The 70,722-nt window shown below is 48.5% G+C and overlaps 1 protein-coding gene across 1 annotated transcript; it reads left to right on the forward strand.

Annotated features, from left to right (window-relative positions):
• The first annotated feature begins 12,645 nt into the window (after nt 1–12,645).
• ST8SIA6 (ST8 alpha-N-acetyl-neuraminide alpha-2,8-sialyltransferase 6) lies at nt 12,646–56,757 on the forward strand. The gene is made up of 9 exons (XM_054171383.1): nt 12,646–13,035; nt 13,279–13,374; nt 20,197–20,295; nt 30,595–30,681; nt 42,891–43,035; nt 47,225–47,337; nt 48,991–49,083; nt 51,813–52,285; nt 56,636–56,757. Exons 1-8 carry the CDS (start codon nt 12,941–12,943, stop codon nt 52,279–52,281), a joined length of 1,197 nt encoding a protein of 398 aa, XP_054027358.1. The 5' UTR covers nt 12,646–12,940; the 3' UTR covers nt 52,282–52,285; nt 56,636–56,757.
• The last annotated feature ends 13,965 nt before the right edge of the window (nt 56,758–70,722 follow it).

Raw genomic sequence — 70,722 nt, forward strand, 5'->3', positions numbered from 1 at the left:
CCTGATCATCATCTTCTCTTCCAAGTGCCTAGAGATGAGCTCCAGAATGAGCTGCTCCACCATTTTCCCAGGAATGGAGGTGAGGCTCACTGGTCTGTAGTTTCCTGGGGCCTCTTTCTTGCTCTTTTTGAAGCCTGGAGTGATTTTGGCTCTCCTTCAGTCCTCAGCACCTCTCCTGCCAGCCAGGATTTTGCAAAAGTGCTGGAGAGTGGTAGAGCAACAACATCAGGCAGTTCCCTCAGCACTCTTGGGTGCATCTCATCAGGCCCCATGGGCTTGTCAATATTCAGTTTATGTAACTGATCCTTAACCCAGTTTTCATTGACTAGTTGAGAGTCCTCCCTCCTCCAGTCTTCCTCTCCTTCATCCAAGGGTCTGGAATTCATAGGGGAGTTCAGTCTTAGGAGTGAAGACTGAAGCAAAGGCGGCATTCAGCAGCTCTGCCTTCTCTGCATCCTCAGCTCAGGGCTGCCTCCTCCTTCAGCACTGGGCTCACATTTTCCCTATTCTTCCTTTCCTTACTGACATATTTGAAGAAGCTCTTCTTGTTCTCTTTTACTTCCTTTGCCAGTTTTAGTTCCAAGAGGGCTTTGGCCTTCCACCATGCACTACTCGTTCTTAGCTGGACACTAATGTGCCACAGAAATGAAACCATGCAATTCTCTGCTGAGAATTTGATTCACCAAGGCTAAGGGAACTAGTCCAAACTACTCCAATGTGGACTGAGTTTGTTGTCTCTGTCTCATCCCTGATGGGATTCCACCCCCCCAGCCCTCACTCCCCAAAAAAACACCCCACAACACAACAAAAGCCTGCAGCATGCAGGTTATTGAAGAGTGAGTCATGCAAGACGTAAAAAAGAGATGCAGAGGCTGAAGCAGCATCTCTGCCCAGGGCAGGTGCAGGCAGTGTGGTTCAGAGGTGCTGTCTTGCTGCCTTCTGTGCACCCTCTGTGCAGCTGACAGCAGGGCTCACTCAGCTGCTCTGACTGCACCCAGCAGTTATCCATCAACTCTCATCCTGCTTACTGGTTGAATTATCAGATAGCTCTCAAACAGCAGCTGGAAAGCCTCACTGTGTTTTCTCCAACTGCAGGTTTCAAGTGCTAATTCCTGCCTTAGCATTGCCTTTACAGGAGCTCAGTTCTCTGGCCAAATGCACACCCATGCAATATGCAAACATGACATTAAAGGCATATTCCTCCAGCATATTGTAGTGGTACTTCAAGCATCAGCATTCCCCTCCACCAAAATGCCTTCATCCTCCCTCCTCTCTGCTTTTAGGGTCCCACACACTCTGGCATGCTGGTAAGATGTCCTCCACACTGAGCCCTGGGGGGTCCCCACAGAGCCCCTCACAGCCCCGTGCCTCTGTTCCCCCCTGCTCACTCCTGCTGTCCCCCGTGGGTCCTTCTCACAAGTGTGGACACATTTTCAGATTCCTTCAGATCATGTGGTGAAGACAAGGCTGGTGAAGCAGACCCAGCAAAGCTGCATGCAAACCAAACATTTGTCAGCTCAGCTGGTTTAGCTGCACATGTTGGCTTGGGGGCAGCTCTGATAGCTCCTCACACCACAGCTCTCATTTAGGATGTAAGCACCTCCCAAGGGTCATGAAGAGAAAATGAGCATTGTGCTGCAGAAGTGTCAGCTGGGAGCTTGGGACTGAATGCCTTGTTCTGAAAATACTGCTGAAGAGAAAGGTATTTCTTTGATCCCTTCTGTTCTGCTGGGACTACCTTTCCTCAGCAGCCTTTGGGCTTCCCCTCTGCTGAGACCTTCACTCTCTGCTGCCAGGCCATTGACAGCACTGGACTAAAAATAAACCACGGTCTCTGGAGGCCACAGTAACTGAGAGGGAGGCAAACAGATAAGCCTAGTGAAAGTGAGCCAGGATCAGCAGCCTGCCACGGGGGCACAGGATGGCAGCCTGATAACTGACATGGAGAAAGCAACATTTAAGAGGGTTGTTACCTTTAACTGATGCATGTATTCAAGGAGGAGATTGCATTTATATATCAAAGATCTCCCTAGCACTACATGTTTAAAGGATGGAGACCTGACCCTAAGTGATGATCTGCTGGGACAGGAATAAAGTCCCAGCTCGCTCCCTCCACCTCCCCCCCAACCTGGCCCCTGGCCATGTCAAAGGCTGTCCAAGGTCTCCCACCTGTCCTCTCATGCCAGGAAGGACCTGTGCTGCTGTGTGGCTGCCAGGGCTGGTCTCAGCCCTGCTTCCCCATTGCCTTTCCCATCGTAGATGGACAACAGCCCTATGCAGCAGCTGAGGGGACTCTCTCAAATGGCAGTATGAATCCTACTATATTTTGGCCCAGTTTGGACTCCAGCCTACAACTGCTGTCATTCAGACAGATAATTACTACAGAAAGGGGGGAAAAAAAGTAATTTGAGACAACCCCAGTTTGACAATAAGCCTTCCCAAATGCCTGTGTTTCTTGCTGGCTCTTGAAGCAAGCCGCTGTGCCTGTGCTTGAAGGCAAAGGTTTTCAGTTCCAGTGTACAGGTGGCTCAAGCTGTTACCAGACAAATAGAATGAAGAACTGTCTGGACAGCTTTCCCCCTCAGGCTCACTGGGGCTCCTGAAACAGGAAGGTAACCCTGATGCTGAGAGGTTTTGTTTTGCATGGCTTCTTTTCCTACATCACCTCCCTTGCCAGGGCATGCTGAAGGTTCAGTGCTTGCCTTGGTTTTCCTTTGTGTCACTGCAGAGATGTCCCTCCTGACCTGCCTGAGCACCACTCTTCTGGTGTGGACACTCAGTAAGCTGCCAGAGCACGTGGCAGGCTCTCCCCTGGGAGCACAAGGCTGGCCCCAGGTTAACAGCAATACTGGGGTGCTGAAAGCTGTGTCTGAGCTAAAGTACCATTCTGAGCTGGCTCCCTGGCCCTCCAGCACCTTCACGATGACGTGTTTCTACACAACCCCATGACCTCTGGCCCGTGCACTCTGCTCCAAATCCTCTTCTCAGCCACAAGCTCCCTTTGGCTGCCCCTGCTGCGGTCACCCTGTCCCTGTCTCAGGCACGGCTGCTGCAGGCTGTGGCGCTCAGCCATCTGGCACCTCTCTTGAGCTGCATCCCAACAAGAACCTGCTGATGGAACATGGAAAATCTGGGATTCACAGCAGATATTTCCATGCAGTATTCAACAGTTTTTACTGCAGAATAGACGTGGGCAATCAGTCTGCTGTGAGAAGGGGGTTAGGCTGCAATCTCTTCTGCCAATTTAAAGAGGGAAGTCCTGTCTTCCTTCCTCCAAACTGCTCAAACCCATAAGCTTATGGCTTACTTCTGTTGTCCTCTTTGGTACCAGCAAAGTAGTCTGACCCCATACATCTGCATATAATGCTTCCTTGTTTTATATTTACAGTCCTCTGTATGAATTTCAACAAAGGAAACTGACAAAAGCAAAAATTAAATGGGCTGTGGCTCTTTTCAGTGCACTGTGATTCCTGGGATGTCAGGCTTATCAGGCCACCATGGTGGATCAAACTCAACAGATAACCTTCCCATCCCAAGAATATGCCCTCATAAAGGCCTCTTCCATCTTCCAAGTTGCCAAGGGCTGGCCACTAAATGAGTGCCAGGGGCTCTCTACCAGCCTCTCCCTCCCCAAAGAGGAGAGAAAGGAAACAAGAGAGAGAGACTGGGTGGATGTGGGAACACCAGCGACGAGCGGTGTGAGCAATCTGGCAGTGCAGGCCTATGGTGAAAGCATGGCACAGTAAAGCATGGAAGGAAAGGAGATAGGACAGGCAGGAAAAGAAGAAGAAGAAGTGCATAGCAAGGAAACTGCTACAACTTATATAACCTTGGTGTGCCTTGTTGGCATGGACTCACTGGTCCCCTATGAGTGACCACACATCACACTATTGTAGATTATTGGTCCAGCTATGGATGACAGGCGAGGTTTGTTGATGCAGGTGCATGTCCTGCTGTCCCGAGATAACTTGCTATGTTTCTGGCTACCAGTGCCTTGTTTTAGTTACATGCTGCAGGCACAGCACTGTTTTGGCATACTGGTAGCTGGCTCTGCACTTCTGCTGAGCATGGCCTACCACCATGTCAGGCTCTAGGCCTGCACTGCCAGATTGCTCACACTGCTCGTCGCTGGTGTTCCCACAGGTGGAAAAGTAACAAATTAGTGAAAATGATAACAAACTGAAATAGATACCAAGAGACACAAACCAATATGGAACCCAAACCCTGATGGCAATCAGGCACTGTCTCCACTGTGGCAGAAGTCCCAGCCTGGACTCAGCAGCAGAGGGGAACCAGATTCAGGGGCTGGATTCTGGAATTCAGGAGCTCATGGATCAGGATCAAAGGCAGAACAGAGAGAGTCCTCCCCAGAAACTGGGCAACTGAAGAGGAGGAAGAGAAGAGGAATAAGACCCTGCTGACACCTCAGCTTTATACTGAACATGACATCCATGGGATGGAATCCTTCAATGGTCAGTTGAGGCTCACCTGCACTGTCCCCTCCTCCCCACAGGTTCAGCCTTTTCCTGTGCACCCACACACAGACCACAAGATGTGGCAGTGACATTTTTAGTTCTGTCCTAACTCAAACCATGACACAAGCAAACCCTCCTCTTTGCTTACATCATGCACTGATTCCTTTTCCTGCACGTGGCCTGACTTGCCGTCAGCATAAACGATAAGTGACCAGCACAGTCACCACGTGTGTCACCAAGGCTGACTCCAGCCTCCACTGTGGCCTTTCACTTCTACTGCTGAGCATTTGATGTGCACACTTCAATGAACAGAGTATCCCAAACTGGATTTTCCTACAGATCTGCTGCTGGACACACTGTGCCACGCTCACTGATAGAAGGAAATGTTTAGCCTTGCTGTAATTACCTCAGCCATCAAGTGTGGTGCATGAGAGGGCCCTTCCATTCTGGCCATCCCCGGAGGCATGTTCCCCCCTTCAGCTCTGCAGGTGTTCGAAGAAGCCCTGGGAGCTGCACCGCCAGCCTGCATGCTGACCTGTAATGAGCAAATGTTGCTCAGCCAGGTTTAGTCAGAGCTGATTTACTCACTCTTTGCCTGGAGTTTTAGTAGCAGTATTAGAAGTCTTGCTCTGATACATTTGACATTGTGCCACTCGGTCCAATTAGGATCTGGCTGGGTTATGGCTGCACTGGTTTTAACTTGCATTCGGTGTGCTCCACAGTCACTCGCTCTGAACTCTGGTTGAAGCATGCTGTGAAGCGGTGTATCAGCAGTGCCAACCTGTGCAGTGTGCAGGGAAATCCTTTGCACCAGAATCCTCACTGCTTTGTGGCCTTCAGCATGGAGAGCAGAGCTCTAAGACACCAGCAGAGACTTTCCTCAGCAAAGTGTGCCTGGGCTAAGCAGAATGGGAAGGATTTCAGCATGGCTGCATGTCACTGACACAAGCTGCTGGTGATGCCAGAGGTTTACACGGTTTTACACAGTAATTAGACACAATTATGGAAGAAAAATCCATGCAAGGCAACTAAACACACAGGACAGCTCTGCTTCAGAAGCTCCCCTAGCTGCTGATTGCTGGGAGATGAGAAAGGCTCCAAGGGATGGGTGACTGCACAAACTCTTCCCTAGGACTCTGCCATGGGGACAGCCTGAGGAGCACACTGCTCTGGACTGACGTAGCATGGCTGTGCTCAGGGTGTTCCTGTTCAGAAGTCATGCTGATAGCACTGAGGGAAAAACAAAAATCTCCTTTCAGGTAAACAATTGGCAAGTTCTGGAGGTTTCTGCAATAAAGTCCTCCTTTTTTCTTATTATAGTTCAGATCCTCTTCCCCCCATCAGCTTTCCTGAGAAGAGTACACATACTGGACTTGCAGTTACCATCACAAGCAGGGTGGCTGGCAGCAGAGCACCATTCTTCAGTAGTTCCTGGCCTATGCTACAAGGTGCTTATGCTACAAGGAGCACTGTTGGCAGTAAATGCTTCTCTGCTGTGGGACAGGAGCACAACTAGTAAACAGAGGCAGCTGGTTGTTCTGAGTGAGGGGGTGGAGGCACCCTCAGTAAGTCTGCAGATGATGCTAAACTGGGAGGGAGCATTGATCTGCTTAAGGGTAGGAAGGCTCTGAAGAGGGACCTGGGCAGGCTGGGTTGATGGCCCAAGGCCAATTGTACAAGATTCAACAAGGGATGGGTCCTGTACTTGGATCACAACAACCCCATGAACCCTCCAGGCTTGTGGCAGAGTGGTTGGAAACCGCCCAACAGAGAAAGACCTGGAGCTGTTGATCAGCAGTGGCTGAGGAAGAACCAGTGTGTGCCCACGTGGCCAAGGCCACTGACATCTTGGCCTGGATCAGGAACAGTGTGAGCAGCAGGACCAGGAAAGTGATCTTAGTCCTGTACTCAGCCCTGGTGAGGCCACAGCTTGAGCACTAGGCACAGTTTTGGGTCAGTCACTCCATGGAAGACGCTGAGGTGTTGGAGCAGATCCAGGGAAGGGCAATAAAGCTGGGGAAGGGCTGGTGAGGAGCAGCTGAAGTTGTTCAGTCTGGAGTAAAAGAGGCTGAGGGGAAACCTTTTGGCTCCTTGAGAGGAAGTTGCAGTCAGGTGGGGGTTGGTCTCTTCTCCCTATAACAAGTAACAGGAAATGGCTCCAGGCTGCCCCGGGTGAGGTTTAGGTTGGACATTAGAAGAAATATATTGACCAAAAGGGTTCTCAAGTACTGGCACAGACTGCCCAGGGAGGTGGTTGAATCCCCATGCCTGGAGGTGTTTCAAGGAGGCAGAGGTGTGGTGCTGAGGGCTATTTAAGGCTATTTAATAGTCAATAAGCAGAGCAATTAATAAAAATATTAATAACTTTATTTGTCATAAAAATCCTGCACAAATATTAATAAAACCTATTTCCAGGTTGGAGATGTTGGGTGGAGGAACAGATCCCTCCCCAGCAGGAACAAGCAACCATTTAAACAATATGTACAAAAATCCAGAAACAACAAACAGCATTTTAGACTGTAGAGCAAGGGAACTTCGGCAAGGGTGGTGGCCACAAGGAGGGAGCTCCAGAATTCCCTGGGGCACCAGACCCTCCATAGATGCTTATAAGAATCAGATACTGTAATTCCTCACAGATCCTGATACCTCCTGGCACACATTAGGACTTAAACATACCCAAGATGGCGTCGACCAGGTGGAGGCTGCAGGAGCAGCGTTTCACTTTCCGTTGGTGTCTGCAGCTTGTTGCTGAGACAGGATTCACTCCCAAAGGCTCTGTAGCTGAAAGCTTTGTAGAGAGGAGGTTCCTCTGCTGCAATTCTTCCCAGCAGCATTCGTTGCCTCTCCCAATCAAACGAAACTGTCCCAGGGACTCAGCTCCTCCAGGGTTCGCCTCTCGGCCCGGCAAGACGCGTCCGTCTGCCCCAGGGCTTTACAACACTAAGGACAGCGAGGGGGCTTTGTAGTCCTGGCTGGGTAAACTGAAACACAATTCAGCTTCCAAGCGAGGCTTGTGATTCCTTCCTGAGCGTGGGGAACTGCAAGGCAAGGCTCCAGCTCGTTGGGCTGGTACTTAGAGATTTCCCCAGACAATGCTGGCCAGTGACAGCAGAGTGAGGGATAAAACCCTGACACTGTAACCTATAGAAAGGGGGTTTTCTCCAAAGGTATCACAGTCTCACAGTATAACTAAGGTTGGAAGAGACCTCGAGGATCATCTAGTCTAACCTGTCACCACAGACCTCATGACTAGACCATGGCACCAAGTGCCACATCCAATCCCCTCTTGAAGCCCTCCAGGGATGGTGACTCCACCACCTCCCTGGGCAGCACATCCCAATGGCAAATGACTCGCTCAGTGAAGAGCTTTCTCCTCACCTCGAGTCTAAACCTCCCCTGGCACAGCTTAAGACTGTGTCCTCTTGTTCTGGTGCTGGTTGCCTGGGAGAAGAGACCAACCCCTTCCTGGCTACAACCACCTTTCAGGTAGTTGTAGAGGGCAATGAGGTCACCCCTGAGCCTCCTCTTTTCCACGCTAAGCAACCCCAGCTCCCTCAGCCTCTCCTCACAGGGCTGTGCTCAAGGCCTCTCTCCAGCCTTGCTGCCCTTCTCTGGACACCTTCAAGTCTCTCAATGTCCTTCCTAAACTGAGGGGCCCAGAACTGGACACAGGACTCAAGGTGTGGCCTAACCAATGCAGAGTCCAGGGGCACAATGACCTCCCTGCTCCTGCTGGCCACACTGTTCCTAATGCAGGCCAGGATGCCATTGGCCTTCTTGGCCACCTGGGCACACTGCTGGCTCATGTTTAGGCAGCTGTCAATCAGCACCCCCAGGTCCCTCTCCATTTGGCAGCTCTCAGCCACTCAGCCTGTAGCTCTGCATGGGGTTGCTGTGGCCAAAGTGCAGCTCCTGGCACTTGGAGTTGTTAAATGCCATCCCATTGGACTCTGTCCATCTGTGCAGTCGGTCGAGGTCCCTCTGCAGAGCCTTTCTACCCTCTAACTGACCAACATCTGCTCCTAACTTGGTGTCATCTGCAAACTTGCTGCTGACTGACTCAAGCCCCTCATCCAGATCATCAATGAAGATGTTAAAGAGGACGGGGCCCAGTACTGATATATGGCCAAAGGCACACACACCTGGCCCACTCGGGCTCCAGGACATGTTCAGACAAGCCTGGGCAATGAAAACCCAGACCTGAAAAACCTGAAAAAAACCCAGACCTACTAGCTCCTGCCTCATTGCCTGGTTCAGAGCATTGTTGAGGCTTTTTGTCCCTTCGCGACAATGGGTTAGCACCAGCCTTGGTAGAGGTAGAGAATGGTTGGACTGGATGATCTCAAAGGGCTTTTCCAAATGAAGTGATTCTAGGATTCTCTACTTCATTAAACTAAATAGAGGACTCTGATGAAGAGCACACAATGAATTACTCTGACAAAACCCCTGAAAAAATAGTGAAAAATATAAAGGCAAGACAGAAAAAGCACAGCAGCTCAGCCACACACAGAGATCATTTGGTTGGACTGGACTTTTGTTCTGGTTTGGGGGGCTTTGTATGCTGTTGTTTAACGGGGTACAGGAATGCACTGGGGGCCCTTGGTTGTTTTTCATGTGAGATGATCTGGAGAATTTGATGCCCTGGAGTTTGGCAGACAGCATCTCAGTTCTTGCTGTTTGCCATTATTGAAAACGTGTCCAAAACCTGTGAAATAAACAAAGTTGTGAGCCCCAACGAAGCACTGAGTTTCTTCTTCCACTCTGGAACACAGACCGCTTGGCTTTCCTGATTTGTTGGATTATTTTTTATTGTTTTGGTAAAAGCACTATACTAACCCCACCAAAACAGGAGTCTTGCACCAGCACTTCACTCTGGGGACTCCTCTGCTTTGCCACAGCAGGAACTCCAGTTTCAATGAGTATCTTCAGTGTTTTCCTTCCTAATTGCAGCAGCCATCTCCCCTCCCATCTGCAGTAATGAATATCCCTATGAGCCACTACTGAGATGAGAAGGCAGCATTAGGAAAGCATTTAATGAACATTAATTGCTTCTTAATACGATTTAGCTGCTGGAAGGCAGGCGCCTAAGCGAGTTCCAGCAGCCCTACGACCACTACCACCAGGCTCCTTTCCAGACCCAATCCTGCCCACCGCGGGGCAGCAGCCCTTCACATGCCACATCCATAGCTACCTGTAGCTCTCCCAAATTAACAGCTAAGCAGGGTTGTAGGAACTTGGCAACAAAGTCATCATGACACCACCTGGCTGAGGAGCAGGCTATTCCTTCTGTGCAAGCCAGCAGTCCTCAATTCCCACTGACTTTGGAAGCTAATGAGAACCAGAATGTGGAGGATGCTGCCAAGGTGCAGTGGCTTCCAGCTGTCAGGAGGACAGGAGGGGGCACAGTCTTAGAATCACAGAATCATTAAGGCTGGAAAAGACCTTTAAGATCATCAAGTCCAACCATAACCCAACTACCATGATGACTAAACTATATCCTGAAGCATCACATCTACAGCTTCTTGAATACCTCCAGGGATGGTGACTCTGGCACTGCCCTGGGCAGCCTGTCCCAACCCCTCACTGCTCTTGCAGCAAAGAAATTCTTCCTCATCTCCAGCCCAACTGTCCCCTGGCACAGCTTAATCTCATTTCCTCTTGTTCTGTGGCTGGTTACTTTGGAGAAGAGACCAACCCCCACCTCACTGTAGCCTCCTTTCAGGGAGCTGTAGAGAGCAATGAGGTCTCCCCTCAACCTTTTCTTCTCCAGACTGAATAATCCCAGCTCCCTCAGCTGGTCCTCCAAAGGCCTCAGTGCTTTTCTATGGACACCCTCCAGCACCTCAATGTCTTTCCTATGCTATGGCACCCAGAGGTGAACCCAGTACTCAAGCTGTGGCCTCACCAGAGCCTAGTACAGGGACACTATCACTGCCTTACTGCTGCTGGATACACTGGTTTTGATCCAGGTCAGGATGCTGGTGGTTCTCTTGGCCACCTGAGCACTGCTGGCTCATGTTCAGCCATCTACGACACCTCCAGATCCTTTTGCACCAGGCTGCTTTCTGACCACTCTGCCCCAAGCCTGTAGTGCTGCTTGGGGTGGTTGTGACCAATGTTTTCCTGTGTGGCACTTTTGTCACCTCTGCCTTTATAATTTTGAACCTCTACAAGATGGTTATCTGATGCTGTCACTTCTGCCAACACAATGCCAGAGGAAGTTGATCTTTGAATCCAGCATTCCTAAGTCTGAATCCCTGTTTGTCAGAGATTGTCTTCTCACCCTGTAGTTAGGTCACTTAAACTTTGTACTGAGGTGCCTCTGCTAGCAAATGAAGGCTGGTGGCACACAGAGGTACGGTGACAATCAATAGGTGTAATGTCACTGGTAAACAAGCAGCACCAAGTGCCAAGTCTCCTTTAAACAGAGTTCATAATCTTCCCATTTGCTTTGCAGGCACGTTAATATGACACAGAGATTGACCTTCTGACCTGGGGAAAGAAATAATCCCGACTGACATTATAGACTGGTGTTGGCAGCAGACTTCTAACTGGAAATATGATGTCCTCACTGACATCACCAAATTTCCCATGGATTAACTGACAGGGATAGTTCAGAACTCCTGGGAAAATCCATACTGCAGAGGGAAACAACAGGCAGGGCAAAACACAAATAGTTTTCTGGACTGTAATTCTTAACTCCTCATTCAGAACTGAAATAGAATTGCCACCAGACCTTCTAAAATGAAAGATCTTTACGTATGCAGGAGCTGTCAAGTTTCACAGAGGCAACAGTGGGATTGAAGCTTCTAGCATCTCCTAAACAGTAAACACACACCTTGAGAAGCTTGAGCACTGCCCCTGGATGTTCATATACAATGTATACTGCATTTGGAAGCTGAAGTGAGGCGTTTGGAAATGGTGATGAAACACTTCCATGTTCAAGACACTTATGATTCATGACAACCTCAAACCAGCAAACTTCTTTAGGACTTCAAAAATCTTATCCGTAGCTTTGTTTCTCTATTATAACCAAGCACTTTAAAGCCAAGAGCAGACTGAGCTGTGCTCATCAGGAGACAGTGCTCTGAGTCAGTCCAATAACTGCTGCCCTTGGCAACTCCAGCCCACCACTGCTGCTAGCTCACTTTCACCAGGGCCCACAGCACCGCTCACCAGTGGGCTAACAAATGCCCTAACTAGGCATTTCCTGGCATCCTCCAACACAGCCGATGCTGTGCTGCTCCTCTGATGGATTGCAGGCATACTGCTGCTGTTGGGTCTGACCTCTCACCCCTGCCAACTTCCATTTAGACAGCTACAGCAGAGCTCTTACTCTGAGGCTTGCCAGCCAGGAGCTGAAAACACAAGAACAGCTCTGAGGCTGAAGGGAATACTTGCCACTGCAGAAAGTGGGAAGGCTAGGGAGAAACCCATGAGAGCCAGGTGCCACCTGCCCAGCAAGTACCTTCCTGCCACCCAGCAGGTATGGGCATGACCTGCCTGCCACCCAGCAGGTATAGGTACAGCCTCCCTGCCACACAGCAGGTATGGGCACAGCCTCCCTGCCACCGGGTCCCTCAGTAACGGGGCTAGCCAGTGGCACCTTGTCACGTCACTGGGTGTCTCATAGCAAGGGCTGTCCTTGGGAAAGCACCACCAGGTGCACAATTGGGTATCAAAAGATGCAAACTTACTACAGAAATATCCCCGTACCAAACCCACTGCCAATAGGTGAATAAGAACACAAATAAGCAGGACCGAAGGTAGATGATGTTCAGCGTGGTGTGTGAGATCAGGACGTGCTAAAGCGGCGGCGACCCCAGTGCATCAGCCTCGGGGCAGAGCAGGCTACCCGGGCCCTCACCCGCGGTTCCCTGCCGGGTAACCTCCGGTCCCAACGCCTGTTCAAGTTCGGACAGGATTTTAATCTCTCACCCTGCGGGGTCACCGACCCGCCGCCTCTGAGGCCGGGAAACACACCGAGCAGCCGCCAGCCGAGGCCAAAGACCGCCCGGGTGCTGCCGGCACGCTGCGGTCCCTCGCCGAGCCGCGCCGCAGCCCCTCACGGAGCCCTGCCAGCCTGGCAACAAGGGGGCACAGGGCGGCATCGGCCCCTTGTAGAGCCGCCCCCCGCCAAGGCGGCCGCCGCCTCCTCCCCGGGAACCTGCCCAGAGAGCGCCGCTCGTCTGAGGTGTCTGGAAGGGGGATTCTGGAGGGGGGCCCGACCTGCTCCCACCCCGCTCCGCCCGGCCCCTCGGCGCGGCCGCCCCGGCAGGGCCCGAGCAGCGGAAGGGGGCTGATAGCGGCGGAAGGGGGCTGATAGCGGCGGCTGCGGCGCAGGGCTACGGGCGAGGGGCGGAGCAGAGAGCCTCCGTGGCTGTCAGGGCCGCCTCCCCCCTGCCCGCAGCCTCTTTAAATGCTATGGGGCGGCTGTAGCTGCGGCGGGTGTTGTGGAGCTCGTCATGCGGGCTGTCATTGCCTTGGCCGCGGCGCTGGGCAGCCTGCTGTTCGGAGGCTGCCTTCTGCGCCTGGGCGGCCAGCAGCCCCTCCGCGCCAGGTAGGGCGGCCGGGGGGCCTCGCCCGTGGCGGGGGGCTGCGGGGTGGGAGCGTCTGGAGCCGGCGGGGCAGGACGCGGCCAGCCCCTGCCGGGAGGGCGGTGCGGCGGAGCTTTGGCAGGCTGGGTTCGACTCGGCTCTTAGTAGCCCGTGAGGGACCCGTGGGGAGAAGACCGGCGCAGCTCTGGCCTGGCGATCTTTAATCACTGGTTCTGATAACTTTGTTTTCCCGTCTTGCTCGCCAGGGGCTGGGAGGAGGACGCAGGGGCGGCCGTTGTCACGCCGAGAGCGGTGCTGTCCCTCAGGTCCCCCGCGACGCCGCTGTCTCACACCGAGAACAGGTACGGTGCCGGCTGCCTGCGGGCGCCGGGCGTGGGGCTGCCGGGGCAGAAACTCCTCTCTCATCCAGCCTTCGTTTCGTTCTGCCAGCTTGATCAGAGAGAGCGTTAGAGGCTGATGAGGCTGAGAAAAGGAAGATTCAGTGTAACGCACGCTTTGCTCTCGGGCTGTCACTCGGCCGGTGGAGCCGAGCCCAGTAACACGGTGCCTGCAGCAGCTTTGTGAACGCACGATCAAAAAGTGCCTGCTGCATGGCCTGTCCAAGAGCCTGGTAGCCTTCCCTGCAGGAAGGTAGAGCTGGGTAACAGTGTTACCGATTTTGTAATGTGTATTTCATTCAAGACACAGATTTCTTCTTCAACATCTGTAGTCAAGATATACGAAGCCCTTTTTGTGTTTTGTGGCATTTTGCTTCATGGGAGGCCTTTGGCTTGATGCCGTGTCTTTTAGATCACTGTAGATCTTTGTTTTGCAGCCTGTTAATTTATACAGTGAGGTTTAATATTAAAAATAATGGGTGAAATCAGCAGTGGAACAAGTCACGTTGTACATGCAGGCTTCAATACTGTGTTGTCGTGCTCTTGAGCACCCTGGGGGAAAAGCAGCAGTGCCGGGGTGGGTGGGGTGTCTAATCCACACATCAGAGGTTGCCAGGTAAAAAAGTAGTTTGCAGATGGTTTTGCTGTTCTCTTTGACTTGATATGGCCTCATTAACATTGCAGTTCCAATGATTGTTATACGTTCATGTATGTTATGGTCAAAACCACATCATAAAAAATTGGAAAGAATTTGGGAATTGGATATTTAATGGGAATGAGGATTGGTTATATTGAAGCCAGTGGTGGCAATGCCTTTACCTTACTGAGGCCACCTTCTCAACCAGGCTCTCTGGATTTGAGGCTGAAGCAGCCTGCTCTTTCCGTAAGAGCAGGTGAGTACCATTAGTCACAGTAACCATTGCAGTGTGCCCCAGTGGCAGGTTTCTTTCGTGTTCCTGCTGAGAGGCTGGTGTGCTTCTGCCTGAAAATGTATAACTTCAACAAACTCTATATAACATGTTTCAAAATTAGAGTGGAACAAAAGGAACAGGAACATTCTCAGAATTCTGACTGCTGTTATGTGCTTCTAGTCTATTTCTTTTTACTGTGCTCATTTTTTCCCCTTGCCTTGTTTTCCTTCTTTTCCACCCCTTACAGTCTGGGTTTGCAGAATGCACTCTGTTCTGGTTTTTGTAGCTGTTGCACCATTCTCTCTGCTCTGCCTTCTGTTAGATTTGTGGTTCCACTCTGCGTTGTCTTCTCATAGTCTTCCTTTTCCATGGTAGTTTTTAAGCTGCAGTTTCCTTCCACTTATCTCTGTGTACTAAACTACAGAGTGAAACTGCCTAGAGATGCTGGCAGAGAGCCCTTCAGAGAGCAGTCTAGCTGCTGCCCATCTGCTGTTCATGCACTCACAACTGGAGCAAAGAAAGTGGAAGCAGAACACACCAGAGGGAAATCCATGGCAGGTGTGGGACAGTTTCTAATCTCTGTAAGAAAGCAACTGAGCATGAGATTTTAAATACACCTTTTCCCTTGGAGGATTTTGGCACCACTTTGGAGCTAGTGTTGATCAACCTGAAATTGTATTTCTTGGTGACTAAATGTCTGCAGAAGTGTGACAATTATTCATCAGTGAAACTTTCATTGTGACCTGGTTCCTGTACCTGTGGTGTCTTTGGAGGGATAACTTACTGGCAAAGTCCAGAAGAGGATGTTCTTTCTCACCTGGGTGGCAGTGCTCAGTCAACTGGCTTGACAGGAGATTGTGGCATGTGGTTGGCATATGAGGAAAGGGAGAGACCTGCTGAACTGACCAGGAGATGTTACTTAATCCAGAGAGCAGCTGGACTGGGCAGGGAGCCATGCTGGAGGGGTTTGATCCAGGCAGCAGCTGGACTGGGCCTGGCTGAGGGCCATGTTGGAGAAATTGATCCAGAGAGCATCTGGACTCATTGAGGAGATTCAGACCAATCTCTCAGTGATGGAGATAGATGGTCTGGTCAACAGGAATCAGATTCCAGTTTGCAGTGGGATGTTGCCATAGTATCCATGAGTACAGCAAACAGACAGAAGAGTCCCTGGTGGAAATAGGTTGTACAGGGGTTAGGGAATTTGTTTATGAGATAAGGCTCTGTTAGTATGTTGAAACATAAAACTAGGAATGATCTGTAGGTGCAGACTTCCCAAAGTATGGTTCTCCTAAAGGATCCTGACAGCAATACTGTGTTGCTGACTGACAGCAATGTGACCTTTCCTGCAGAGCAGTAAGATGATATGCATGGGTATTGGATTGGAGTCCTGTCTCCTCATCAGTTTGGTGCCTTTCTGGAAAGCAAAGATTTTTCTCACCAACTTTAGTGGGAGGATCAAGGAAAGGAAAAAACCTTGGGCATTATGCTTCTTGAGCTCTAGGAACAGGTTAATCCAGACAGTCTTCAGAATTGCAAGCAGCTCTGTCTTCGTATCACAGGGGTTGGGAGCGTGTGTGTAAGCAGACATCTCCGGGAGGATCTCTGAGGCCCTGTTGTTCTGGTGCCTTGCAATATTGAGAGCTAATCTGTTCTTTTTTTTTTTAAAGGATGAAACTGAAGGCTGGAAGCATGAAAAGCAGGGGATTGGTTCAGACTGTCACAGATGTTTAGGTAGCTGTCATGCACAGTAGTGTTTAATTAGGTGGTGACTGGGCACCTAAAGTAGATGCAGTTGTCCCTTGAAGGATATTTATGATGACGTTTTCTTGTGAGGTGTTAGATAACTCAGATGATGTGATTGCCTCTACACTAGCCATTGTTAGCAAGATTTCTCTACTACTCCCAAAATTTATTCATGGAACCAATGTGATTTGCACTGCAGTAGTGTGGTTTTTCTGGCAAATCCTCATGTCCATGTCTTATACCATCCTTAGTTTTTAAACTGTGACTGCAAGTACAGCTTAAGCTTGCACAAGCCAACAGCCCTTGCCTGTCTTTAGGTGTTCGGTCCTCCCTCCCTCCTCAGCTCTGTTTGAGTAGTGACAGCATTAATAGCAAAATGGAGAGCTCAGTGCTGCTGGTGCTTGTCAGGAGAAGGTGACAATAGGAAAAGCATCCAGGTAGTCTTTTCTTTGTTAGGAGGCCCAGGGTCTGCTATGTAGAGCTTGGATGGAAATTCCAGCTCCTTTGGTACTGCCCAAGAATACAGAGCAGATGAAGAACACCAGCTCATACAGGGCAAGTGAAAACAGTTTTTTCAAGCACTATTTATTTATATTTTGCATACCAGCATCAACGAGGCAGCAGTACCCTGCAGAAGGACCACTGCTCTGTAACTGTGTGTCACAAATGTTAAGGCATTGTTGCTTCCCAACCTCACTTTCTGTCGTTGCAGGTCTGAGATAAGCACAGTGTAGAGAGAGTTGGGGTAATTGAGCAGTGACTATCAGTAAACTAGTCAGTACTGATACAGTGCTCCATAGTGCTGGTTTCACCAATTCCTGCCTCAGCAGCAGGTCTTTATGCAGGCCTAGGGAATAAACAACAATACTTAATTAACTGCGCTACAGAGACCTGTACATTCTGTCTTCTGTCAAAACATTGCATTCTGGCAGCAGAAGGGGAAGATGAGAAAGCTGTTACCACCATTATGAACAGCAGCTTAGTATATTGCACAAATAATTTGTTGCAGCACACTTCACTAATTTCACTGCTCTCTTAATATTTTCTCCCTTCATTCCCAAGTGATGCATGCACTCGTATTTTAGGAGCACATTTCTAACACATGCTTCATGCATTAGTTCTGTGTAAATGAATAGGTGTTCAACTAAAATCTGCTGCCAGGATGTATTTACCTTCTGAGAGCGGAGGGAGGTTCCCCAGCCTCTTGCTGTTCACTTGGTCCAAGTGAAACTGCTCTGTTACTGTCTGTCCTGTGCTATTGTAGCACCATTTCAGTGTGAATGCCTTTACTTTTCACTTTACCCACCATGCAGCTTTGAATGTTGCTTGTCATGTTACCTGTCTAGGTTTTTATTGGCTTGCTAAATAAGAAGTGGCTGATGTTGTGGAAATCTCTGTTGAATGCTCTGGAAAGTGTTCCAAATCATTTCAGAATGTGGCTTGTCTTAAAGACTGAACTTAGTGTTCCTTAGATAAGCAAAACCTCCATGGGAACTTGAACAAGGAGAGTGGGATCAGTCTCTTTCACAGTTACTGTGATTAATATTACAAGACAAATTCTTCCTGCCGTGGCTTGATAAAGCCATTTTTATAGTCCATTTCAGCTTGCATTTAAATTGTGCATTGCCTTACTCATCAGGGTGCTGTGAACCTTAACGTCACTGTATTCCTGATTCCTTTGAAACAGTGTCAAAGACAGCCCTTGGGAGCACCCTTCCTGGGGAGGAATGGATGACAGGGGTTTAATAGTGTTCAGCTAACAGACCATGAAATTCAAGTAGAACCTCTGCAAGGAAGGCGTTAAGGCAGAAGGTGTTCACAAATCTGGGTGGTGTTGTGCAGTGCCACTTTAGTAGGAGGATGGAAATGTGCAGGTTTGCATGCAGAAGTTGCCTCTTTTAGCTGGAGATGCTCAGCTGGAGCTGGGTTCAAAGGTCCTGTGCTGCTTCAGGCAGACAGGAGCAGGAAGCCATAGAAAAAGTGCAGTTGGTTCTGCTGGGCCAGGGTGGGGTTTTTCCTTGCATCCAGTGTGGGCTCGGTGCTGGATGAAATTTGGAGGGAAATTCCTGTTGCTTTCAGTGCTCCCAGACAGTGCTGAGCACTTCTGAAATGCTCACCTCACTTTCTTTCAGATGCTCTTAGGTGTTTTTGTGGGGATTCTGGAGGGCTGGCCTTTCAGTCCTGGTCCTATTTCTCTCCTGTTCACAGCATTCAATTTCCTTTTTCCTTCAGCTTTCCCCACTCTGCCCAGCCCCTCCATTCACCCTTTTGTCATCCACCTTATGTCTGTCTGCTTTCCTCCTCTGCTAGCTGTTTGGGGTTTTGTTTTTAAAGGGCTTCCCTTTTCCTTCCTTTCCTGTACCACTGTTCCCCCAGAACTCTGTGACCTGAGGTGCCTGGCTGTTAGCAATTCACTGCACCAAGAAGCCCTGCAGTTTCAGGACTGAAGGCTGCAGGTGCAGCAGAAGGGCCCACGGACTTTCCATATAGTTCCTCTATTTCTTACTCTAAAGCTAGGCGCAGTCCTTGTCCTTTCCTTTTCATCTGGCTCTGAACATGCCAGTCAGCTCAGTAGCAAGTAAATGAGCATTTATTCTGCCCTCTCTCCTTCAGCCAGTCTTCTGATTTGAATTCAGCTGTTTAGGAGAAGTTTACCAATACCTGAAGGGAAGGTGCAAAGAGGATGGAGCCAGGTTTTCCTTAGTGGTGCCCAGTGAGAGGACCAGAGGCAGTGGGCACAAGTAGAAACACTGCAAGTTCACTCTGAACATCAGGAAACACTTTTGCATTGTGAAGGGGACTAAACACTGGCACAGGTTGCCTAGGGAGGTAGTAGATTCTCCACCCTTAGAGATAATCAAAAGCCATCGAAATGACCTTTGTTGACAAAAGGCCCTGGCAGAGGATTGGACCAGAAGACCTTCAGTGGTGCTTTCCAACCTCAGCCACTCTGTGGTTCTGTGACTGGAAGTGCTGTCTTTCCAAGTAAGAGCTTCAAAGTCAACTTATCAGAAATCTAGTTGATAAGTGGTCTCTGTGTTTATTGGGTGAAGGCAACAGAGTTTTGGTCCTTGTTAGTGGAAGGAATGCTGGTTTTGAAGCAGCAGGCTCTGTGTACAAAGCAGGAAGAGCCTTTCTCTTGGTGTGTGAGTGCCTTTGTAGAGGTGCCTCTGTTCTGTGTTTCTAAGGACAGCAGTTTTGTTCACTGCTGCAGCAAACACCCAGGAGTGAAGGACACAGCATCTGTGCCTTCCGTATGTCTCCTTTAGTCGTGGACAAACACAGAGCACTAGGGCATGCGAAGATAAGGAATAAATCAGTGTAAAGAGCACAAAAGGAACAGGTTGGGTTGAGAGGGGAAGATGGTGAGTATCAAGGAAAATAAAAATGCTGGAAGGAAAACTCTTCCTGATAAATGACAATATGCACAGAGTGGTGACAGAAGAGAGTGATTATATGAAATCAAACCTAGAGAGGGTGAGCTGAGGTGACTGCAATAAGACCTCGGCCTCTCAGTCATTTACTAATTTGCAGCTCAGTCTTCTCCTGGGACTGCCAGAGCACGAGGACCACAGGGGAGCTGGGTGTAAATAAGACAACAAGAGTTAAAGATCACCAGCTGGCACTTGCCTTGGGTACTTTTGCAAATATTTATTCTTGCTGTGTAAATAAAGAATAAACAGGGGAGGAAGCATTAAGCTCAAGTCAGTGAGTTAAGGTCCGCATGGAGACATCCACTTCACCTCTGGTGTTTCGTCTCCATGTTGTACTGGCTCTGAATATTGCATTTCATCAACAACTTTAGGAAATCACATCTGCTAAATATTGTAGTGGGGAAGATATTCAAACACTTCAAAATATAATGTTCAAGGAGCTTCCCATTTCCTTCCTGGTTTTAAAAACAATTCAGACTGAAATATGGTTACTTTAAAAATCAAACATTTCAGTCATGAGCAGAAAACTCCCCTTTTGTACAAGAGCGTCACAGCAGAAGTCAATAAAATGTCTTTGCTTTCAGCTGAATCGGTGGCTATTAATCTGTCCTAGCAAAGTAAACGTGGCAACAGTGTCAGACTATGTTCTCTCTTTTAAAGTTTGCTGTTTTCCTCTCCCCCCTCCCCTTTAACAGAACAACTGTTAGTAAAAATGGAATTTACCAGTTTGAACAGGCTTCAAAATGTAAGGCAATTCAGGACAACGTTTTGTCGTCATCCGTCAAGAAGAGAAGGTAGGTGTCTGCTGTGCTTTCTGCTTTGTTTCCTTTTAAACAGAAGGTTGAAGGATTGGCCTCTTACATAATTCTCAGTGATGTGGCTGCAGAGCTCTACAAAAGGAAATTGCTCAACATTTGCCTGCATTTCTTCTTCCACAGGAATTAGATATATTAATGGTTTAATTATGTGGATATTCCCCCACAACAAAAGTCAACCAGGTCTCTCCTTGCAGTTAGCAACATTTCATTACAAGGCAGTACCAGAAAGGCTGCAGAGAATCCATGAGGTCTGATTTCATTCTCGAGTGTCTTCTGCTGATTGGTGACTGCTTCTGCTGTGAGCAGCCACAGCTGATGGATTCTTTTCAGCGTGTTCACTAGATTAAATATGGAAATACAGCAGCACAAGAACTTGCTAATTGCACTCATCATAATAGCCAGGCCACAGGAAACTAACCATTCCATTTTAGATATAGTGAAAAAAAAAAACCAGATTAATGTGGGGCAGGGAAGGAGGAGCAGCTCCTGGGAGGCTGTGTGCACCCAACAGCAGCCCATGCAGGGATGGAGAAGGGCTGTGGGATGGAAGCCGATCCCAGCAGCAGATCCAGAACTTCTTGGCTCCACAAAACCAACTGCCTCTCAGGATGGAATCACAGAACATCTTTGGTTGGAAGGGACCTTCAAGCTCACCCAGTCCAACCTTTGACTCAGCACTGAAGGGTCACCACTAAACCATGTTCCTAAGTGCCAGGTCCACCTCCTGGGATGGTGACTCCACCACTGCCCTGGGCAGACCATTGCAAGGTTTGAGAAACCTTCCAGTGAAGAAAGGGAGCAGCAGGTGAGGACAGGGGCACAGGGCTGAGCACTGTGCCTAAACATCAAGGTACCAAAGCAACAGAGCTGTCAGCACTGCTGAAGAGCAAAGGGAAAGTTCCTGTTTCTCAGGATCTTCATCCCTCAGAAGGGGTGGGAGAAGTGGCACAGCTTTGGGTGCATGATCAAAGCCAGCACCACAGGCATCCAGCACCCTCCACAGTCAAGACAACATCCAGAAGGATCTGAAAAACTTTTTCTGGCCAACACCAGCCCACAGTGAGCCAATCCTGACCACAGGAGGCGGATTTCTGAGGGTCTTCTGTTCCAGGAGGCTCCAGCCCCGTCCTGCCCTTCAGCCCCAAACACACCAGGAAAAAGAAGTGAAATAATCAACTGCTGGAGGTATCATGGACTCAGCTAATCCTTAAATCTTCCAAAGCAGATCAAGAAAGACTGATCCCAAGCCCAGAACATATTTCAGAAGATTAGAACTCAGTGTCACAAAGGGGAGCTTGGCCTGGACAGTTGAATACCCCAGGGACTCTTCTCCTCAACTCTTGTGTCAGGGCCCTGAGGACACTAATCAACCTCAGTGTCCCTGGTGTCCCAGGCTGGGGTGGTGGGAGAGCTCCTGGCCTGCCACCCTCCAGCCCCCCAGCTCCATGGTCCCATGGCTGACACCCATCCTGCTCTTGTGGTGCTGGCTGAGCTGAGCCGTCACCACTGGGGTATAGGTGGTGGTTTGGAGCTCAGCTCATTGCAGCTCAAGTGCCCTCAGTGGAGGCAATCAGGGTTCCCTGTGACCACAGCCATGTCTACCTCTCAGGAACCACATTTTCCCCTCCCAGCAGTGGAGCACCAAAGGCAGAGACTGTGATTCATAGATTCACAGAATGGTTTTCACCCAGTTCCAAACTCCCTGCCATGGGCAGGGACACCTCCTGCTAGCTCAGCTTGCTCAAGGACACATCCAACCTGGCTTTCAGCACTTCCAGCCTTGGAGCCTCCACAGCTGCTCTGGACAACCTGTTCCAGTGCCTCAGCACTCTCATGGGGAAGAATTTCTTCCTCAAGTCTCATCTAAATCCAGCTCCTTGCAGTTTAAAGCCATCAGCCCTCATCTGTCACTCCCTGCTTCTGTACAAAGTCCCTCTCCAGCTCTCCCAAAAGTTATTCCTCAGCACTTTGCTTTTTGTGGTGGTGAGAGAAAGTTCAGTTCAGCCCCCCCACACAAAGAAACCATGGCTAACTCAGTCGGAGAAGCAGGAATGGATAAGAGCTATATTTACAAGCAGGATGAAATGCAGATTAATATATATACACAATATACAATATTTACAATATGTACAGCAAAGAACATATTACAGAACAAAACCTTCCCTCCTCTAGCCAGGAGGGTCCCCCCCTGTACCCCCTCCTCCCCCTACCTTCCTTTTTTTCCCAAAAAGGGTTAGAGAGAGAAAAGGTAATTATTAAGAAGGAAATTCTGTGAGCTCAAAGCGTATGCAAGGATTAATTTCTCATCTGGTTAGCTCAGTTAATTCAAGGTCAACTCCGTCCAGCACAGCTGCTGCTCAGAGAGACTGAAACAGACAGACTGAAAAAGACAGACTGAACTGACTGAGATTCAAACTGAACTAAAATTTAAAGTTGCATTCTACCAATCTACCAATGAAATTCATTTAGAATTATCTTTGTTTTCATTCTTACACCAAAACATTCAGCCAGAGTGTTCCAGTAGCTGTCCCTTTCTTACAGGCACAGCCGAAACTGGTCCCAGTCCACCCCTTCTAACCAATGTCATTGGCTGTTCGTACCGTCCATTCGATCTAGAACAATATCTACAGTTTGTAGGTAAAGTTCACAGTCCATCCTGGCTATCCTCAGCTGTAGATGATTCAGAAGTGCAAGAAAATCAGGAAACAAGAAAACAGAAAACAGTTTGTGTCCTCGCAGACGAAGCAAAGAAAGGGATCAGGGACTCTCAGTTGACTCAGGGCTCTCAGGGCTCTCAGGGTTCGTGCACCGTAGATTCCTCAGGGATTCTTCCTTTGAGTGCAATGTATCTGTACAACACTCTGAAATTAAACTCTCTCAGCTAAAGTTAGATTTCTTTGTGGAACACACTGAATTTCTCCATTCTCTTGCATTACCCAATAAGTGTGACCAGAACCTTCAGCTGAAACCACCCCTCGGACAGGTTTAGCCTCTCCTGAGGGAGAAAATACCCAAACAGTTTTACCTAACAGGTTCTTTTCTCTAACAACAGGAACTCCATCACCTTCTACTTTCTGTAGCAGGCCCAGCTCGATTCACTGAACCTCTACTATTTACCTGCCAGGTTGCTTGAGCTAGGTGTCTCTCCCAGTTTTTCACAGACCCACCCCCCATGGCTTTAAGAGTGGTCTTCAGCAAACCATTGTAGTGTTCAATCTTCCCTGCAGCTGGTGCACAGTAGGGGATGTGGAATATCCACTCCATGCCTGCTCTGTGGCCCAGTTCTTCACAAGATTGTTTCTGAAGTGAGTTCTGTTGTCTGCCTCAATCCTCTGTGGAGTTCCGTGTCTCCACAGGATCTGTCTCTCCAGACCGAGAATGGTGTTGTGTGCAGTTGCATGTGGAACTGCATAAGTTTCCAGCCATCCAGTGTTCGCCTCTACCATAGTAAGCACGTATTGCTTACCAGAACGAGAACGTGGTAGAGTGATGTAGTCAATCTGCCAAGCTTCACCATACCTGTACTTGGACCATCTGTCACCATACCACAAGGGCTTAATTCGCTTTGCCTCCTTAATAGCAGCACAAATGTCAGTCATGGATGACTTGTGTGATAGCATCCATGGAAATGTCTATGGATCTGTCACGAGCCCATTGGTATGTTGCATCTCTGCCTTGATGTCCTGACGAATCGTGAGCCCACCGAGCTAAGAATATCTCACCTCGGTGCTTCCAGTCGAGATCAAGATCAGAGCCTGTGTCTTCTTGAGAAACTCTTGCAGCTAGATCTGCCTGATGGTTGTGTTGCTGTTCCTCAGTAGCTTTGCAGCTCCTTTGAACACCAGAAGGTGCCTGACCACAAGCTGGTGTGGCCAGTGAGCACTGCATCCAAGAAACTGAATCAGGGAATCCCAGACTGGTTTGGGACCAAACAGGTCAGGGGAGGGACCTTAAAAACCATCCAGTTCCAGCCACCTCGCTATGGGCAGCAACATCTACCAGAGCAGCTTGCTCAAGGCCCCATTCAAGCTGACTTTGAACACTTCCAGGCTTGGAGCCTCTGCAGCTTCCCTGTGTAACCTGTTCCAGTGCCTCACCACCCTCCTGGGGAAGGATTTCCTCCTCAAGTCCAAACTGCTCCACCTCAGGCTCCAAACCCATCCATGTGCCTTTCCTGGGGCTCCTCAGACATTTCTGCTCTCAGCTGCTCACTCCATCTCCCACAGCTTCCTCTTGCTGCCATTTCAATTCTCCTTATTGCTACCCTAATGATATATATTGGCCATTGGAATGGGCTGCCCAGGGAGGTGGTGGAGTCACCATCCCTGGAGGTGTTTTGGAAGAGCCTGGATGAGGCACTTGGTGCCATGGTTGAGTTGATTAGATGGTGCTGGGTGATAGGTTGGACTGGATGATCTCAAAGGTCTTTTCCAACCTGCTTGATTCTATTCTATTCTAATGTGGGGGTCCAGCTTGCTGTTCTGTCTTTCCTTGACATGCAAAGAAAATCTTTTATATCAGCCCTGCTCACATTCCCTGCCACTTTCTGCAGAAAAGGGGAGAAGCAGCCTCTTGCTTTTGACACGGAGCATTTTGTCTGTATATGGATGCACCAATAAATAAAGCACAGTGAATAAGAAGGGCTTCCTACTAGTACCAAGTTCCAGCTTAAAATTAATTATGTGCTGTGATGTCTGTAAAGTTAGAAGCTTTTTAAAAAAATCTGTCTCTCCTCCATTTGTGAAGAGAAGATAAATGGAATAAAAGCTCTGCTAAAAATAGTGTGCCTTTCCCATTTGAAGGAGTGGTGAAGTCTTTTTTTTTTCCTTAATGCAGGAACAACAAGAAATCATGATCTTAAAAATGCTCCTGATTTTCCTGCTCCCTCCTGCATTTCAAGACATTTCACCTGTTCATGAGTTTCCCTGTTCCCCTGTTCCCAGCATTCCCTCTTTACTCATAATTCTTCCCCCCCCTTCTCTTACCAACATTCCACCTCCTCAGCCACACTAGCATTGACATTTCAACTCTTCACATTGTTACTGGTGCCGTGCTCGTGAAAGCTGGAACGGACTGGCAAACAGAGGTCAAAGAATACAGTTGGTTGACTTGAAAAGGAAGTGATTAACAGCCAGAGGAGGACACTCAGTCACTGCATTGCCTCCAAATCCAGTTCCAGTGGTGTAAATGCTGGTATTGATCCTGTGCATGACAAACTTGCGCACACCGCAGCAATGCGGATGTGTTCAGACTCACAGATTGCATCAGGTTGGAAGGGACCCTCAAAGGTCATCTTGTTCAACCCCCCTGCAGTCAGCAGGGACACCTCCCAAGTAGAGCAGGCTGCCCAGGGCTACAGCAAGTCTGTTCTTTGTATCTGGAATGTTTTGGAGCTGAGATTGTAGGAGAAACCTTACAAAGTACCAGACCTTTAGTCCGTGCTGAGAAGCACCAATGGCCAAGGCAGAAGATGAACTGGGCAGGTAGAAAGAGAAACTGGTGCTTGGAACAATGGAGCAAGGGCTTTCTTTGAGTCATGAATATTGAAACTCATTGCCTGTTCCTGAGGCAGTCAGTGATCCCTGATCCTACAGGGGTCTGTTGCTTTTCCAATATGTGACCCACGGGCATGCAATATAAATGCTTTGTATTGCAAGTCTAGACTTGCAGGGACGTTCTGGTCACTCTTGCCTCTTCAGCTGGCAGAAAGGGCAAAGAGTACTGCTTTAAAGCTTGTCAAATGATTTGATGGTAAAAAAGATTGCTGTGTAAGTGGGAAGCAGCTCTTTACCACCAGCAGCACATGCCTGAGTTTTGCTGGTAGTTTGCCATTCTTATTCCAGAGCAAGCCCCGTGCACACGCTTTAAAAAGTAATAGCTGTTCTGGTAGTATTAAAGTGTCCAGAGGCCAAAGGGATCCTTCTTTGCTCTTGCATTTCTTGTTGTTGTTTTTCTTTTTATTTGTTTCTTTCTTCAGCATAAGCTGCCAAGGAGGAATATCTCCCTTTTTTCAGTCCTGCTGCTCAAATTTCCTTCTAATTCAAATAGGTTTTTTCAAGTAGGTGTTTAGATTTAGCAAGTCACCAATGAGGCTGCATCTGTCCCCTTGTTCTGGTACTTTGCATGTCGTCTCCCTACTATCTCAACACTTCTGTCCTTGCTATTGTTCTTTACATATCTGCCAAAAATGAGAAGACACTTGTGCTTTGTCAGTGCCTTGACAGTAATTCCACCTTAGCCACTGCAGTGAGTGTAGAAGCACTCTAGTTAAACCCCTAAACCTTCCAGGTATTGTTGGCAGGGCTCGTATAGGTAAGGGTTTCTACAACAGCAAGTTGTTGTGATGGTTGTGGTGCAGAAGGCAGGCAAAGCCAGGACAAAATGTGAGTCACTGTCCTCAGCACTCTGCTTATTGTCCCTGTAGTTTTATAGTTCTGCTTACCTGAACTTCTTTAATAAAATCCTTTTTAGGATCAATGAATATCTGCTGCAAGCTCCTGGCTGCCAGTGGGAATATAGGTATTGGCCTAGCCTGTGAACATGGAACAGTGCAGAAGAGAAGTGTCCATGGGCCAGCAATATGTCCTTGTGGCCAAGAGGGCTGAAGGCCTCCTGGGGTGCTTTAATAAGAGTGTGTCCTGCAGGTTGAGGGAGGTTCCCCCACCTCAGCTCTGCCCTGTTGAGACCACACCTGCAATACTTTGTCCAGTGTGGGCTCCCCAGTTCAAGAGAGTCCAACAGAGCTATGATGAAGGGACTGAAACATCTCTACTGTGAAGAAAGACTGAGAGCCCTGGGGCTGTTTAGTCTGGAGAAGAGAACGCTGAGAGGGGATCTGATCAATGCCTATCAATATCTGAGGGGTGGGGGTCAGGATAAAGGGGGCCAGGCCAGAGATACATTTTCTTCAGTGCTTTAAAGCAGAGGAGGAGAGCTTCCATCCAACACCACAGCCAGTATCAGCAAGGAATGACAGGAGCAGAGAGACTGGGAACAGGAACTTCCTATTTTGGCAGCTGCCTGCTGGTGAATTGTATTAGCAGGCTGGGAGCAGCAGCCAGAGCAAATGGAACTGCTTTCTTGCTGAAGCTGCTCCCTAAATTGGCTCACCACGAGGTCAGGCAAGTGTCAGCACCAGCAAGTGCAGGGCAAGGAGCATGTGTGGGGAGGCTGGGATACAAGCACAGGACTGAAATAGCCTATGTTGATGTCGAATCACTCAGCTAGGGGATTTTTTTTCCCCCTAAGGCTAAGCAATAAATAACTCTTAAGATGCTGGATCTTAGTGTAAAAAGATAAAAATTAATAGGCTAAGAGGTCATGAACAATTCCTCAGGCTATCATTATCCAGGAGGAAAAACAATACAGAAAAAGGCAAATTCCAGCCTAAAGACATTGATAAGATCAAAATTACCATCACATCAGGAAGAAATTGCACAAACTGACAAGTTATTAGTAAGATCCTGACTAGTCATTAGTAAGTTCCTGGGAAACATTTGGTTAGGAGAATAAAGCCCATGATGCTCATTCTGAGGTCTCATAAGAAACACAGGCACTCACTACCAGAAACTTGTTGCAGCTGTAGAACACAAGCTGCACCCTGAGGACAACACCCATGCCAGGGCAGGAATACAGCTGCCATGCCACTGTTGTCTGCTGGATGGAGTCATTCCTGCTTGGAGCTCATCCCATAAGCACCACTTGCAGATCTTCACAAGGCAGAACACCACCTCTGGCCACCCTGGGCAGCCAGTTTCACTCCTCCTGTGGCTTCCCAAAGCACAGAGCCCATTTCAAGGCTGTCACAACTCATCTCAGCCAGGCCAGTGCCACAGGCAGCAGAGGGTTGGAAAGAACCCTCAAAAGTCATCTTGTCCAACCCCCCTGCAGTCAGCAGGGGCACTTCCAACTAGATCAGGCTGCCCAGGGCCACACCAAATCTGTTCTTGAATGTCTCCAGGGATGGAGCCTCAACCACATCCCAAGGCAACCTGTTCTAGTGTCTCACCACCCTCAGTGTGCAGAACTTCCTCTTCATGTCCAGCATAAATATCCCCTGCTCCAGTTTCAAGCCACTGTCCCTTCAGATACTGAAATGCATCTCTAAGGTCTACCTGGAGCCTTCTCTTCTCCAGGCTGAACAGCCCCAACTCTCCCAGCCTGTCCCTATGTAGCTACAGCAGAGGTTCTCCAGCCCTCTGATGGTTTTTTATGGCCCACCTCTGGACCAGCTTCAGCAGGTCCCATGTCCTCCTTGTGTTGGAGGGCCCCAGATGCTGGGGAACAGCAGCTCCCAGCAGCAGCCTGGCAAGGTGGCCACCACATCTGCTCACACCCATACAAGGCTTCCAGGAAACAAACTCCACTTCAATACAGGCAATACTCCCAGAGATTAATGTTTTTAAAGACTCAGAGTAATGCTCTGGGATTTGCTGCAGCTGGGTTTACAGTTGAGAAAGCTTTGTTTTCCTCTCAGAAAGCCTGTTTTAGTATTTCCAGCTTTAAAGGAGCACTGGGGACTCAGTTTTCCAATGGAATTAGTCCAGAAGGCCATCAAAATACCATCTCATGGCTCTCCTGGAATCACAGAGTGGTAGGAGTTGGAAGGGACCTCCAGAGATCAAGTCCAAATCCCCTGCCAGAGCAGGATCACCCAGGGCAGGTCTCAACAGGAATACATGCAGGCAGGTTTTCAAAGGCTCCAGAGAAGGAGACTCCACAACCTCTCTGGGCAGCCTGCTCCAGGCCTCCAGCAGCCTCACACCAGTGTTTCTCCTCATGTTGAGGTGGAACCTCTGGTTTCCAGCCTGTACCTGTTGTTCCTTGTCCTGTCACTGGGCACCACTGAGCAGAGCCTGACTCCTTCATCCTGACACCCAGCCCTCAGATATTTGTAGACATTGATCAGATTCCCTCTCAGCCTTCTCCTCTCCAGACTAAACAGCCCCAGGGCTCTCAGTCTTTGCTCATCAGACAGATCCTCCAGTCCCTTCATCTGTGTATCCTCTCTTCCCATTCTTCCAGTCCTCCTTGCAAGGCAGCTACCATTTTAAACAAACCTGTATGAGGATGCAAGCACCAATGGCAGGAGTATTAACAATGAACCTCTAAAGGAAGAAATCTTTCTTTTTTTTTTTGACTTCACATGTTCTGAAGTTTTTCACATGTGGACAGAATCCAAGAACGGTTTGGGTTGGAGATCTTGTAGTTCCAAGCACCTGCCATGGGCCAGCCTGGCTTTCACTGCTTCAGGACCTGGAGCCTCCGTAGCTTCTCTGGGCAACCTGTTCCAGTGCCTCACCACCCTCATGAAGAATCTCCTGCTGTCTAATCTAAATCCAGCTTCTCCCAGCTCAAAGCCATTGCCCCTCTCCATGTCACTCACAGCCCTTGTCAGAAGTCCCTCCCTAGCTCATCTTGTAGCCCCCTTCAGGGTACTGGAAGGCAGTTCTAAGGTCTTCCTGGAGCCTTCTCTTCTCCAGGCTAAACAGCCCCAACTGTCTCAGCCTGTCCCACAGCAGAGGTTCTCCAGCCCTCTGATCATCTTTGTGGCCTCCTCTGGAGCTGCTCCAACACTTCTGTGTCCTTCTTGTGCTGTGGGCTTCAGAGCTGGACACGGGACTCTAGGTGTGGTCTCATGAATTTAAATCTCTTGAAAAGGTTTAAAATCTCTTGAAAGGTTAAGGATCCAAAAGCTCTTTGGTTCCATGTGCCAAAGGAACCAAGGTGCTGGTTGATGTAAACCAACAGATTGTTTTATTTATGAGATAATTTGAAGAGAAACTTAGCATTTGTAAATACTGATTTGTAGTCTCAGATGATTGAGTTGAGCTTTGGGGACTCTATAAATAGGGGGAGAAAAAGTGTGGTGTTTCACCTTGGCTTACAAGAACCACACGTCAAGACATTTCCAAGTACATTCAAAGAAAGAGCTTTTGGTGTTATTTTGGACTTTTGCACTTGAGATGATTTCTGATAACTTGAAGATACTTAGGGTCAAATACTGAAGTTGGAAACCAGTGTCCTTTGGAACGTTCCTGAGCAGCCCTTTAGGGCATCACTGTTAAGAGAGGTCTCATAGGTTGTGCTAATTAAATGAGGATAGCACTGGTACAAATTACAAAAATACAATAGGTGGTAGAGTTCTGAGAGCAGCCTCTGACATATGCAGCATGCACATTATTAGTAATACATGCGTGGTTTGAGTGTTTCAGAGCTTGTTTCTAAATATACACAGACACAAATCCTGCTGTTTGATGGTGTTGCCTTTTTTAGGTATTCAGAAGATTATTACCTGCACATAGTCACGAAACTGCAGAACTGCACCTGGATGAGGAGACCAGAAGAATCTACAAAGTTCAGGTAATTTTTGTTGTCTCATGTAGAAAACCTGTTGACCCTAGCTGTGTCTGACAGACCACAAATTGGGGTCTTCTCTTTGCCTTGCTTTTAGATGGCATTTGCAGCATGCATTTCTGTTCATCCTGTGCTGCTTGGGCTCTTGTTTATTAATAGAATCATAGAATAGAATTTAGGTTGGAAAAGACCCTCAAGATCATTGAGTCCAACCTTTCTCTACCTTTGCCAAGGCTGGTGCTAACCCGTGGCCCTAAGCACCACATCTCTGCCTCCTTGAAACACCTCCAGGGGTGGAGATTCAACCCCCTCTCTGGGCAGCCTGTGCCAGTGCTTGAGAACCGTTTGACAGAAGAAATTCAAATCTCCTCCCTAAAGCTTCCCTGGTGCAACCTGGAGACGTTTCCACATCCTGTCACCTGTTACTAGGGAGACCAATCCCCAAATGACTCCAGCCCCCTTTCGGGAGTTGTAGAGAACAATGAGGTGTCCCTTCAGCCTCCACTTCTCTAGACTAAATAACCCCAGTTTCCTCAGCCACTCCTCAGCAGACCTGTTCTCCAGCCCCATCACCAGCTTCATTGCCCTCTCCAGGCTTGCTTCAATGCAGTATTTGAATTGAGCTACACAAACTGGTTGGGATGAAAGAGCCCCAGAAATGAAGTTATTACACCTATTTGCACAGTAGTGAAAAGCTAACTAGTCATAGTAGAAAGGAATCAAATATTCCTGACAAAACATTCTGTCCATCTGAAGGGGCACTCTGGTAAAAGACTGTGCAATGAAGCAGCACATCTGTTAGCCCAAGATGGTCACTTCTGTGGCAGAAGTGCCCAAGGTGCTCATTAGGTGTGATGCTGCACGGCACAGCCCCTGAGCACATCAGCATGGCATCAGGTCTGTCCTCGCCAGGGCTGGCACCCAAGTACATGCTCCTGAGGGACAGGGATCCCTGAAAAGCTTCCACTCTCACCTGGAAATGCATGGTGCTGATTTTAAGGAACAGCTTCACTCTGCCAACCTTCTCTTCTCTAAGGGCAAAACTCTCCTGAATGACGTTATTACATGGACCAGAACTAAAGTTCTGTCATGGTCATTAGAAATAAACAGAGTTGCCTTCCACTCTTTGGAGTTACCTAGCATGGCAAACTTAATATTGGCATGCTCAGCATGATACCCTTGGAAGAAGCAGTTTGGGAGGAGGCTGTAAAGCTTTGTGTGCCACACAGGTGCGTGTGTTTGCTGTGTATCATCCCTGAATGATGCTATCTTGCCAAGCCGAGGCAGGAGATTTCACAAACTCAAGTTTAACTCAGGCAGGTTTTAGCTGTGCACAGAGGTTCTGTTTCAGAACAAGCAGGTGTCTTCTACAGAACTGACAGGAGGTGCAGCTGCTTTCTCTTGCCCTTCAGCCAGCCTTTTGTTTGCCAAACTGCTTTCTCTTCCTTCTGAATGGCCCAGCTGCACCTGACCCACAGTCTGCCACTTCTGCTGCTGTTGTAGGTGCATGAGTCAGTGGCAAAGTAACCACTCCTCATTCCAGCTGGACTTCTTAATTTATTGCTTCTACAGTCTCCTTTCCATCGAGCAAACGTTTTCTGCATCTTCTAGGCCTATGACAATCAAATGTGATACCTTCTGTCTAAACTGTCATATGAGGCTGCTGGACATTAGCTACAAGATGCTTACAGTTCCCTTGAGTCTGCCTTCCGGCAAGGAGTGTGGGTTGTAAGTAGTCAGATGGGTCAGCAGAGCAGTGAAGTGTTCAAAAGTGAAAACTTGGACGTGCAGGAAGCCAGCGAGGAGCTGGGGGCTGTGTGCACACTGAGGGGGAGCTTGCTGGCTTTAGCTGAGCTCCAGTACCAAGCGGAAAAAATCTGAAACCCATGGTTCAGCACAAGCTGGGCAGACTCTCACAAGTGCAGGGTTGTGCACCTGGGCCAGAACAACCCTCACTATCAATACAGGCTGGGGGATGATGAGATTGAGAACAGCCCTGAGGAAAAGGACTTGGAGGTGCTGGTGGGGCAGCTGGGCAGGAGCAGGCAGTGTGAGCTTGCAGCACAGAAGGCCAAGGGCAGCCTAGGCTGCATCCAAAGCACTGTGGCCAGAGATGGAGAGAGGGGATCCTGCCCCTCTGCTCTGCTCTGGGGAGACCTCACTTGCAGGGCTGTTTCCAGCTTTGGGGTGCTCAACAAAGGAAGGACATGGAGCTGATGGAGCAGGTCCAGAGGAGGGAAACAAAAAGGCTCAGGGGGTTGGAGCAGCTCTGCTGCAAGGACAGGCTGAGGGAGCTGGGGGTGTTCAGCCTGGAGAAGGGAAGGCTCCAGGGAGACTTAATAGCAGCCTTCCAGTACCTGATGGGGCTGCAAGAAGGCTGCAGAGAGACTGTTTGCAAAGGCCTGCAGGGACAGGACTGGGGCAATGGCTCAAATGTGTCCAGAGAAGGGCAAAAAAGCTGGAGAGGGATCTGAAGCACAGCCCTATGAGGAGAGGCTGAGGGAACTGGGGGTGTTTAGCCTGGAGAAGAGGAGGCTCAGAGAAGACCTTCTTGCTCTCTACAACTACCTGAAGGGAGGTTGTAGCCAGGTGGAGGTTGGTCTCTCTTCCCCCAGGCAACCAGCACCAGAACAAGAGGACACAGTCTCAAGCTGCACCAGGGGAGGTTTAGGCTGGATGTTAGGAAGAAATTCTTCCCAGCAAGAGAGACTGGCCATTGGAATGTGCTGCCCAGGGAGGTGGTGGAGTCACTGTCACTGGAGCTGTTTAAAATAAGACTGGATGAGGCACTTGGTGCCATGGTTTAGTTAATTAGATGATGTTGGGTGATAGGTTGGACTCCATGATCTCAAAGGTCTTTTCCAACCTGGTGAATTCTGTGATCCTGTATTGATTCTGTATTCTGTTAAAAACCCAAAACAACAAAACAAACTAGAGCAGAGCAGAGCAGATTTAGATTAGACGTGAGGAACAAGTTCTGCACCATGAGGGTGGTAGAGCACTGGAACAGGTTCAAGGTGAGGCTCAACAGGGCTTTGGGCAATCTGATCTAGTGGGAGGATGTCCCTGCTGATTGTAGGGGCGTTGGACTGGATGACCTTTGGAGGTCCTTTCCAACCCAGACCATTCTATGGTTCTATGATTCTAGTTACTTGACATTCAAAGGCTGTGCTGTTAGGCTGTCACTGTATTTTAACATCCAGACTGGCAGTACAGGACAGTTCACGTGGTCACAGCCCATGCTGCAGGTCTGATGTCAGCATTGTGTATTCTTCTGTCTCTATGCAATTTGATGTGCTTTGATGTCATCCAGAATCTCCATGGATGTGACCAAAGGCTGCTGCTGGGGTGTAGGCTGTTGCAGGTGATGATTTTGCAAAAGGAGTGTGCTGTTGTGTAAGCCTTTTCTTCCTGTTTCCAGTCTCTCAAGCTCCTGCCTCTTTTCTGGAAAGAGGATATTAAAATATTACAGTTGTTCTTGCTCCCAGACCAGGCTGGAGACTTTCAAGGCAGTTGGTCAACAGAGGCTTTAAATAATAATAATAATAATAATAATGATAATAATAATGATAATGATAATGATAATAATGATAATAATTATGATGATGATGATGATAATAATAATAATAATAGTAATAATAATAATAATAATAATAATAATAATAATAATAATAATAATAATAATAATTTTGTTTTTTAAAAGAGAGAAACCCAAATTAATTATAAAATTCCCTGACTGAATCTGTGCACCTTCTGTGCTCACATCACTTCCAAATGTAGTTAGCAGACTTAAGCAAAAGAGTGGGAACTAGTTTTGCAAGGACACCAGGTGATAAATGATGCACTGAGCAAGCTCTGTGGTAGCAAAGCTTCTAGAAATGTGGTGAAATAAATGCACAAATAATCCCTTGGCAGTGCACCTCTTCCTTTTCCTAGCTGTGCCTAGTGTCAGTAATGCATAATAATCATGTGAGACAAATATTACCCTGTTCTAAAAACCTCCTTTATCAGGTAGATAAAGACACTCATTTTTCAGGAGAGGGAAGGAGTCTCTGAGGGGCTGGAAGCAGGGGCTGGGTAATGCAGCTAGCCAGCTTCAGAAGGAGATCTGGAGGCTGCCTGTGTTGTATTCCTCACCTGCCTGTGCCACCAGAAGTCTGCCTGCTGACTCCACCACAGAGAAGCTGCCTGATTTCTCTCCTTGTTTGCCCATCTGTTGGGGTAGTGAATTTCTCAGAGAGGTTTCCCAGTGTTTCCCTTTGGAGCTTTTGCTGTTGTCTGCCATTGTACTGGTAGTGAAGTGAAGGAATGTGTGATCTAATGCTTATATTCCTAGAAGACAGCGCTGTGTGCCAATGAGCACACATCAGTTCTTTGTCAGCCACATCCCCAGCAGATGCAGGCCAAATGAAAGAATATGAATTAGGAGTGGGATGCAGGAAAGGAATACTTTGTCTCTGTCCTGAGCAAAGGAGTTGCAGCTGACAGCCACGTGTGGCACAAGCCACAAGCAGAGTGCAGGATTGCCATACAGCTGTGAAAAATGTGTCTGTTTGTGGCCAGAGAGCTGCCCTTGTCCTTTCCAAGTGGCTTCCTCTGAAGCTTCTCTGTTGTGCAGTCTCACACACTTGGCTTGATTGCTATCTGGCAGTGGCCAGTGGCTCTAGATGGTGCTTACCCATGCCTCTCTCAAAGGCAAGAAAAAACATGAGGCAAATACAAGCTGTGATGTTCTCTTTAACACCTGCCATATCCACAGTGACTCTTCTCTAGCTGGTTTTTGTGCAGCCTCTGCTGGGTAACCAGTCTCCCAACCCTTCACTTATTTGAGTATCTCTGATGCTGACATCAACATTGCTGGATTTCGGCTGCCCTCAGAGGAAGTGCAAGCGGTTGGTTCATAGCTCTTACAGCCTGGTGAAGATTTATTGTGCCCCACTGTAACGTTTGTCAGCCACTGCTAAAGAGGTTTAATCTAACTTTCCAGCAGAAGCCAGCAAGGTGACGTGCCTACACCAGAAGTGTTGTAAGTAGCAGCTTCCTAACAGTGAGTTAGGGAAAGTCTTCTGCAATGTTGTGACTGTTGAGGCTGTGCCTTTAAGAAAGGGACAGTGCTAGGACACTCTGGCTGAATGGTTTGTAAATATTGATACTCTAAACGAATTTCCTTGGTAGATTGGTAGAATGTAGCTGTAAGTTTTAGTGCAGCTGGAACTTTCCTCAGTTCGGTTCCTCTTCGCTCTCCCTTTCCAGCCTGTCTGCTTCTGGGCATTTTGCCAGAAGGGCCACAGATAACAGATAAGCATTAACCCAGCACTAATATTTCTTGCTACTAAAATTCTTCTTTTCTTATAACTGCCTTCTCTCTTTCTAACCCTCTTTGGGGAAGAAGGGAGGTAGGGGGGTGAAGGGAGTACAGGGGTAACCCCTTTCTTCTGGGGGTCTTGTTCCTGTTTTTTTCTTTGCTGCATATTTCTGCATGTATTGTAACTACTGTATATTTGTGTACAGAAATCCCTGCCTCTCACATTGCTTTGTAAATACAGCGTTCCTTTTGCTCCACCGGCTGAGTTAGCTGTGGTCTTCTTATTCCTACTTAGTGGGGGAGGGGAAGCTGGGCCTTCTCTCTCAACCCACCACAAATGTTTACTGCTCCTGACATGTGGAGAACTATTGAAGTATTTTTTATCCAGACCTTTCTGTTCTGAAATTCAATTCTGCTTCTCTTGCTTGCTTTTTATTTCTTTATGGCTCTACTGCCATTGAGCATCTCCACATTATCCCTTTGTTTCTAAACCCACCTGAATTCTTCCTCCCTTTTCAGATTTACATCAGCTCTACCTATTTTAGACAAAGCACATCCTCAGATTTCGTGCTTGTAAGAGAGGATCAGTAGAACCTTGGAAAGGGAGAGGAAATAATCTCATAGCTACTTGGAAGCATCATTCTTCAAGCTCTATAAAACAGCCATGCTGGGTAGCTTACTCTGCAGAGGCTTTTCCAGCTACAGTCAGTAGTGTCAGGTTCCCTAGGTAACCTGAATATTAATTATTGTATTAGTATTCTTCAAAGGGTTTCCACTTAAAAGAAATGTTTCATTAGTGCAACAAATTACAGAGCTCAATTGGATGCAAGCTGTAATGTTTTTTTACACCTCCACACCTCTTTGCTTTACAGACTTCTAAGCTTGATTTATTCTCATTCATGGTGGCAAATATTGGGAGATTTGCCAAACTGTTGCAACTCTGATTTTGCTGGAAGCTAACAAACAGCTGCTGCAGCCCTGGAAATCACTGGCAGAGAAGGAGGACCCAGAGAAAGGCTCAGCAGATGCTGTGTTTATCAGAGGAGCCTCTGGGCAGTGTGTTTCTGGGCTGTCTTGCTGAGTTTGAAGCCAGGCAAAGACACGCAGCGGTTCTTCAGGAGTGATGCCAGCCCTGTGTGAGCTGTGGATACCAGGCCTCTCCCCACGGAAATACCCTTCCTGACCAGTGGGGCTCGCATCTGACACGGGAGGGAGAAGGCAATACCCAGGTGTGAAACAACTGAAACCCCCCTGATGTTACTCTGCAGTTTAGCTGGCCCACTGCTCCAAACTACTCTTAACTTTCTTTCACTACTTTAAAAAAGAACTCTGGCTCTTGAAAAGAGCAGTTAAAAGACCAACCCATTTTCCCAGTCCTGTATTTCCTTTCCTGCTTTTTATCCCACTTGACCTCTATTACCCTCTTCTCACTTCAATCTCTCTTTTGAAAAGTGTATGTTAAACATTCCTGCAGATTATAAAATCCCACTCCTTCCTAGAACCACAGAATCCTTCAGGTAGGAAAAGATCCTTGGGATCACCAGTTCCAACCACTGACCCTACTCTGCAAGGTTCACCCCTAAACCATATCCCCAAGCACCACATCCAAATGACCTCTAAACACCTCTAGGCTTGGGGACTCCACCACCTCCCTGGGCAGCCTGTGCCAATCTCTGACCACTCTTGCTGGGAACAAATGTTTCCTACTGTCCAGTCTAACCCTGCCCTGCTGCATCTTGAAGCCATTCCCTCTTGTTCTGTCACTGATTGTCTGTGAGAAGAGATCAGCACCAACCTTTCCACAATGTCCTTTCAGGTAGCTGTAGACAGCCATGAGGCCTCCCCTCAGCCTCCTCTTCTCCAAACTCACCATCCCCAGCTCCTTCAGTGTCTCCTCACAAGATTTATTCTCCAGGCCCTTCACAGCTTCCTTGCCCTCCTGCTTCTTGAAGAGTTTAATTTGTGGTGTGCCAAACTTTAACATATATAAGAGCATTGCTTAACAATCTGTGTGCTGCAGTGAGCCACAGTTGAAACACAAATAAAACACCCTGCATGGTCAATTCATGCTTACATAAGCTCCCAGTACCACATCATCAATAGCTTTCCCAACACTGAGCCGATCGATAGTTCCACTGTACTCTGACATCTTCCCTGCCAGAATCAAAGCAGATATGCAGAGTTCTGAGATTGCAGTGTGATGGAAGAGTGCATTTGCTGGGTAGCTTTCACAGATCCACATGGAGTATATGTTCAGAGATATATTTCTGTTTCCAAAGAGAAAATGCCTGGGTGGATAGATAGTAATTGGTGTCAGTTTGGAGAAATGATTGGATCTGTTAATTGGCTCTGCAGACTTCACCTTCCTAAAGGCTGGAGGAACCTCATTTTGGATCAGACTGCTTTAATCAATGTCTTCACGGCAGGCTCTTTAAATAGTCTTTAGTCTGAAAATTTTATTACACTTTTTACATATTGAGCCTTAATTTCAGATTCAAGCCTGATGGTTTTCGTTGTCTTAGCTATTTCTGATGCTACTTCATTTACAGACAGCTCAGGGGTCGTCAGTATGGCGTTCCCCTTAAGGACGTTCTGATTCAGGGAGCAGAGGTAACCCCTCCTTTCTGAACTGGTGAAATCTGCCTCAGTGCACTTGGATGCCATTGGCTGTGGCTGACAAGAGCCTGGTTTTCCAGTGTGCAGTACAGCAACTCACAGGCACTAACGATTCACCAGCCAGCTGAACGCCAGCCGGAGGTTTGCCCAGGGGGCTGAGAAAGCCAGAGGCAGCCTGGCCTGGCTCAGGAATAGTGTGACCAGCAGGACCAGAAAAGTGATCTTAGTACTCAGCCCTTGTGAGGCCACAGCTTGAGGACTGGGTGCAGTTTCAGGACCCTCACTCCAAGAAAGACACTTTCCAGAGGAGGACAACAAAGCTGTGAAAGGTCTGGAGAGTAGTGACTGAGGGAACGTGGGGTGTTTAGTCTGCAGAAAGGGAGGCTTGAGGAGAAACCTTCTGGCTCTCCACAACTCCCTCAAAGGAGGTTGGAGTGACATGAGGATCAATCTCTTCTTCTTAGTAACAAGTGATAGGATGAGAGGAAATGACCTATAGTTGTCCTAGGGAAAGTTTAGTTTGGACATTAGAAGAAAATTCTTCCCTGAAAGGGTCTCAAGCACTGGCACAGGTTGCCCTGGGAGGTGGTTGAATCCCCATGCCCTGAGGAGTTCAAAGAATGCAGAAATGTGGTGCTGAGGGACATGGTTTAGCACCAGCCTTGGCAGAGTCAGAGAATGGTTGGATTGGATGATCTTCAAGGACTTTTCCAACCAAAGCAATTCTCTGATTCTCTGGTTACAAATACCCAAGCTTAGGTGAACTGTTAAAACAAGAAACTAGCCAAGCATTGACTTTTCCTGGTCGTTAGTAATGCACAGAGTGCTTTACCCTTTAATCAAATAATACTAGAAACTGTGCTGGGAAGCACATAGAGCAGGCTTACAGGAGTGACAGCTTCAAATATTTGCTAGTCTGACTCTTTTGTGGGGTGTTTCTGTGTTGCATAACTGAAGATCCGCCGAGCTGTGCCCGTGCTGGGGTGGATCCTGGGGAAGTGCTTTGCCACAGGGCTCATTTCTTACAGGCATTCACTTGCACAAGTTTTTGTAAAAAGTGACATAGAAGCACATGGCCTCAGTCTGTTCCTGGAAGAAGTCTGGGCAGATATCTGTTAAACTCTCCAGTCACTGAAATGTTCCATATTCCCTCAGTGGCCTGTTTCAATCTGCTTCCTAATGCTGAACTCAGGCTTTCTGTAATCCTCTTAATAGAGGATTTTCTTCACTCTCCCCACCGTGGCCTCAGAGGACAGTTGAGCATCTACTATTTAGAATGATGTTTGCATATTGTGATAAATCTGCAGTGCCTATCCCCATCCACATTTCACTTCCTTCCACCTCAATTCACAGAATCACAGCCTCACAGAACACATCAGGTTGGAAGAGACCTCCAGGCTCACCCAATCCAACCCCCACCCAGCACTGCAGGCTCAGCACCAAACCATGGCCCTAAGCACCAGCTCCACACACTGCTTCAACACCTCCAGGGATGGGGACTCCAGCACTGCCCTGGGCACAACATTCCAAGGCCTCAGAACCCTTCCAGGCAAGAAAGATTTCCTAGCAGCCAGCCTGAACCTCCCCTGGGGCAGCTTGCAACCATTGCCTCTGCTCCTGTCCCCTGACACCAAGGAGCAGAGGCTGTCCCCTCCTCACTGCAACCTCCCTGCAGGGAGCTGCAGAGAGCAAGGAGGTCTCCCTCAGCCTCCTCTTCTCCAGCCTCAACACCCCCAGCTGCCTCAGCCCCTCCTCTAGCCCAGGGGCTCCAGGCCCTTCTCCAGCCTGCCTGCCCTGCTCTGCACAGGCTCCAGCCCCTCAGTGTCCTTCCTGCAGGGAGGGCCCAGAGCTGAACACAGCCCTCCAGGGGTGGCCTCCCCAGTGCTGAGCACAGAGGGATGATCCCCTCCCTGGCCCACTGCCCACCCTGCTTCTGACCCAGGCCAGGATGCCTTTGGCTTTCTTGGCCCCCTGGGCACTGCTGCCTCATGCTCAGTGACTGCCACCCAACACCCCCAGGTCCCTCTCCCAGCTGCAGCTTTCAAGCCACACATCCCCAGGTCTGGAGCTCCCAATGGGGTTGTTGTGACCCAGATGCAGGACCTGATACTTATTGAACTTCGTCCACTGAGCCTTGGCTCATATGTCTCACCTGCCCAGATCCCCCTCTAAAGCTTCCCTGCCCTCTAGCAGATGGACACAGCCACCCAGCTTGGTGCCATCTGCAAACTTACTGAGGTTGCCACGACGCCCTGCCCCAGATCATTGATAAAGACATGAAAGAGGACAGGCCCCAGTAGTGAGCCCTGGGGGACAGAACTGGTGACTGGGTATGTGGTGGGTTGAAAATCTCCCCCAACATTAAATTTGCCAGCCCAGCTCAGTTGGAAGCAAATGAAGGTTGTCATTGAGCACAGCCCCACATGCCCCCGAAGGCTTTGAGCAAGGCGGTGTGGATCGCTGTGTCCAGGAGCAGAGCTGGATGTGGCCTGTGGGAATCCCAGCCCTGCTGCTTCTCTTCAGCAGTCATGCTGCCTGTTAGCATTCCCTGGAAACCCTTGTGCTATGGTTGGTTCACAGCTGTGCCAGCATTCCTTGCACATCTGGAAACATTGTCTTTGAGGAGTTTCGGAGCTCAGTATTCTAAAGGGGCGAATCCCACACCACCAAGCCCCGTGACGACTTCACTGGTGCTTTTTCCTCTGGTATTTTATGAAATTAAATAAATATAAAATAAAATTTATATTATGGAAAAAAAAAAAAACAAACCAAGACTGAAGCAACCTTCCCAAACATTTTCTTCTCCATTTTGACCATTATTTGAAGAGAAGTGAGAGTGGGAGTTATCCCAGATTTGTTCATTCTCTTCTCTGTCTTCCAGGAACCACAGCCTTTGGCTTTTCCCAGGTGTTAGATTATTCTTCAGCTTCATCAGAAATAATTGGTATAATTATTAGAATATTTACTCTGTGTACATTGTTGAAGCAAGTCCTCTTACTTGTGCCTTACCTAATCAGAGGCAGCCACAATGTGGCCTGTACTGTTTAACCAGCTCCAACGGCCTGGTTTACCGTGTGCGCTGAAGTATGAAATGGGACATGGCTGGGACATGGTTTAGTGGTGGACTTGGCAGTGCTGGGTTAGTGGTTGGAGTTTTCCAACCTAAATAATTATATAATTCTGTCATCCCATGAAGTAAAATCTTCCTATTCCTCTTGCTGTAACTGTAAATGTTTATTTTTATTTCCTTCAGTGTCAGGCCAGGATTTGCTACAATTTCCCTGCTGTCTTATATTCTTCCAAATCCCCCACAGTTCTGTCAGCAATGCTTCTTGTGCTCAGAGAGGTGAGCAGTTCTCTTAGTATGTCACCTAATGAGGCAACCCTGTCTTACCAATTGAGAGAGAATAGCTGGCCATGAATATTTCAGCCTTACAGTCTGAAAATCAGCTGCGGTGGCAACAGAGAGAACATTGTTCCCTATAGCAAAATGAACTGGAGCCTTTTGGCTCTGGTGGAGTTTTCATGTCACTGTTAGTAGCGCAGGGCAGTTGCACACATCCTGGGTTTATTTACACACATTCTTTGTATTAGTTTGGGGCTAACAGGCATTGTAAGCTGGGTGATAGCCTGCACTCCTACAAGAAGTTTGAATCCCTTACACTCTTATCTATGTAAGGACTCCTGCTAGATGTTCCAAGGAGCAGCTAGGCTGTCTGTGCCTACCACAAAGAAATCCAACCTCGTTATTTGCAAGCTGTGATATAATCTGTTTGACATCTTTGATAGCTGCTCAGGAAAGGCTGTGCTGAACAGTTGCAGGACTCATTGTTAATGAACTGGCTTGCAACCATCTAGCTGTTCACTAAGCCAGTACTTCCCATCACTGCTTCTTTCATCTCCTGGGATTTTTCTTTCTTCTGCCTTCTACTTTTTTTACAGTCACTCATTGAAATAATTCTTTGGGGACTGAAGTCTCTCAGGGTGTCTATAATAACCTTAGCAATTAATAATGAGAAGACTGGTTACAACTTTCTCTGAATGAGAGAGGCAGAGCAAAAGAAAAAAAGCAGGATATGAAAATCAGTTCTTGGTCTGATTAGTTTCTGAACATTTGCTGTGAAAATGGACTTGCTCTGCAAAGCAAGTGGAGGGAAATGACATTTATGGAGGGCTCATGTAAGCCATTTGTTGCTTAGTTAATTAGGACTGGTTTTCATTCAACTCCTTCTCTGCCACCGCTCCCCTGCTTACTTGCCAGTCTTTGAGCAGGTTTTGTTTGGGTTTTTTGCAGGTCAGAATTAGCTTCCTGCTGTGATGCAGTTCACAATTTTATTGCTTCTCAAAACAACACCCCCCTGGGAAGTAACATGAGTTATGAAGTGGACAGTAAAAAGACCATTCTCATTACCGAGGACATTTTTAAGATGCTGCCTGTGGTAAGAATTTTATCTTTACCTATTACTCTAATTGCAGTATCATACATGTTTTGGGAGATGCTCTGTTTGATTCCTCTGGAAGGAACCCCCTGGATGCACTTCTTCATTCCCCTTGTAAGATCTTTCTATTAGCTTCCTTCCTTCCTCGCCTTCCTGTGGTGGTGGAACATCTGCAGCCAGGGTATTGTAGATCAGACTGTTGGGTAGAGTTGCTACAAAACACAGGTTGTAGCCTGGCCTGCCAGTCAGCTGAGTTAGTGAGTCAGGCCTCTGAACATGTTTGCCTTGCTTTTCATATCCCCATTTTCAAATGCATTTCAGTCTGTAACAGTAGTTCATATTCCTCACATTCCCCAGCCTTTTCAACTGCAGGCCTGGGCATATGACTTATGAAAGCTTCTTGGTGGGAAACCTGAATAGAATCACAGAATCACCAAGGTTGGAAGAGACCTCAGATCATCAAGTCCAACCTGTCAGAATAGCAATAGAATATAAAACAACAGGAATAGGAATAGGAATAGGAATAGAAATAGGAATAGGAAAAGGAATAGGAATAGAGTGGTTGATAAGAAGTTCTCCATGGGACAGTAGTGTGCCTGGATGGCCAAGAAGGCCAACGGGATACTTGGGTGCATTAAGAATAATGTGGCCAGCAGGTTCTTCTCCCCCTCTACTCAGCCCTGGTTAGACCACATCTGGAATATTGTGTCCAGTTCTAGACTCCCCAGTTCAGGAGGGACAGGGAACTACTGGAGTGAGTTCAATAGAGGCTACGAGAATGATAAAGGGGCAGCAACATCTCTCTTGCAAGAGACGTGGAACTGTGAGAAGAGAAAGCTGAGAGGAGACCTTATCAATGTCTATAACTGTCTGGAAGGGTGGCTGTCAGGAGGATGGAGCCAGGCTCTTGTCAGTGATACCCAGTGGTAGGACGAGGGGCAATGGATATAAACTCAATCACAGGAAGTTCCATCTCAGCATGAGAAACAACTTTGTTACTGTGAGGGTGCTGGAGCCCTGGAGCAGGCTGCCCAGAAAGGTTGTGGAGTCTCCTTCTTTAGAGATCTTCAAAACCTGCCTGGATGTGTTCCTGTGTGACATGCCCTGGGTGATCCTGTTTTTGGCAGGGGGGTTGGACTCTATGATCTCTGCAGGTCCTTTCCAGCCCCTAGCATTCTATGATTCTATTATTCCAGTTGGAAAGGACATGCAATGATATCTGCCTGATCAGTTCAGAGCTGACCAAAAGCTAAAGCATGTTGTTAAGGGCATTGCCCAAATGCCTCTTAAACAATTGGGGCATCAACCACCTCTCTTAGAATCCTATTCCAGTGTTCAGCCATCCTCTCTGTAGGATCATGCTTCCTAATTTATTTACTCTAAAACTCCCCTGGCACAGCTATGAGCCACTCCCATAAATCTTATTACTGGATACCAGGGACCTGCCTCTCCTTTTTCCCTCCTCAAAAAGCTTTAGAAAGCAATGAGGTCACCCTTCAGCTTCCTAGTCTCCAAAGTAAACAAGCCCAAACTCCTTATCCTCATGAGGACATTCCTCATTGTTCCTCATCATTCTTCAAAGGAGGTTGTGGATGCTTCCTCCCTGTTGAAAACCAGGTTGGATGGGGGCCTTGGGCAACGTGGTCTAGGGGGAGATGTCCCTGCCTATGGCAGAAGGGTTGGACTAGATGATCTTGAAGGTCCCTTCCAATCCAGATGGTTCTGTGATCCTGTATTTCTATGATTCCTCCCAAAGCAGCAGCTTTGCTGCCCACTGGGCAGCCAGAAACACAGGCTGTGCAAAGGAATCAGCCTTAGTAGCTCAGGGCTTAGAACAGACATACAGTCTCTGGAAAGAGTCAGAAAGGGGCACAGAAATGCCCTCAGTTTCTCAAAAGGACCTAGGAGCCCTCTTACACCCGTCAGGCATTCTCGATTTAGGAGCTCCCTGCTGCCGTGAGCCTAGGTGTTTCCTGTGCTGCTGTGAAGCACTAAAACCTTCGCTGCAGCAGATGTTAGGAAGAAGTTCTATACAGAAAGAGTGATTGCACATTGGAATGGGCTGCCTGGGGAGGTGGTGGAGTCGCCATCACTGGAGGTGTTCAGGAGGAGACTTGATGGGGTGCTTGGTGCCATGGGTTAGTTGTTTGGGTGGTGTTTGATTGGTTGATGGGTTGGGCTTGATGATCTTGAAGGTCTCTTCCAACCTGGTTTATTCTGTGTATTCTATGTATTCTATGTTTACAAGGGGGGTCAGTTTCTGCAGTTAAAGCAGCCCAGCTGTTGCCTCAGCGTTGAATGTCAGTGCTGCCACAGCAGGAGAGGCTGAACAAGGTACAGAAGGTGTTTCTGAGCCCCTGTGACAGCAGCCAACTGAAAAAGCCACAGGTTTATATTGATTTGGTAGGTGGGGATCCATGCTGGGTCGCAAGTGGACGCGCTGAACTCCACTCAGCATCCCACTGCAGGACAAGTCTCTGTCAAGAGGAGGAGTAGAGAGCCAAGCAGCCACTTTCAGTAATCTCTGCAGCCTGGCACTGCACTCACCAGCAGTGATGCCAGGGCATGTGATTATCCTTTATGGCATACTCAGGTTCCCCTGAATTCATAGAATCACAGAATGGCTCAGCTTGGAAAGGAGCTCAGAGCTCATCTCCTCCAACCTCCCCAGCATGGTCAGGGACACCTCTCAACTAGACTCAGCTGCTCAAGGCCTCATCCAGCCTGGCCTTGAGCACCTGTAGGCAGGAGGCATCCACAGCCTCCCTGGGCAACTGTGGTAGTTTGAGCCTTAACTGGGATTTAAGAGCTCAGATGGGGAGCAAGACTGAGAATCCCTCCCCTGCTTCCCCCTCCCTCTCCTCTAACAAAAAAAAAAACACCCAAAAATAAAAAGGAAAGAAAGGGGGATGAGGAAAAAAAAGGAGGAGGTAAATCTACCAAGAAATAATTTGGAGCTGGTTTGGGAGTAGATAGGTAAAAGTTTCTTTAAACTCTCTGTGTGTGTGTAGATAACAATAACAGGAAGGGTTCGCAAGGGTAAGGATAGGGAGAATATATATATACATACATATATATATATATACACAAAACCAACAGTCCTTTGAAGATGCAGCAAGGAGAAAAGACCAGGCCTGACCACATGGCAGAGAAGCAGGGAGCCAGCAGTGACTCAGTCCTCTCATCCAGGCAAGGCAGAAGCAAAAGAGGCCAAATGGCTGCAGTGTCTTCCTTTTTATAGGCTTGCTGGACAGGGAGGGGGAGTGGAAGGGACTAACTCAGTTTCCCAGGGGGAAAACCCTGCACGGGAAGGGCAAGGCTCTCACAAGCCCTCCCCGCCCTGCTTTCAGGATGGGCATAACTCATCACAGCAACCTGTCTCAGTACCCTGGTACTGAAGAACTTCTTCCTCAGCTCCAGTCTAACCCTGCTGTGCCTCAGCTACAAACCATTCCCCCTTGTCCTGTCTCCAGACACCCTCAGGAAAAGTCCCTCTGCAGCCTTCCTGTAAGATCCTTTCAAGTACTGGAAGGCAGCTCTAAGATCCCCCTGGAGTCTTCTCCAGGCTGAACACCCCCAGCTCCCTCAGCCTGTCCTCGTAGCAGAGCTGCTCCAGCCCTTGGATCATCTTTGTGGCCTCCTTTGGACTCACTCCAACAGCTCTGTGTCCTCCTTCTGCTGGGGATACCAGAACTGGAGGCAATATTGGAGGTGGGGTCTCAGCAGGGCAGGGTCAGAATTCATTCCTTTCCACCCAGTGTGTGTGGTGACCAGGCAAGGAGCATTCCAGCAGTTACCTTCTCTTAGCTGATAAGTCAATGACAGCCTCTGGTCTGCTGCAGTGCAAGGGAACATGAGTGCACAGAAACTGCCTTCAGTACCTGGCAGCTCCTCAGCTTGTCAAGGGTTCAGTCCACTACTAGATAATTTTTGTGTATTTAAAAGAATCTCATTCAGTCTTAACAATCCAGTGGTGTTCTCCTAAAGTCCTGCTGACAGAAGGAGCACTTCTCAGTCTGCTGGTACCTGGTTTTGGCTCTTAGCTGTCCAGGCCTGGCAGCAATGTCTGCTAGGTGGTGAATGCTTTTGTTGGGATTTGCTGGGTTAAACCTGCAAGGCCAGTTGACTAAAGACACAGTGAAACAATCAAAACACTTCTAAGGCACTGGCTGTGTGTCTCTGTTTGCAGTCCTCTCCTCTTTCAGTGCATCCCTTCAAGACCTGTGCTGTGGTTGGCAATGGAGGCATTCTGAAGAATTCCGGCTGCGGAGCGGAGATCGATCGCTCCGACTTTGTGTTCAGGTGAGAGCTGCTTCCTCTTCCTGAAGTGTGTGCAGGGGGTGTGCAACACCCCGCGGGCTGGCACAGCTGGCTGTCCTGGCTGGGGCTGCTCCCAGCTTCTTGTGAAGAAAATTCAGATTCACAGATTGCATTGGGTTGGAAGAGACCCTCAAAAGCCATCTTGTCCAACACTCTTGCAGGCAGCAGGGACATCTCCAGCTAGAGCAGGCTGCCCAGGAACATATCCAGTCTGATCTTGGATGTCTCCAGGGATGGGGCCTCAACCACAGCCCTGGGCAGCCTGTTCCAGTGTCTCACCACCCTCACTGCGCAGAACTTCCTCCTGGTGTCCAACCTAACTCTGCCCTGCTCCAGTTTCAAACCATTGCCCCTCAGCCTATCCACACAGCCCTTCGGAACAGTCCCTCCCCAGCCTTCCTGTAGGTCCTCTTCAGGTACTGGAAGGCTGCTCTGAGGTCTCCCTGGAGCCTTCTCTTCTCCAGGCTGAACAGCCCCAACTCTCCCAGCCTGTCCCCACAGCAGAGGTTCTCCAGCCCTCTGATCATCTTTGTGGCCTCCTCTGGACCCAATCCATCAGGTCCATGTCTCTCTTGTGTTGGGGGTCCCATAGACGGACACAGCACTGCAGGTGAGATCTTACCAAAAAAAACCCAAAAATATTAAAGAAAAAAAATATTAACAATATCTCAACCCTATCCTGGATGAACCCAGGGCACAAAGACTCTTTGTCAGTGGTGTGAAACATGATTGTCCAAGACCCTGACATTTCTGTTCCCTTAACGTCCTTTAGGAGAAGGAACTTCTTTTTGTTTGGTTGGGTTTTAATCAAGAGCAGAGAATAAAGGAAAGCCCTGGAACTGAAAGAAGAAACACTGTTGTTAAATGTCACATGTTTACCTTAACAAAGAGCTTCTGCAGCCTCAGAGTGATTAACTAAGGCAGTTTTTGACCTGCCACGATATTTGCCTCCCATCCAGACAATCAGACAGCTCACCGAAGTTGTTTTTTCAGCTCCCTCTATAGACGGTGGAGAAAACCAGGTGTGCTCAGAGTGTCATTTGGACTTTCAGTACATGACCCACACTTTGTGGTTCCTGCAAGGGAACAGAGTAACTGAGCAAAGGTTCTCCTCTCAGTGATGTCTGATCACTAGATTTTGGTTGCTTTCCCACTTCTCACTAACACTGGGCTGACTTTTTGTTGTTGTTTCCAGTTAGATAACCAAATGGGAAATCTGCACACTGAGATGCTAAACTTAGTGAGTGACTGACTTTAAGAAATGCTTTCTTTGCCTGTCAGAGGAAGCACTGCCTGGGCAAAGTTGTGCCATTGGTAGAGCAGAAAGGCATTGCCTGGGCAAGAGGGGCAGGGGCTCCTAGCAGCTCACACAGGGCATCCAGAGACTGGCTCCTTGCTTCTGCTTTGTCAGCTGATTTATGAAAATGAGCTCTCTGTGCCCTATTTTAACCACCTGCACAGTAGATTACAGATTTTTTACCAGAAGTGCTGTAAACTTTATTTAATATTTATAAAGTGGTTGGGGATCCCTGGGAGCTGATGTGAAAGTGTCAGTGCCGAGAGAGGAATTTGCAAACAATAGCCAGAAAGCATTTGTGCTGCACAGCTGCTTAACTGAATGTTTCTCGATTGCAGGTGTAACCTCCCCCCAACCACAGGAAGCATCAGCAAGGATGTTGGCAATAAAACAAGCCTCGTGACTGTTAATCCAAGTATCATAGCTCAGAAGTAAGTACCACTGCAAAGCTGTTGCTGTGCAGGAGTGGGCAGTCATTTGACATCCTTTAGATTTTGTTGGAAATCCATTGGGGTCGCAGCACAGAGAGCAGAGCATGCAGATTACTTCATTAAGCCATAACTCCTCTGTAAAATATGTGCCAGTCTTAATGGGAATCTGGGCTGGAGCTCCTCTGCTGTGAGGACAGGATGAGGGAGCTGGGGTGTTCAGCCTGGAGAAGAGAAGAAGCACAGATTCACCAAGGTTGGAAGAGACCTCAAAGATCATCAAGACTTTGGTGTGGCCTTCCAACTGGCTTCCAGTATCTGAAGGGATCATCCAGGAAGGCTGCAGAGGGACTTCTCCTGAGGGTGTTTAGAGACAGGACAAGGGGGAATGGTTTGAAGCTGAGGGAGAGCAGGGTTAGACTGAAGCTGAGGCTGTTTGGGTGAAGGTTGTTTCTTGAATGGAGGCCCTCTGCAATCCAGAGGGCAGGATGGAAGCTGCTCACACTTCGTTTTCAGCAAAGCTGAGGCTTGGCTAGGAAAAGGGCTGTGGTGGTATCTTGTTTACTGCACACTGATTTTACAGTCTCTTGCTGTCTGTCATATTTGTATTTGTCAAAGACACAACATCAGACAAAGTTTTGGTTTGGTTTTTTTTTCCTTCAAAGCAAGAAGGGAAAAGTGCAGTGAGCATGGAAAAGGCTCAGGCATTGGTCACTGATTCAAGGGCAGAACTTGATGTATTGCACTGAGTACTAACTCCCTGATGCTTGCCCAGTCCTTTTTGGTTTAAATGAAGATGAATTATTGCTTCCACAAAAATAGATTTAGCTCTTGGTGGGTCTGCACAAGAATATGAGGAAGGAAAACTTTGTCCAGGGACTCAGCATCCTTGGTGGCTACTGCCCTGATACCTGATTTGCCTGGGCTTGATCAAAGCATTGTGCCAAAGCTGCGCTCGGTTGTTAGCCCAATGAAGCCACCCCAGGGTTAACAGGAGTTACACTGAAGGAAATAGGAGCTAAACCTGTGTGAGGATGAAATGAGATTATGAGAGGACTTTAGAACTGAGATTAATTAGTTGTTTAAATATCCAGAAAGCACTGAAATGTTTTTGAAGCAACTTAGCAGCATTTAACAGAACTGACTTTGCTTCTCTCTCAGAAGAGCTGTCCTGACTGTATTCACTGTACCTTCTCTCTCTGAGTTTGGATGCTGGGCTACTCTGATGGTAGTATTGCTAAGCTTAATCAGCTTTTGAACTGTCCGGTGTACAAAGTAGGTGAAGTCTCTTGGAGAAAAGAGGTACCAGGGGAGCTGAGCTACCCTGCACCTGACAGTGGCAGGGCTGGAAAGGGACACAAGAGGAGACTGAGATGTTCAAGTTTCTAGCAGAGGAAGAACAGAGATCTGAATTATGTCCTGAAGGTTCTTTATCTACTTAACACTGAGCAGAAACAGAGCAAACTCTTGGAGTAGAGGCCAGAAGTTCACCCTTCAGCCACTCTTCCTAGACTTAGGCTCAGGCATTTCTTGCTGGTCTTGGCTGTGAGACTCTTGCATGCAGAGGGTCAACAGGAGGGTCAGGGTCTCTCATTCATTTTGTACCAGAGTCTGGTGGTAATGGCACTTTTCTGGGAAGCAGAAACTGTAATTTTAAGCCCTGCAGGCTGAGAAGAGGTGTATCACTCCTTGCATGAGTTCTTTTGTGCAAGAGGTAACAGGTAACACCTTCCTGAGGGCTTGGAATGGAAATGGCAGTGGCCGCACTCCTCTGTCTTGATGTGCTGCATGAGAAGTGGGTTTGATGCTTCTCAGGTTGTGGAGAGAAGCAAAGCTAAGTTTCCCATTTTCTGCTGGAGCCATTTGTGAAAAGTGGGCTCTGGTAGCCCCTAAAATGCTAAACCAGACTCCTAGGATAGACAGCTGCCCATGAAAGAGGGCCAGTCCCAAAGTGGCTGTGTGCCATGTGTTTGGGTGGTTCAGACAGCTCAGATCTATGGAGGAAACAAGTTGTATGACCCCCTTGTGTCTTGTGCCACTTTGGAAGTTCATTATTCAATGTATGGGAGCACACAATTATGCAGTGGTGAGAACTAAGTGTCTGTGCTAGGTGTGGGGGAACCAAAGCACCTGAGAATAAATGCTCTGAATTTGTGATGTTAGCTCTCTGAAGTCTGTACAGATCCCCATGGGTAGTCAAAGGAGATAAACAGACATGCCTGCATTTTCAGCTGGTTTAAAAGTGTGTGGAAAGCAGCTAGAACCCTGCAAAACCTGAGCACACACTGCTCTAGCACACCAAGACTGCTCACATGCACACTGGTTTTTCCACACAGGGTTTGAGGGGGAGCTGCTGTGTAACCTATTGATACACACTCGCAGTGCTTGTATAGGTAGGATGATGATAATTTTTTTGCATTCTCTTTTGAAATGTGTTGAATCACTCAGTTCTGTAGCATGTCCAGGTCTCCTTGGCAGTGAATTTGATCTGCTTCAGTAGCTCCCACGTTGCCAGTTCAATCCTCTGAAGTGCATTCTTACTGTACAAAAAAAAAGGCCAATGTTTGTGAGTGCACAATGCCAATGTGCAACAGGCTGGTGTCAGTCTGCAGTGTGGACATACTGGAGTGGTGCAGCAGAGCTCTTAACTCATCTGTGCAAGTGCAGCTGTGCAATAGTTCTGTCAATACTACATTCCATTCACTCTTCTCCTAAAATGTTGCACTTTGCAGGTACAACAAACTCAATGAGAAGAAGACAGACTTTCTGGAGAATATTGCAGTCTATGGAGATGCTTTCCTCTTGCTGCCAGCCTTTTCCTTCAGGAGCAACACAGCCACTTCTTTTAAAGTGTACCACACTCTGCAAGAGTTCAAAGCAGCACAAAGGGCAATATTTTTTCACCCCACCTATCTGAAAAGTCTTGCCCAGTTCTGGAGAACTAAGGGTGTGAAAGCATACCGGTTGTCTTCTGGCTTCATGATCACCAGTGCTGCCCTCGAGCTGTGTGAGGATGTGAAGCTCTATGGCTTCTGGCCTTTCTCCAAATCCACAGAGAAGATGCCCATCAGCCACCACTACTATGACAACCAGCTGCCTAAACCGGGTTTCCATGCAATGCCCAAAGAATACAACCAGATCCTTCAGCTTCATGGCAAAGGCATTTTGAAGCTGCAGATTGGTAAATGTGAATCAGACTAAACAGGTAGGTCCCGTTCTTGCCACATCAAACATCTTTGTTTCAGTGATGTGTGGAAGGAAAACTTGCTTTGCAAACAGTGTGGGCCTGTTCTTCCTTAGAGGAACATCTCTACCTTACCCTCAGTGAAAGCTGTGCTCATAAATATGTGAGAAGGTGCAGTTTGCTGACTGTGTGTCCTATGCCACAGAGCTGAGGAAGGTGTTTTAATGGTGATCTGTAGCTGGGGAGCATAGCTAAATACACACTGCCACCATAATTCCTAGGCAGTCTCCTTGTCTCAGAGATGTGTCTCTACCAACTCATCTTTGGTTTGGGTCCCATGAGCCAGCCTCCTTCGTGAATTATTTTAGCAAAATGAGAAGACATCTAATCCTGGCAGAACCTTTCCAGATGTACACAGAAGCCAAAGGAAGGATGAAGATGGAGGTAGCATGCCCTGCAGCCTCATTCTTTCTTTGCTAGAAAAGATGGGTTTAGAGCAGCGTGCTCCCACAGCCCCAGGCTGCACAGCAGCCTGTGCACAGCAGTGAGGAAGCTACATTCTGGTGCTTTGTTGGCTACCTCTATGACTCTGTGCTGCACACTGCAGCATATCTTGCTGAGCGTTTTACCTTGAGGCAGCTCAGAATCTGGAAGTTACAAATACAGGATGCAGTGTTGTGCTGTCCTTGCTAACTGTCCCATCACCCTTGGACCTCCACCTTCTGTTCACAGTCTCAGAGATGTGCAGCACAGAGTCTGGCCTCTGGCCTTGGGCTGGTTTACCCTTGACAGATTATAGCTGACTTTGGAAAGGTTTGTCTGCATGCTTCCAACCTTGGTTTGCCCTGTTGGCAAAACAGGACCAATTTGTATCAATACATCTTTATCTTTTAAGCTGACTCAGAAATTCCCCTGTCACAGTGGTGGTGTCAGATTTACCTTCCACAGAACTCTTATTTTGCTAGGGAGTGTAAGTTAATCTAACTGTAAGTGAAGTGTACAGTAGAGCTACCATTGTGTACAACATGCTGTAATTGGGCTGATGGAGTCTCTTGACTGTGCTACTCAAGTTAAATAAACTCAAACAGCATCCTCTTGTTCAAGCCAGAGGTTTGAAATGCAGAAAGCTAAGGGCTTTTCTTCTGGATGTATTCTGAAATGGATTCAGAAGACAGCTTTTGATGGTTATTTAGCAAGCATGCCATCGAAGAAACATTCACACTTGGGTTGTCATCAGAGCCTGCTGAGTCTTAAGCTAGCAAATTGCTCATACCAAGAAGGCAAAGGTTTGTTCAGCTTCAGTTTGTTTGAAGAAAAAGAAGAAACTGTCCCCATAGATATTAATGGAATAATATCAAATGTATGAGAAGGGACCTAGAAGCCATCTAGTGATGTTCTCCTAGTCCATGGCAGGAGATTGCCTAGGGTGAGGTGTACCTGTATGCAGCTTCACGTGGGCAGCATCTGCCTTTTTGCTCATACAAAGTTCCAGCGTATTGGAAGGGGTAGGAAATACACAATAGATTTATTTTACTGGCTGAGGTGTTTATGCCCTGCAGCTTCTGCTGGATTTATTTCCCCTGTAATGCAAATGCTTGGAGACAGCCCATGTCCTTTGAACAGTGGTAAGTGCAGCAGCTGAGAACATGCAAGGCAGCTCTTTATGAATATTAAATCGAGAGAAGCAGAGAGAAGCCACAGCAATGTTTAAGCAGCTGTAGGGGTTAATTAAATGCTGTCCATGCCTGACGTACTGAAATCGCTTCTGCAGAAACATGTGCAAAATAAGTAGAGTGAAAAACAAGCAGAAGGATGAGTTGTGCTGCCCTAATTCACACTGCTGTTTGCAAAGAGAGAAGTTAGCCCTTTCAAACTAAGGAAATTAAATGCTTTCAGCTCAAGCTACCATCCTGATCCTGGTATCAACCAGCAGAGCTGGCTGGAAATCTCTGCTGAAGATGGCCTCTCCTCAAAAATGAGCAATCTCCTTTCTCTTTGCAATTTCCCTTTTATGTTCTCTGCATTCTTCCCTCCACTCTTCCTGCTTAGTGGTTAGCTAGAAGTTCCTTACCCTTAGAGGTCTCAGGTAAAACTTCCCTCACACAGTCCTGGGACACAAAAGTTTACTGCAGTCAGTGAGAAGTGAAGGAAGCTGCCCTGCAGGTAGCAAGTTTTGGAACAGCCTAGGGAGAGCATAACTACATCCCAGTGAATCCTTTGGGACACATTGCTCCTGAGCCTTGTCCTTGCCATCATAAAGGTGAACTTTCTGTGTCAGACAGGAGAGCCCTCAGAGCTGGTGCTGAACACCATCTGCCTTAATATCTGCTCCTGCACCTTTGTGGTTATGCTCAGTAGACATACATGTGTCTTTGCTGAAGTAGATGCATACATATCACAGATGTTAAAAAGGAAAATGAGACATCAGCAGAATCTTGAAATGTAATTAAAATAATGATCTTTACTGGTTTGTGTTCAGTTATTGAATATTTTTTCCATGGCCCTGCAGCTGAAGGGAGCCTTGCTTGTTCATTGGTTTAGCCTAATAAGCCTGAAGGGCTTTGAGTAAACATAGGTTCAAGGAGGGGAAATATCCTGATTCATATTTGAAAACAGACAGAAAAAGTCTCATTACAAAAGTTGTCAGAATCAGACAGTCAACAGTTTGATTGCCCAGGAGCCTGGTTCAAATACAAACTGTCTGACCAAGAATACATCAGGGTTTGTGTTGGCTAGAAAGAGGCAGCAGGCAAGATGGGAGCATGGTGCTTAGACATGTGGCACAGCACATTCAGCAGCTGCTCAGAGGAGTCAGCTGGCAGGACACAAACACAGAACGAATGAAAGGGAGTGACCCTGAGCCTGGGGAGGACAGCAGTGCTCAGTGGTCTGAGCAGGAGGGCTGGAGGAGAACATAGAAAGAGATGTTTTGGTGGTCGGGGGTGGGGTGAGGACTGCTGAATCTTTGACTGACTGTGAGTGTATCTCAGCTGGAAAGGAATAACTGGGGCTGGGCCTTGGAATTCCAGCCAGCTGGGTAAAAGCCATCTAGTTCTGACACAGAGAGGAGCAGGACAGCCCTGGAGCTGGAAAGCAGGGGGCTACCTGCTCTCTTCCTCTACACTTCATCTTAAAGAGGATCATTTTGATTCAAGCCCTGTCAGCATGTGATCTTTTTCTTTTAATCTTGAAAGTTTTGGAATCATGGAATGGTTTGGGTTGGAAGGGACCTTTAAAAGCATCTAGTCCAACCCCCCTGCAGACAGCAGGGACATCCTCCGCTAAAGCAGGTTGCTCAGAGCCCCAAACAACCTGACCTGGAATGGTTCCGGGTTGTTGCAGTTCTTATAAGCGCCAAATAATGGTGTCAATGACCTTGTCATAAATATACTAATTACAAGTGACCTTTCTGTAAGAGTAGGACACTGATACAAGCTTCAGTTCTACTGGAAATCCTTATGATTCTGGTACCTCAGCGTAGGTGGAGAAACATGAACTGCCCAGAAAGTCATATCCAATTACCTTGAGAGAAATGGTGCCACATTCTGAAACCAGGGACACCTCTGCCTTCCTCTCAGGCAGCCACATTCCAGCCCACCCTTGAGCTGGGCAAATGTTAGCCAACATGAAACTGCCAGGTGCATACAGCATGGAGGGAAGGGCCTTCTGCTGTGGTACACATGCAGCACAGCTTAGGCAGCAGCACAGCTCTTAGGCAGCGACACAGCTCTTAAGCTGCCACTTTGCTCTTGTGTTCAGCCACCTACTCAGTTTAAGCATTAAGAACAGTGGCAGTAATAAAGCAAGTGGAGATACACTCATCCTGGTTTAGTTAAAACCAACCAGAACAGAAAAATACAGACTAAAAGAAATTAGAATTTGATAGATTTCAAATCAGATGAAAAAGTATTTAGAGGTCTAGAAGGGGTTGGGTTTCCCACAGCAGAACTAGCCTGTTGAAGAAGGAATCATTTCAAAATCCAATTAAGATTATATCATTTAGTGTGAAAATGTCCCATGAAGCTACTGGTTAGAGCCAACCTCAGTTAGCTTAGGAAGGCTGAGGAGGGTGGTGCATGTGGGGTAGGCGTGAGCAGTTCTGGGGGTATTCAAATGAAGGAGTCCTCCTGTAGCCAGAGCAGATGCCCAAGCTGGATCAGACAGAAGCAGTCCAGCTGCCCCAGGAGAATTCTGTGAGCCTGTGCTGCTGTATAACAAATGTCACAGACTCCCAGGCTGAAACAGGATGGAAAAGCAGATGGTGAAATGCACACAGCAGAAAGCAAAGCTGTTGGTTTGTTTGGAATGTAAGAATTGGTGTGTCTACTATACAAGAACCATCAATAACTTGTTCTGTTGTTTTAATTCCAGGGTGGTGATCCTAAGGAGACAACCTGTGTGTCTTAGCAGTATTAGATGTGAGCTGGTGTGGTTCTGTGAGCATGAAACTGCATTGGTACAGCAGAGAAATCTTCTACACTTGGGGAGAAAAGGAACTGATTGTTTTTTTCCAGAGTGACTGCTGCATTACTGAGTTTGGAGCAACCACTTCCCAAAATCTAAAGTAGCCTGTATTTGGAAATTTCTGGAACTGCTGATCAGTGGTTTAGTTGCAGCAAAGCACAGTCTCAGGGCGGTGGCAATATGTGACATTCATCTTCTTAAAGGGTCTTTACAATGTTTTGAAGTAAGGTCTCTGGCGTCATGTAAGAGGCAAGGTCTCTGTGGCAGGAGCCTCAGTGGCACTGGACGTTTGCAGCTGAGAGCTTGATCCTCTAAGCACTGGATTTGTCTGCATGAGAAAGGTGATGGGAAGAGCAACGCAGAAGTAATTAACTCAGACCCATGGCATTCTTAGTCTGTCCCAGGGTGCGCAGCTGAGCTAATCGCTCAGGTTTGAGATAGCTAAGTGGTTTATGGGCTCTCGTTTTGCGGGCTGCAGTCAATGCTGTGGATTTAATGGGATGGTTCATGTGGATGATGTTGAATTTGTGGGCAAGTGTTTGAAGGACCAGAGCTGTATAATTGTTTTTAAACCCCCCTTTTCTTGCTTGTGCTCCTGTCAAAGCTCCAGTTCAGCTCCAAATGAGTAGGTTCCATGCTGCAATCCCCTGAGTCAGGTATGATTTTGCTCATATTCCTGCAGTCCCAGCTCAGTATCTTGGCTGACACAGATGGGCCATTCCTTAGAGAGCTGATAGCTACCAACCCTGTTATTTCCTCTCCACCTGGAATAGCTCCCATCAGCATGACTGCAGAGAAGGAGCTGCACGAGGCACTATGAGAAGAACGCTCCTCTTGCAGTCGACACCAAGCTCCGTTCCTGTGCCAGCACACATGGCAAAGCCCCTGCAGTCACTTCATTTAAAACCCATGCAGTTCTTGTGCTTTAAGGTTCCATATGGTCCAGGAATGCCTGGAGAGCAACATCCTGCAACAGGAGAAAGCGAAACACCAGCCCAGCTGAAAGAACCACATCAAGGTTTCCATGGGCTGTGACAAGCAGGTGTTGCCCTGGCCATGGCTGCTTCTTGGGTTACTGCTGAGATGTTTCACTGCAGGGAAAAAACCAAACAACAAACTTGTACTGTTCAAAGCAGAGTTTCAGTGGCGGTTTTGAGTCGGTGGCATGGCTGTTCAAAGACAGAGTGTCCTGCTCCTTGTTTTATGGTCAGATGGCTGTCAGGTGTTTTGTTCACTAAAACTCCTTGTGCCACTATAGCATTGAATCTCCAAGCAGCTGATCATAGAACCACAGAATGGTCTGGGTTGGAAGGGACCTCCAAAGCTCATCCAGTCCAACCCCCTGCACTCAGCAGGGACATCCTCCACTGGATCAGGTTGCCCAGAGCCCTGTCCAGCCTCACCTTGAGTAACTCTTGGGATGGAGCCTCAGCCACCTCCCTGGGCAACCTGTTCCAGTGTTCCACCACCCTCCTGGTGCAGAACTTGTTCCTAACATGGAAGTGGTTCCAGAAGACTACAGACCAGTGAGCCTCACCTCCATTCCTGGGAAAATGGTGGAGCAGCTCATTCTGGAGCTCATCTCTAGGCACTTGGAAGAGAAGATGATGATCAGGAGCAGTCAGCATGGATTCACCAAGGGGAAATCCTGCTTGGCTAATCTGATAGCATTCTGTGATGTAACTGAATGGGGAGATGCAGGCAGAGCAGTGGATGTAGGCTACCTTCACCTTAGTAAGGCTTTTGACACTGTCTCCAAGAAGGCCAGTGGAATCCTGGCATGCATTCAGAACACTGTGTCCTGCAGATCTTTCCTCTCTACTCTGCCCTGGTTAGACCACACCTGGAATATGGCTTCCACTTCTGGGCTCCCCAGTTCAAGAGGGGCAGGGATCTGCTGGAGAGAGTCCAAGGAAGGACTACAAGGATGATGAAGGGACTGAGCACTGCCTGATGAGGAGAGGCTGAGAGCCCTGGGGCTGTTCAGTCTGAGAGGAGAAGGCTGAGATGGGATTTAGTAAATGTTTATAAATATTGGCAGGCTGAGTGTCAAGAGGGAGGGCACAGGGACAGGCTCTGCTCAGTTGTACCCTGGGATATGGCAAGGGGATATAAACTCCAGCACAGGAGGTTCCACCTCAACACGAGGAGGGACTTCTTCACTGTGAGGGTGACAGAGCACTGGAACAGGCTCCTCAGAGAGGTTGTGGAGTAGTCTCCTTGGAGACTTTCAAAACCCATCTGGATGTGTTCCTGTGTGACCTGCACTAGATTTCATGGTCCTGCTCTGGCAGGAGGGTTGGACTTAATGATCATTGAAGTTCCCTTCCAACCCCTAACATCCTGTGATCCTGTAATGTAAATCTGCTCTGCTCTAGAATAGAATAGAATAGAATAGAATAGAATAGAATAAACCAGGTTGGAAGAGACCTTCAAGATCATCGTGTCCAACCTATCAACCAATCCAACACCACCCAAACAACTAACCCATGGCACCAAGCACCCCATCAAGTCTCCTCCTGAGCACCTCCAATGACGGTGACTCCACCACCTCCCCAGGCAGCCCATCCCAATGGGCAATCACTCTCTCTGTATAGAACTTCTTCCTAACATCCAGCCTAAACCTTCCCTGGCACAGCCTGAGACTGTGTCCTCTTGTTCTGGTGCTGGCTGCCTGGGAGAAGAGATCAACCTCTGCCTGTCTACAACCTCCCTTCAGGTAGTTGTAGAGAGCAATAAGGTCACCCCTGAGCCTCCTCTCCAGGCTAAGCAACCCCAGCTCCCTCAGCCTCTCCTCATAGGGCTTATGTTCCAAACCCCTCACCAACTTTGTTGCTCTTCTCTGGACTCGTTCCAGCAAGTCAACCTCCTTCCTAACCTGAGGGGCCCAGAACTGGACACAGTACTCTAGGTGCGGCCTAACCAGTGCAGTGTACAGGGGCAGAATGACCTCCCTGCTCCTGCTGGCCACACTGTTCCTGATGCAGGCCAGGATGCCATTGGCCCTCTTAGCTGCCTGGGCACACAGCAGGCTCATGTTCAGTCTACCATCAACCAACACCCCCAGGTCCCTCTCCACCTGACTACTCTCCAGCCACTCTGACCCCAGCCTGTAGCACTGCCTGGGGTTGCTGTGGCCAATGTGCAGAACCTGACACTTGGATGTGTTCAACCTCCTGCCCTTGGACTCTGCCCATCTGCCCAGCCTGTCAAGGTCCCTCTGCAGAGCCTCTCTACCCGCCAGCCATTGCCCCTGGTCCTGTCCCTGCAGGCCTTTGCAAACAGTCCCTCTGCAGCCTTCTTGTAGCCCCCTTCAGGTACTGGCAGGCTGCTCTATGGTGTGCCTGGAGCCTTCTCTTCTCCAGGCTGAACACCCCCAGCTGAAAAGACTGGATGACACACTTATTGCCATGGTTTAGTTGATTAGGTAGGGTTGGGTTATAGGTTGGACTTGATGATCTTGGAGGTCTTTTCCAACCTGGTTGTTTCTGTGATTCTTTAAGCTCCCTCAGCCTGTCCCCATAGCAGGGCTGCTCCAACCCCCTGGTCATTTTTGTGGCCTCCTCTGGACCCACTCCATCAGGTCCAGGTCCTTCCTGTGTTGAGGGCTCCAGAGCTGGACACAGCCCTGTGGGTGAGGTCTCCCCAGAGCAGAGGGGCAGGATCCCCTCTCTCTATCTCTGGCCACACTACTTTGGGTGCAGCCCAGGCTGCCCTTGGTCTTTTAAAGGCTATTCAATATTGCACTCGCTGAGGATTATCTCTACAACAAAATCTTACTTACATGAATTGAATACTTTTAAACTGATCCTTAATAAGAGCATTTCTAGATTGGTGTAGTATTGAAAGCTTACTGTGCAGCAGTTTTATAACCACATAAATAATCCTGAATGTATTAGACTCAGTCACTATGGGTCCAGGCCTGCTGGTAGAGGCACATTCAGCATCTTGCTCCATTTCCAAGACAGCAATACCAGAATCCAATGGCACTGCTCCCCAGGCAGAGACAGCCATAAATCCTGGCTGCACATCTCAGCAATAAGGCCATGTTTTGAAATAAGGCTTTTAAAAAGGAGCTGGTGCTCTGGGGTGTGGCATGGCACCATGAGTGCCCTCTCTGAGTACCAGCAGGGCTTCAGCGGAAGCAAGGACATCAGCACTGAGGGGCTGGGTACAGCTGCCCTACCAGCTGGCCATGGCAAGAGGCGAGCGGAAGGGTGCACAGGGTTTGATTTGCTGTGATCTGTTGTGGGTCCACCACTACATCCCCACATTTCCTCATTTATGCCAGTTTCTGACCAGAGGCTGCTGTTACCAATAAGGGGAGTAAGTTGAGGAACTGATATTTATTTATTTACTAATAGCTGTGGCTTCAGCTCCCTGTACAGGATACAAAGGCCGGGGTGGGAGGGGTGTTACCATCACAATGGGAATGGTTACAGAGTGTTTGGAAAACATACAGCCAAAAGTCACAGTCACACCCCACTGAGAAAAGGAAGGAACTTCCTGGGGCCTTATGAATGTATCGAGTACTCACAACACTGTTGGCTGTTATGGGAATTCCTCCTTTTCCCCTTTTTAATCAGAGAATCCCCCTGAACTGCTCCAGCTGCTTAATCCAAGTGTGTGGTGGGGGAAGACACAAGAGAGAGCTTGCTCACTCCACAACTGACCTGGTTTTATGCAAAACCAATTCTAGTTTTGTCTCACAGCACCAGGAGAGCATTTCCAAAGCTCAGACAATGGAAGTGGGTGCCAGGAACAGCTAAAATCTGTCCTCTGGCCAGACATACCCCAGCATGGGGGATGTGTCTTACCGTGCCTGGCAGGGCATGTATCTTGGGGGAAGGGCTCATGTGAGTCTACTGACCCACAGCCCTGGGTGGCAGGAAGGGTCTCTCCCTGGCTCCCTCTATCCCAGCTTCTCTGCTTCCACCATCCCAGCTTTGCAGAGCAGGGAGGGCTTTGGCTGTACTGCCACAGCTGCTGGTGTGCAGAGGGTTGTGCAGCCCTGTTGCAAGTGCTGTGGATGACTGCCTACTGCAACACCTTAGTTATAGATCAAGGACAAAATTGCTCCCAAAAGAGCTTTTCCTGTGCCACAAATCACTCATATGATGGTTCCCTGAGTGCTTGGAGCTGGGAGCTGTGCAGAGGGATGTAGCTGTCCTTTGGCTGAGGCCAGCAGCCCAGGCTGAGGAGAACATATTTCTTGCAGAGAGGCAAAGACACAGCTGTGTTCAGGCAAGAACTGGATTTTATTCCAGACTGCAGCAGTGCAGTGAGATGATCTTGCCTGTGTGGCAGCTTCATGATTTGACCTGGAAAAGTTCTTCCACCTCTTAGAGATGAAGAGGGTCTTGCAAGTGCAAGTGCTTCATGCATACACAGAGGTGATGCAAAGGGTTTCATTGCTCATCTTGAGTAAAGTGGCAGAACCTGGTTGTGTGTAAGCAGATGTGGAGGGGAGCAAGTGACATTTATCTGCAGTGGAGAAGCTGCTGTTTCAAAAGTGGTTGTTAGCATTATTGCAGTTGGTTCACTGTGCCCAGAAAGAGCTGAAGGTACTGTGTTGTCTGAGCTGTTTCTGTGCAGCTCTGGTAGCTATGGCACATGTCTGTTAGCAACTGGAGAAGTTATTGGAATGATTCCAAGGAAGGTTTAGCCAAAAAGCAGCAGCCTGGTAGAGTTTGCTTGACAAAAAAAAAAAATAGGAAGAAAGAAAAGTCTTCCCTGAAGGCAGTCACAAACCAGCTCTTCCATCCCAACCATTCTCTAGCTCTGCCAAGGCTGGTGCTAACCTATGGCCCTCAGCACCACATCTCTGCCCCTTTGTAACACCTCCAGGGATGAGCATTTAAGCACCTCCCTGGCAGCCTGTTCCAACGGGTGAGAACCCTTGCAGTGAAGAAGTTTCTTCTCATATCCAACCTAAACCTCCCTGCTGCAACTTGAGGCCATTTCCTCTCACCCTGTCACTTGTTACTGGAGAGAAGAGACCAACCCCCACCTGGCTCCAAGCTCCTTTCAGGGAGTTGTAGAGAGCCAGAAGGTCTCCTCTCAGCCTCCTCTTCTCCAGCTTCTTCAGCCCTCAGTGAGAGCAGAAGGAAAGGACTGTGCCAGGGGCAGACACTGAGACCTTTTAGCAATGTTCCAGCAGCTCCAGCTTGCCATTGACCTGAAGAGCTGATCCTCTGTGTTCTCAAGGCTCTCAGTGATTTGTGTGGAGAACAGGAATGACAAGAAGTGCACGGGAGAATTGTTAACCTTTCTTACAGGCACTCTGAACTCCTCAGAGAACAAAAATAGGCTCCATTAGACTTTAGATGAAGAACCTATTCTTAATGTTGCATTCTCCGGCCTTGCTTGAGACACGAAGTGATTCTGAGGTGACAGCTTCCCCTGCTTCACTCCACAGCACTGCAGGGTTTCATTAGAGCTGCTGCTGCTGTGTGCTTGGTGGCTGGGCCGTGCTCATCTGCGCCCGGGCCGGGCAGGCTGCTGGCAGTGCCTGTGTGCCAGGGCACGGCTCGAGTGATCCAGGCTTGCTGAAGCACACTCACCGTGGGAAAAGACATTTGCTTGGGTGGCTGAAGAGATTATTTCTCACTTATTTTGCACCTGTGCCAGGTTAGTGATGAATAAATGGGGTTTGTCCCTGGCTGGGAATGTTTATGACGCTTGGCAAGTGTCACAACAGCAAGACTGAGCCAAATGTGGTTTTGATTAAGGATTCTTGAGCAAAGGTTAGGAAGGGCCTTACAGTTCCCTCTGCTTCACATGAGGAATAATCATCTTTAGGGTTTGTGGGCCTCCAATGCTGTCACATGCTGTGGAGTGGATATTGAGATTAAATGGTTTTCTAAAGATAGAAACACTGACACCATGCTGATAGTTCCCCTGCCCGTTTGCAGAGGCTGGCAGCGTCCTTGCACATGACTGTCTCACAGCACCATTAGATTAAAGCCTGCCTGGCTGCTTTTACCCCTTTTTCTCCTCTGAGCCTTTAATATTGCATCTCCCTGTGGGATCCTTGGGTGGGCTATTTCTCTGCCCCCCTGTGGAGCACTGGGTGGGCTTTGTTGGTGTCTGGTAGGGAGTTTGTAAGCTGTGAATCAAACACTGTGATGCTTGCAGCTTAGTCAAAAATACTTCAGGTGGCTTGGTCTACATCCCAAGGAAGGCACCATGGTGGAATTGCCTAACTGGAGTTTGGGCTGTAGTTCTGCAGAGACTCCAGCTGCAATGGGTGGCTGCACAGTCCAGTCCTTGCCCCTGCACTGTACCCTTTCCTTTGTGCCATCTCTGCCTCTGATCCAGCACTGAGCTGCTTGGGCACACTGAGCTCACCTTGCATGGCAACAGAAAGAGAAAGCTGGTTCATGCCAGCAAAGCTGGCAGAGGGAGGGATGAGAGCATGCAGGTGGGACCACAGGGATACAATGGGGGCTGTTCATTCTCTGATGGCTGCTGGACAGGCCCAGCAGTACTCTCAAACCTGAGGCAAGCCAGGAGGATCACATCTCTGGAGGCCTCCCTGGTCAGAGGGGAGAGCTGGGCTTCTACAAGCCAGCAGCATGGTGGCTGCTCTGGTGGGCAGGAATCCACTCCTCCCCTGACAAAAGGCACTAAGGCACTAAGAATTCTAGGTACCTAAGAACTTTAAGTACCTCCACTGGTTGATCATTGCTTCCTTTCTCTCTGTCCCATCACAGTCACTGTAATAAGCTGCTCACCACCATCAAGTTCATTAGAGACAACTTTAAAAAGATCTTTCCCAGTGAATACTTCTCAGTTCACTGACCTGCTGCTTGCTCAGCACACCTCTGCTAGTACCAGCATCTACAAAAGCATCTGCAGAGAACAGAGCTGCACAGGGGCTGGTGGTTCTCAGTGCAGTTATTCTCTCTTTTATTCTCCTTCCTTTGTAAGGCAGCGAGATGTCATGGAATCATAGAATGGCTCAGGTGGGAAGGGACCTCAGAGAGCACCTGTGTCTGACATAATGCCCTGCTTGAGTGTGGTGGGTTAGTGCCCTTTCTGAAAACAGGGAGGGGAGGGCTTGTGAGTGCTTTGCCCTCCCTGCAGGGCATTTGCTCCCTGGGAAACTGAGTCTGTTCCACTCCCCCCTCCCTGCCCAGCTAGGGTATGAAAGGAAAGGCATTGGGGTCCTCCTTTTGGCTCCTGCCTCTCCTGGATGAGAGCTACTGCAGCTGCCCTCCTGCTCAACTGCCACGTGGTCAGGCCTGATCCTTCTCTCTGCTGCCTCTGTGCCTCTTGCAGAGAGAGGCTGGTTTTGTATTCTTCTTTGTCCGCCTCCCATCCATCCTTGTTGCTTGCCCTTGTGAACCTTACCCGTTATTGAGATACATATATAGAGAGAGAGTTTTGTTTTGGTTTTGTTTAAAGACAACTCTTTACCTCTCTGCTTCCAGGCCGACTCCAAATTATTGCTTGGTGGATTTGCTCCTTCCCTTTGTTTTCCCTCTCTGTTGGGAGGGAGAAGGGGGGAGCAGGGGAGGGATTCTCAGCCTTGCCCCCATCTGAGCTCTTAACTCCCAGTTAAGGCTTAAACCATCACATTGAGTCAAGGTGAAACCCTCTGTCCTGTGTAATACAGCAAAAGAAAGAAAATGATTAAGGTGACAGCACCTGCTGGGGGCTCCCCACATTATCAGCACAATGTTCCTCTTGTCCTGAACTGTTTGGTTTGATCTCATGCAGGTGTCTGGATTGGTTCACAGCTCTGGGTTAACTGACCACTGAAACCCTGAGCCTGTACAGACTGTGGTGGAGCTACAGCTTAGTGTGGCAGTTCAGGATTAAACAGATTTGACCTGGAGATCTTTCTCTGTCCTGTCACTTGCTCTTATGTGACAAAGCTGCAAAGGGAGGTCCTGACCACCTGTTCAGTGGCTCCTCCAGGGACTCTCTGATCCACAAAGATCACTTCCACTTGTGTAGAGGAGTCTGTGTGAGCTCAAGGCTGCTCTGTGGAGTGCTAGTTTGAGGCAGCTTTATTTCAAACAGTTCATAGCCACTTGTTGCACGCTCTGAAGCAGCAGACTTCCTACAGCTGAGCTTGTCAGTTAAATACATCTTAGTGTGAAGCATTCCCAGCCAAGACATCCTTCATCTTGTGGTACCTCAGGAGCTGAACTCTTCCATCTCTGGGTCTAGCAGCCAAGAAGGGTGACAAAGGGATGTGTACCATAGCAAGCCTAGCTCTGGTTTGGGATTCAGTCATTTTAGGCAGGAGCATCACCTTTCTCTGAGCTTCTGGGCACAGGAGGTTCAAAGGCTGCTGGCCTGCCAGGGCCCTCTGGGGCAATCACGTGTGCCTTTCAGCTGCACTGCACAAGTGGGCAGATTGAGCTTTGTTAAGCTTTGGTCAGCTTTGTTCCAGATTTTCATAAAGTATTTCTTAATTGGCTCTCAATTATCATAATGGTCAAGTAGAGCATGAAGAAATCTGAGGCATGCCAATAAACAAAGGAACTGCTGCTGTTCTTCAGTGCTCTCCTTCCACAGAGCTGCATTTCAGGATACCTTCCTGGCCGGGGAGCTCTGAGCAGGGAGTGAGCTCAGGTCACTGGGCACCCTGCAGTGCTCCAGCCAGGGCAGCAGCCTGCCAGCACACCCCAGTGTCCACCAAACTCAAGCAGTATTTCAGAGGTGCACAACAGCAGCACAAGGAACAACATGTATAAGCTGGAACCCAGGAAATTCCACCTCAGCATGAGGAGAAACTTTACTGTGAGGCTGCTGGAAGCCTGGAGAAGGCTGCCCAGAGAGGTTGTGGAGTCTCTTTCTCTGGAGACATTCCAACCCCACCTGGATGTGTTTCTGTGTGACCTACCCTGGGTGATGCTGCTCTGGCAAGGGGGGTTGGACTGGATGATCTCTGGAGGCCCCTTCCAACCCCTACTATTCTGTGACTGTGATAATATGGCAAGAGCTGAAGACAGTGGGAGTGCATCAGCATGGGTTTGCCATAGACCAAGGAGGAAACATAGTACTGTGAGGTGTGAAAGCTGACCCAGATCACATCCCTCTGTGTCTAAGCTAAAGCTGCTCTGTGGGCAGATACTGGTTTAGGATGAAAACAGTTCAGCTGTTCAGTAGCAGAAGTGTGGCATCCTCATGTTGCCATCAGATCAACAGTCTGGTCTGTCTTCTGCTAAAGCCTGAGGTGGCTTCAGCAACGCGTCAGTGTTCATTGCTGCACCTAGCACTGCTGTGTCTTGGCATTTTTCATCCCTTTTTTCTCCAGCCAGGGAGAAAACTCAGCATGGTGGAAGTACATAATGATCCCACCATGAATTCATTGTATCATGGCAGGAGGTCACCAGAATGAATCATGCTGATGGTTGTGACAGGCTCGACAGCCTAAGAGGGAATGGCTGGGTTTAGATTGCCCACTATTCGCTGCCCAGAGGAGATTCCCCGCAGCAGATGTGTAGTTCAGCCACCTGCCAGGCTGCTCAGCTCACGGCTGAGTGGGGAGGGGATTCCCTGGAAACACCTCCTGCTTGCTGTGTTTCTTGCCAGTGCTCACGGTACAGACCCATGCATTCAGCCCCTGGCCTCTCTCCTGCTTGAGAGGCACATTTTATATCAGAGCTTCCTGTGTGTTCCCTATGTGAATATGCCTAATGTTCTTTGCTTTGCATATCGAATTAAAATTCTTTGTAAAACTTGTTCTGCTTTGTGATGCAGAATAAACCACAGGGGAAGTGCCACAGTGCGCCCCTGAGCACCAGCCCCAAATACCCTCTGACGGCTCCCTGCAGGGTATGTTTGTCTCACTGCTGAGATTTACCTTTCTGAGGGGGGTTTAAGAGGCCACCTCTGCTTTTCATAGAGTACCAGATCTCCAGATGAGAATCTAGGTGAATGGAGGTGTTCTGCACAGAGCTGCCCCTAAGGGATGGACATGTGTGAGGTTTCTCTTCAGAGACTGTTCCATGTGCCAAGCTGTAATTCCATGAGCCTTCCATGCTAGCTTTGGCCCAGAGGTTGGGCCTGGATTGCTGCTGTTCATTTTGGGCCTGTTCTTTCCACTGCCAGTGTCCAAGCAGAGCTGATGCCCCTTGGAGCTGTACAGTTGTGCTTCTCCACGTGCACCAAGCTCCATGTGCTGCTGCTCTTTGCTCTCGCACTCTCAATGCTGAACTTCCTTCTGATTGCAGATGTGATCTTGCTGTCCGAGTAGAATGTGTGCAGCCTAACATAGAGGTGTCTGCGGGATCTAGGAGGAGGCAGGAGCCCCTCAGCTGTGTCTGTGCTTTTATTGCAGAAACCCAAGGTGGATTTGTTGGTCACATTGTTGAGCCGTCTGTTCTGGCCGATTTAACTCGTCCTTCGTTTCCATGTTTGAAGTGCCTAATGATTTCTTGTCAAGGAGGCAATGGTTTCACTGTTACCAGGTGTACTTAGACACTTGTTCTGTAATAGAGTATTTTTGCAGTTTCTGTTTGGAAATAAAGACTTACTAAACATAATTATGGGGGTTCTTCCCTTTTGGTTTTATTTTTACTCCCTGAGTCTTAACACACACAAACATTTCTTCTGAGACACAGCAGTGTGGAAAATGCCTTAGCCTGAATCCTCTGCAGCAGCTTTAGCAACTGACAGTAGAAATGTGACCAACTCCTTCAAGTTATGCCAGGCAAAATGCAAGTTCTGCCTGAAAACAGCCATGGTTTTGGCAGATCCAGGCTGGGAGAGGAGTGGCTCCAGAACAGCCTGAAGGAGAAGGTCTTGTGGGTGTCAGGTGGTGACAAAGTCCCCAGGAGCCAGCAGTGGTCCCTGGCAGCCCAGCGGGCAGCTGTGTGCTGAGCTGCAGGGAGAGCAGCAGCACAGGGAGGGGATTCTGCCCCTCTGCTCTGCTCTGCTCAGCCCCCACCTGCAGCACTGCCTCCAGCTCTGGGACCCCCAGCACAAGAAGGACCTGGAGCTGCTGGAGAGGGTCCAGAGGAGGCCACAAAGATGATCAGAGGCTGCAGAACCTCCCCTGTGGGGCCAGGCTGGGAGAGTTGGGGCTGTTCAGCCTGGAGAAGAAAAGGCACCAGGGTGAACTTAGAGCAGCCTCCCAGTACCTGAAGGGGCTCCAGGAGAGCTGAGGAGGAACTTTGGACAAAGGCTTGGAGTGACAGGACAAGGGACAATGGATTGAAGCTTGAGGATGGGAAATTGAGACTGGAGATGAGGAAGAAATTCTTTCCGGTGAGGGTGGGGAGACTCTGGCACAGGCTGCCCAGGGAGGTTGTGGATGCCTCCTCCCTGGAGGTGTTCAAGACCAGGTTAGATAAGGCCTTGAGCAACCTGGGGTGGTGGGAGGTGTCCCTGCCCATGGCAGAGGGTTGGAACTGGATGAGCTTTAAGGTAATTTCCAGCCCAGCCTATTCCATTACTCTCTGACTCTCTGGGCAGCTGAGGCACTGCTGTATCTGTCAATATGGGGATGGTGCTTCAACAGTGCCTTGAGGTCTTTCCTGTCCTTGTGTGGCAGCACAGTTAACTATCTCCTCCTGTGAATTCTAATGACTTGAAATATGTTTTTTAATTATTTATTGAAGAAAAAAAAAATCAAGCCAGGCAAAGGTACCAAACAGCTAAATTTAGCTATTAAATTTGAGCCTCTAAAAGCAAGAGGACACTGAAGCAGTGAGGAGCTGACCACGTGAAGCCACGCTGCTGCAAGTTCCCATGCACAGCACCAACGCTGGGTATGTGGCTGGTAGCTGTGTGCCTAGCAGACCTCCAGTGTTCCTGTGGCTCCTGTGGTTTTCTCCCTAAATGCAGGTTTTGATCACATACACTCCTACTTGGGGTGAGCAAATCTCAGACAGATGGCTTCCAGGGAAGCATTTTCCTGCAACAGCACAGATGTTTGGCATCTGTGCTGCTTACTGTGACTGCCCAAAAGGGAAACTGGGCAGATCGGGTCCCAGAGGTCCCTGCAGCTGCTTGGTGATGTGGACCTTCAGGTTCCTGTAGGGACTGAGCAAGTGCCTGATGTTCCTGCAGCCAGAGCAGAGAGCTAGAAATGCAAGGTTTTAGTTGCCTTTGTTGGAGCACCAAGCAGCTTCTGACCAAAGAGTAAGATATGGATCTTTGTGGCCTCCCTCCTTCCCACACAGATGACCCAAACCAAAGGGAGACAGCTGGAATTGCATAGCTGAGTGATGCAGATGCAAATGTGGCCTCCAAGGGAGCAGCTTCTAAAGCGGAAGTGTGATGTCTGATGTGGAGCCAAAGTGCCTTAGAATGAGCACAGCCACCTTGGGTAGTCAGCAGCTGCCCAGCTGAGTGCTGAAGGAGCTGCTTGGTCCAGGCACAGCAGTGAGTGCTGCCCCCGACAGAGCACTGCCATTGCCTCGTCCCTTCCTTAGTAGCCTGAGAAAAGCTGGATGGGCCAGAGGGGAGCAGCAGGAAATCAGCCATGTGATGAGTCTGTGCCTGTCAGAGCTGTGGCACCTCCAGGTCACACCAAGCACACGCTAGGGACACAGCATCTCCCATGAAGATGGCATCCTGCTGAGGCAAGCACAGGATCACTGCTGTTAGGAGGGTTTGAGAAAGAATTTTCACAGAAGCAGAAGAATTGTCCAAGACTGGGTTAGGTTTTCCTCCTGCCTCAAAACACTGATAGGCAAAAAGAGTCATCTGAGGCCTTTGCAGCATAAGGGCCTGGAGTTAGTCCAGGAGTAAAGAAAGGCCAAAGCCATGCATGGCAGAAAGACATGGCATTGGGCTGGGGGAGAGGGGGGTCATGGCCACATCACAGCCAGCTGCTGGAAAAAAAGAGACATATGAGCTGAGAAGGAGCATCAGCAATTGATAAAAAGAGGGGAGACTGCCTGCTCAGGGATCCCAGGGTGCTCTGTTCTGGTATCTGTTTCATCAGAGCCTTAGCTTGCCTCTTCCATCCTGTATCAAGTGTCTGTGCCATCCTCCTTCTGCAGCCAGAGTCAATTAATAGTGAGCAG

Source organism: Dryobates pubescens, chromosome 21 (genome assembly GCF_014839835.1).
Source record: "Dryobates pubescens isolate bDryPub1 chromosome 21, bDryPub1.pri, whole genome shotgun sequence".
Lineage (NCBI taxonomy): Eukaryota > Metazoa > Chordata > Aves > Piciformes > Picidae > Dryobates > Dryobates pubescens.

Bases quoted from the DNA above. Each gene is read 5' to 3' on its own strand.
- ST8SIA6 (XM_054171383.1), top strand. From the start codon at position 12,941: ATGCGGGCTGTCATTGCCTTGGCCGCGGCGCTGGGCAGCCTGCTGTTC. The intron at 13,375-20,196 runs GTACGGTGCCGG...CCCCTTTAACAG, and splicing joins CTGTCTCACACCGAGAACAG to AACAACTGTTAGTAAAAATG. The intron at 49,084-51,812 runs GTAAGTACCACT...TGCACTTTGCAG, and splicing joins CCAAGTATCATAGCTCAGAA to GTACAACAAACTCAATGAGA.